The 71,009-nt window shown below is 51.0% G+C and overlaps 1 protein-coding gene across 2 annotated transcripts; it reads right to left on the bottom strand.

Moving 5' to 3' along the window:
* Nucleotides 1-27,362: 27,362 nt before the first annotated feature.
* AP1M1 (adaptor related protein complex 1 subunit mu 1) lies at nucleotides 27,363-65,584 on the bottom strand. Of its 2 annotated transcripts, XM_055239169.2 has the most exons (13): nucleotides 65,348-65,564; nucleotides 59,807-59,963; nucleotides 57,002-57,069; nucleotides 55,260-55,390; nucleotides 54,235-54,382; nucleotides 53,007-53,042; nucleotides 36,140-36,266; nucleotides 34,995-35,137; nucleotides 34,528-34,599; nucleotides 33,807-33,965; nucleotides 29,094-29,219; nucleotides 28,436-28,511; nucleotides 27,363-28,297 (listed from the first exon to the last, which is right to left on the bottom strand). In XM_055239169.2, the coding sequence occupies exons 1-13, from the start codon at nucleotides 65,387-65,389 to the stop codon at nucleotides 28,275-28,277; spliced, it is 1,308 nt and encodes a 435-aa protein (XP_055095144.1). In that variant the 5' UTR covers nucleotides 65,390-65,564; the 3' UTR covers nucleotides 27,363-28,274. The 2 variants fall into 2 exon arrangements, with proteins under 2 accessions (XP_055095144.1, XP_055095145.1); XM_055239170.2 differs by lacking the exon at nucleotides 53,007-53,042 and having other exon boundaries at nucleotides 65,348-65,584.
* Nucleotides 65,585-71,009: the final 5,425 nt, after the last annotated feature.

Genomic DNA, 71,009 nt, shown 5'->3' with positions numbered 1-71,009 from the left:
ATGCTGTCAGGCAGGGGGCCTTGCCACTTCAAAATGGGGATAGATGGATGGTGGCAGGTTCAGGGAAGACCACCATGGTGTCTCTGTGTGTGTGTGTGTGTGTGTGTGTGTGTATACACACTTCCAAGTGGTGTCCTGGGAGAAGGCCCTGGAGGCTTTAGGGCATTTAACCTACAGAAGGACTGACTTAGGTCTCTGTCAGCAGTCCCAGGTGGCTAGATGGCAGAGCAGGGCAGGGTGGGGACTGAGCCACTCTGAAGGAGCCACCCACTTTCACTAAGCCACACACCAGGCTGCCCTGGCTGGCAGTGAGCATGTCGTCAGGGAAGGTATGCCAGTCCAGTGCCTCCCTGGCAGCAAACTGAGCCAAGTGGTTGTGTGGCATGAACTAGGAGACGTCTTGACCCCCACTCCCCACCAGATCTTAAAGAAAGGTGGGCAGGGATGAGGACTTCAGGGACACCTGAAGGGGCCCACTGCCTGTGACATAGCTGCCCAGCAAGCTGCTGGGCCCATGGGTTACATTATTAGAGGTATAGGCTCCAGAATGAAGGAGGTGATTTCCCTTTCTATTCTGGGATGGTCAGAACGGTCAGGCAGGAGCCTCTGCCACTGCTGAGACCTTTCTGTGGCCAGCGGGGAGACTGAGATCCAGAGAAGGACAGTGACCTGCCCAAGGTCATTGGGCCAAAACTGGCTTTCCAGGCACGGGCCGGGCCTTGAGATCTGGTTTTGGGTGGAGTTCAGGCCAGGTTATATGTGGTGTGGCTGTTCCCTTTTGTCAGCTGCAGCTGCCTGGGGTGGGGGCCGGCCGGGCACGCTTCATCACCTGCCCTGGCAGGCGGTCGCAGGTGCTGGGCCGGCCACTTTACATAGCCACGCTTGGGCTCCTCTGTTGCGCTGCTGTCCTGCCCCTCGCCTCTCCGCAGGAAAGGCCGAGGCTCTGAGGGCAGGAGCCGGCTGCGGGCCCCAGCGAGTTCTTGAGTATTTTTATTTCACTTCTTCGTTTCACTTTTACTGGTCCCGGGAGAAATATGCATGTTAATCAGGACCAGAGCAGTCATCACTGGGCCCAAGATGGCACTGTTCTGTGCCAACAAGGGGTCGTGGAGCAGGCAGACCCGGGTTCAAATCCCAACCCCACTGCTTGCTGGCTGGCCACATCACCCCTGGAGCATCTCCTGAGAGGTGCACGGGGTGGAGATTCTGATGGGGCGTGGCCTCTGATCTGCTGTGTGGCTTCAGGCAACTTCCTGCCCCTCTCTGGGCCTCAACCCCTCTTCTGTAAATTGGGAATGACTACAGCCCATTTTTATAATGTGGCTCAAATTCAGCAGTTTCGCAGTGTCACCCTGGGTGCCTGTCCACGGAAGTTTTTGGGTGGAGGAGCTGGACCCACCGTATGTTCTTGAACTTGAGAAGCTTGGGCTTGCGTATGGATCCCTGTTTTGTGTGTGTGTGTGTGTGTGTGTGTGTATGTTTAGATGGAGTCTTGCTCTTGTTGCCCAGGCTAGAGTGCAGTGGTGCAATCTCAGCTCACTGCAACCTCTGCTGCCTGGGTTCAAGCCATTCTCCAGCCTCAGCCTCCCGAGTAGCTGGGATTACAGGCACCAGCCACCACGCCTGGCTAATTTTTGTATTTTTAGTAGAGATGGGGTTTCACTATCCTGGCCAGGCTGGTCTCGAATGCCTGACCTCATGATCCACCCGCCTCAGCCTCTCAAAGTGCTGGGATTACAGGTGTGAGCCACTGTGCCCAGCCAAGGCTGGTTTTAAGATGCAGATTCCTGGGTCCTGCTTTGCATTGGGAGAAAGTGGGTTGGCCCTCAGATGTCGGCCCAGAAACTTCAGAAAAGTCTCCAGGACCTGGAGGTGTGTTTTTCCCTGGGACAGGATCAGAGGAGGGATGTGGGGAGGGGGAAACTGAGGCACAGGGCAGTGAAGCCACTTGCCCGAAGTGAGAGTGTCTGCACCAGGATTGGATGGGGGCCAGCTTGATTCAGAGCCAGCACCCTCAGGCCTGCAGTGACACCCGGACGGAGTCCACCCCTGCCACTCTGTCCCGCTCAGCTCCTGAGCTCCTCCCGGGCCCCCGTGTTCCAGCAGCCTCAGGGCTGCCGCAGAACATGAAGCCTGAAGCTTCCCCGAGGAACAGCTTGGAGCCGAGTTGGGGTTTATATAGTGGCTCCCAAAATATCTGGCTGCTGATAGGCTGAGTCGGGTGCGGGCGCGGCTGACCCATGCCGCGCTTCCTGTCCTGCCAAGATGTTTCCTGCCGATAGCCAGGCCCAGTGGCCTTATCTGTGACCTCAAGGACACCCAGGGGACAGGCTGTCCTGGCCTGGGCAGGGGCTGTGGGGAACCAGGAGGGGGTCAGGGCGCAGGTGGTGGGTTCTCCTGCACACAAGTTCTGGAAGGAGCACTGGACTTGGAGTCTGGCTGCCCTTGAGTTGAAAATTGGTTCTGGGTCTAAACAGCTGTCACCCCAGGGAAGTTGAGCCCCTCTAGAATTCTCAGTCCTTTATCTATCAAGGGGAGGTACTGGGGTCTCCATTTTATGTATTTTTTATTTTTATTTTTATTTTTATTTCGAGACAGAGTTTTGCTCTTCTTGCCCAGGCTGGAGTGCAATGGTGCGATCTCGGCTCACCGCAACCTCTGCCTCCCAGGTTCAAGCGATTCTCCTGTCTCAGCCTCCTGAGTAGCTGGGATTCCAGGCATGTGACATCACGCCTGGTTAATTTTGTATTTTTAGTAGAGATGGGGTTTCACGATGTTGGCCAGGCTGGTCTCGAACTCCTGACCTCAGGTGATCCACCTACCTCGGCCTCCCAAACTGCTAGGATTATAGGCGTGAGCCACTGTACCCAGCCTGGCATCTCCATTTTTATAAAACACTCGCCATCCCCTTGTGTCCCCTAGCCCAGTCCTCAAGGAGCCGCCAGTCTCAGGGAGACAGAGCTGGACACAGATGGCCACAGGCTGCAGGATCAGGGCTCAGTTGGAAGGCGGGTGGGGATGAGAGAATTTAGAGCATCTGTCTGTGGCAGCTGCCTGGAGGAGGGACATCACAGTTGGGGTTTAATGATATGTAGGAGCTCTCCAGGCAAATGACATGGAAGGGATGACCACGCTGAGGGAACAGCATGTGTGAATGCTTGGAGTCAGAGTGTCACTATCCCCATTTCACAGAGAAGGAAGCTGAGATTCCAAGAGAAACTGATTCTGTGGCTGTGAAACCTGGCTCTTTCCTCTGCACCTGCTGATCAAGATCTCAACTTCTGGAAGAGTACACGTTAAGGACTAAGGACTTCAGATGTACCCCACGATCTGAACAATTATATTTTTATTTCAAAATAATGTTATTACAACCCAAATAGTGAAATTAACAGTATATAATAAATTACATGCATCTACATCTATATATATATACATATACACACACATCTTAAATTATAGGAAAGAGTTTATTTTGGCAGATAGTGTGAAACAAAATTAAAGTAGCATGAAGGAGTAACATAACTCAACTTCCTTTTTTTTTTTTTTTTGAGATGGAGTCTTGCTCTTGTTGCCCAGGCTGGAGTGCAGTGGCGTGATCTCAGCTCACTGCAACCTCTGCCTCTCAGGTTCAAGCTATTCTTCTGCTTCAGCCTCCCAAGTAGCTGGGACTACAGGCATCTGCCACCACGCCTGGCTAATTTTTGTATTTTTAGTAGATACGGGGTTTCACCATGTCGGCCAGGCTGGTCTCGAACTCCTGACCTCAGGTGATCCACCCGCCTCAGCCTCCCAAAGTGCTGGGATTACAGATGTGAGCCACCACGCCTGGCCTCAACATCCTTAATGTGGTATAAGTGTGACACATTTTCTTGACTTCCTATGTTCTGCAAAATCATCATACCCACACTTCTTTATCTAACGGATATGCTGAAATTTAACATTACACTATTCACTTACATTTTGATTCTCTCTCTCTCTCTCTTTTTAAAAAAACAGCGTCGGTCTCACTCTGCCACCCAGGCTGGAGTGCAGAGGTGCTACCATAGCTCACTGCGGTTTCCAACTCCCAGCTCAGGCGATCTTCCCACCTCAACCCCCCCAGTAGCTGGGACTACAGGCATGCACCACCATGTCTGGTTAATTAACTTATTTATTTACTTTTTTTTTTTCTTTTAGAGATGGGGGTCTCCCTATGTTGCCCAGGCTGGTCTCAAACTCCTACTCAAGTTATACTCCTGCCTCGGCCTCCCAAAGTGCTGAGATTACAGGTATGATGTCACTGCACCCAGCCCCTGTGCTCTGATACTAAAAGGGGTTTTCAGCCGGGTGCAGTGGCTTCCTGCCTGTAATCCCAGCACTTTCAGAGGCTGAGGCAGGAGGATCACTGGACGACAGGAGTTGGAGACCAGCCTGGCCTGGACAACAAAGTGAGAACCCATCTCTACAAAAAGTAAAAAATTAGCTGGGCATGGTGGCACGTGTGCCTGTGATCCCAGCTACTCAGGAGGCTGAGGTGGGAGGATCACTTAAGCCCGGGAGGTTGAAGCTACAGTGAGCTATGATCTCACCACTGCACTCCAGCCTCAGCAACAGAATGAGATCTTTTTTTTTTTTTTGAGACCGAGTTTCACTCCTGTTGCCCAGGCTGGAGTGCAATGGCACGATCTTGGCTCACTGCAACCTCTGCCTCCCAGGTTCAAGTGATTATCTTGCCTCAGCCTCCCGAGTAGCTGGGATTACAGGCATGCACCATCATGCCCGGCTAATTTTGTTTTTTTTTTTTTTTTTTTTTTTTTTTTTTTGAGACGGAGTCTCGCTCTGTCGCCCAGGCTGGAGTGCAGTGGCGCAATCTCGGCTCACTGCAAGCTCCGCCTCCCGGGTTCACGCCATTCTCCTGCCTCAGCCTCTCCAAGTAGCTGGGACTACAGGCGCCTGCCACCACGCCCGGCTAATTTTTTTGTATTTTTAGTAGAGACGGGGTTTCACCGTGGTCTCGATCTCCTGACCTCGTGATCCGCCCGCCTCGGCCTCCCAAAGTGCTGGGATTACAAGCGTGAGCCACCGCGCCTGGCCAAATTTTGTATTTTTAATAAAGACGGGGTTTCACCATGTTGGCCAGGCTGGTCTCAAACTCCTGACCTCAGGTGATCTGCCCACCTTGGCTTCCCAAAGTGCTGGGATTACAGGCGTGAGCCACCGTGCTTGGTCGAGATCTGGTCTTTAAAAAGGCAGGAGAGGGGATTCACCCTTTTCTCTAGGCCGGGCGCGGTGGCTCATGCCTGTAATCCCAGCACTTTGGGAGGCCGAGGTGCGTGGATCATGAGGTCAGGAGTTCAAGACCAGCCTGACCAAGATGGTGAGACCCCGTCTCTACTAAAAATACAAAAAAATTAACAGGGCGTGGTGGTGGGTGCCTGTAATCCCAGCTACTCAGGAGGCTGAGGCAAAGAATTGCTCGAACCTGGGAGGCTGAGGTTGCAGTGAGCCGAGATGGCACCACTGCACTCCAGCCTGGGCGATGGAGCGAGGCTCCGTCTCAAAAAAAAAAAAAAAAAAAAAAGGCAGGGGAAAGGGTTCACCATTTTCTCTCATCAGCCCAACTTCAGGGACCAGAAGGGTACTTGGGAGCCAGTGTCTGGTGCTGGAAGCCTGGCAGCAGCCACACAGAGAGGGGAAGACAAAGGCCACTCCCAAGGTTCCAGGTGGGTCTGAAACTGGGTCCCCTGCCCCTGCCTGCCCCGTGGCTTCGGGGAGGTCCTTGTGTCCTCCAGCTCAGTCCTGCTTTGGGACTCAGGCCTGTGACCCGAAGGAGCCTGGCTTTGAGACGTTCTGAGGTTGTCCTCACCTTCCCTCCCATCAGAGGGGCTAAAGTTTCCCGGGATGGTTCACCCTTGAGGATGCAGCCTCTGCCCACGCACTGGTCCCCCACTCCCTGGCTTGGGTTTGGGGCTTTTGAGCCGCAACATAGGGAGGGGCTGAGGGGCGAGGGGTGAGGGAAAACTGTTGGTTTGGGTCTCCCTCTCTTTCTCTCTCTCTCTCTTTTTTTTTTTTTTTTGATAGATTCTTGCTCTGTCACCCAGGCTGGAGTGCAGTGGCATGATATTGGCTCACTGCAATCTCCATCCACCTCCTGGGTTCAAGTGATTCTCCTGTCTCAGCCTCCCAAGTAGCTGGGATTACAGGTGCCCAACACCATGACCGGCTAATTTTTGTATTTTTAGTAGAGATGGGGTTTTGTGAGGCTGGTCTCGAACTCCTGGCCTCAAGTGATCTGCCCACCTCTGCCTCCCAAAGTGCTCGGATTACATGTGTGAGCCACCGCAACCAGCCAGTTTGGTTCTCTTTTAATGTTTTTCGAGTCATGAGTATAATGTGGAATTTTTTTTTTATTTTTATTTTTTGGAGACAGAGTTTCGCTGTGTCGCCCAGGCTGGAGTGCAGTGGCGCAATCTCGGCTCACTGCAAGCTCTGCCTCCCGGGTTCACGCCATTCTCCTGCCTCAGCCTCCCGAGTAGCTGGGACTACAGGCACCCGCCACCACGCCCGGCTAATTTTTTGTATTTTTAGTAGAGACGGGGTTTCACCATGTTAGCCAGGATGGTCTCGATCTCCTGATCTCATGATCCGCCCCCCTCGGCCTCCCAAAGTGCTGGGATTACAGGCGTGAGCCACCGCGCCTGGCCTGTTTTTTTTTTTTTTTTTCTTCAGTAAATCAGAGCCTTCCTCCAAGGGCCTGAGTTACTTGGGTCTCCTGGTCATAGAACACAAAAAGTGTGTTGAAGGAACCAAACAAATCCTTGTACACACATACACACAGACACACATACAGACACACATACAGAGACACACGTATACACACAGACACACAGACAGATTTGCAGACACACACACACATACACAGACACACAGACACACACAGACACACACACTCACATAGACACACACATACACAGACACACAGACACACACAGACACACACACTCACATAGACACACACACACAGACACACAGACACACACAGACACACACACTCACATAGACACACACATACACAGACACACACACACAGACACACACACTCACATAGACACACACACACAGACACACAGACACACAGACACACACACTCACATAGACACACACACACACAGACACACAGACACACACAGACACACACTCACATAGACACACACACACACAGACACACAGACACACACAGACACACACACTCACATAGACACACACATACACAGACACACAGACACACACAGACACACACACTCACATAGACACACACACACAGACACACAGACACACATAGACACACACACACAGACACACACAGACACACACACTCACATAGACACACACACACACAGACACACAGACACACACACAGACACACACACTCACATAGACACAGACACACACAGACACACACACTCACATAGACACACAGACACACAGACACACACACTCACATAGACACACACACACAGACACACACACTCACATAGACACACACTCACATAGACACACACACTCACATAGACACACAGACACACACAGACATCACTCACAGCAGCGCTGTTCACAGTAGCCCTAAAGTGGAAGCAACTCAAGTGTCCATTAACAGGTGAACAGGCCAACACAACGTGTTTCATCCACACAATGGAATACAACGCAGCCATGGAAAGGAAGGAAGCACTGCTCCATGCTACGGCGTGATGAGCCCCCAAAAACATGGTGCTGAGTGAGAGAAGCCAGACACAAAAGGACACACGGCGTAGGATTCCACTGATATAAAATGCCCAGAACAGGTAAATCCATGGAGACAGGGAGCAGAGGAGTGGCTGCCAGGGGTTGGGGGAGGGGAATGGGGAATGGCTACTGATGGGGATGAGGTCTTCTTTGGAAGTGAAGGTCATGGTTGGACAACATTGTCAATGTACTGAATGCCACCAAATTGTTCACTTTAAAAATGGTGAACTTTATGTTATATTATGTAGCTCTCCTGGCCTGCTGGGGCTCCTCCTGCACACATCTCCCAAGCCCCCTCATAGAACCCTCCTGCAAGGTAGGAGAATCGCTTGAACCTGGGAGGCAGAGGTTTCAGTGAGCCAAGATTGTGCCATTGCACTCCAGCCTGGGTGACAGAGCAAGACTCTATCTCAAAAAAAAAAAAGAAGAAGCCCAGGCGCAGTGGCACATGCCTTGTAATCCCAGCACTTTGGGAGGCTGAGGCGGGCAGATCACTTGAGGTCAGGGGTTCGAGACCAGCCTGGCCAACATGGTGAAACCCTGTCTCTACTAAAAACACAAAAATTAGCCAGGTGTGGTAGCACATGCCTATAATCCCAGCTACTAGGGAGGCTGAGACAGGAGAATTGCTTGAACTCAGGAGGTAGAGGTTGCAGTGAGCCGAGATCGTACCACTGCACTCCAGCCTGGGTGACAAAGTGAGACTCTCAAAAAAACAAAACAAAACAAAACAGAACAAAACAAAAACGCTCCTCCCTCCTTTGAGGTAAAGGCTGGCAAGTGGCTGAGCCTGGGTGGTACTCAGGTCCGGCTGGCTCCAGCGCCTGAGTGCTCTGTGCCCCACATGTCCCTCTTAGTGGCTCTGTTACCCGTGGCCCTGCTCTTCCTGCACAGTGGCATGGTGGGGGCTGCAATGTGACTGCACGCCTCCACACACATCCACTCACGTGGCCAGCCTCCTGCTGCCCAGGGCCTTCTGGGAACTGTGCAGGTGCAACCTGTTTCTCTTGGAATGGATCAGAGCCAGGGGTGGGATGGGAAATGTGCTCAGCTCAGCGTCAGGGCAGGCGGGGCGGGGGAGGGGCCCTGCAGGAACTGCCGTGGGGATGGGAACGTTCTGGGCTGTGGGGAGGCGCCCAGCCTGCTGTCTTGGGAGCTGGCACGTGCCAGTCCTTGCCGTGTGTCCTGCCACGTGAAGGTCCTGGCTCCAGCTCATTCCTGACTATTCAGAGCTTGGGGACATTGCATCTGCCCTCTGTCCTGAGTTTTCTTCTGCAAAATGGGCTTTTTTTTTTTTTTTTGAGACAGTGTCTTGCTCTGTCACCCAGGCTGGAGTGCAGTGGTGTGATCTTGGCTCATTGCAACCTCCGCCGTCCGGGTTCAAGTGATGTATGTGTATGTCTGTGTTGTATGCGTGGTGTCTGTGTGTCTCTGTGGCTGTTGTATGCGTGTGTCTCTGTGAATGTTGTGTGTCTCTATGTGTCCGTGTGTTGTGTGTATAGTTGTGTTTTGTGTGTCTGTGTGTGTTGTGTGTGCTTTGCGTGCATCTATGTGTTATATCTGTTGCATGCGTTGTGTGTGTTATATGTGTGTCTGTCTGTATGCTGTATGTCTCTCTGTGTTGTGTGTAGTTGTATTTGATGTGTGTGTGTGTTGTGTGTGTGCATCTATGTGTTATGTGTGTGTCTCTGTGTTGTACGTGTGTGTGTGTTGTATGTGTGTCTGTCGTGGGTTTCTGTGTGTCTCTGTATGTTGTGTGTCTCTGCGCATGTGTCTGTGTGTGTTGTACGTGTGTGTTGTATGTGTGTCTGTCGTAGGTTTCTGTGTGTCTCTGTGTGTTGTGTGTCTGCATATGTGTCTGTGTGTGTTGTATGTGTGTCTATGTGTGTCTCTCTGTGTTGCGTGTCTCTGTGTGTGTCTGTCTCTATGTTGTGTGTAGTTGTGTTTGATGTGCATGTGTTAGGTGTGTGTCTCTGTGTTGTATGTGTGTGGTGTGTGGTGTCTCTGTGTCTCTGTCTCTATGTGTTGTGTGTCTGTGTGTGTGTGCATCCATGTGTTATGTGTGTGTGTATGTGTTGTGTGTGTTGTCTGTATGTCTCTCTGTATATTGTGTGTCTCTATGTGCAGGTGTGTGTGCCCGTGTGTGTCGTGCGTGTCCATGTGCATGCTCTGCCCGTGTGCACGCACGCGCCAATGTGGCATTTTTGAGGAACTGAATCCTCGGTCGGATGTGTACGCTGCCCAGAGGGTGTGGGGGCCCCTCCACGCCACCCTCACCCCGTGACCTCCCCACCCCCACAGCCCTGCTGGCCTCAGCCTCTTCCACTCTCTCTGGCTGCACCCAAATCCCACAATTCTCTCCCCACCTGCTCTGCGGTGGGGCCCCAACCATCGCTCCCTGCTCCCGCCCTGGCGCCCTGACCTCCCTCCTGCCCAGGTTCCTCCCTCTCCCATTGGTGGCCAGAGGCGGCCTTGATGCCCAGAACCCGCTGTGGCTCCCCCGTGCTCTCCTCACGGCCCCAACCCCCACTACAGGGCCTCTTCTCCAGGGACTTGGGGTCTCCACCCTGCTGTGTCCTCGCCTCCCCTCCTGCGCCTGCCTGCCCGACACCCCACGTGCCATGTGGTGAGGGTCAAGATCGTCTGTCTCCCGCCCCATGACTCCCCAGGACTAGGGTTTTGTCTGTCTGTGTCAGTTGAGTCTCTGTACACAGCAGGTGCTCCATAAATACCCAAACGAATGAATGAATGAGGGTCAGGAGTGGGGCTGGAGAGTTCAGGGGACACTCAGACTGGGCAGAGACCTGCCTGTGGGCCTGGACAGGGGCTGAGCACTGAGAAGGTGCGCAGGTGCTTTCAGCAAGCACTGTGGGTCTCAGAAGCGTCTCTGGGGTGTTGTTGGACAAAAGGGTGAGCACCAAAGAAAGAGAACTGGCCAGGCATGATGGCTCACGCCTGTAATCCCAGCACTTTGGGAGGCCGAGGTGGGCGGATCACCTGAGGTCAGGAGTTCTAGACCAGCCTGGCCAACATGGAGAAACCCCATCTCTACTAAAAATACAAATAAATAAATAAATAAATAAATAAAAATAGCCGGGCATGGTGGTGCACGCCTGTAGTCCCAGCTACTCGGGAGGCTGAGGCAGAAGAATCGCTTGAACCTGGGAGGCGGAGGTTGCAGTGAGCCAAGATCGCTCCACTGCACTCCAGCCTGGGCGACAGAGCAAGACTTCAGCTCAAAAAAAAAAAAAAAAAAGGCAAAGCAAAGGAAGAGAGCAGTGAGGCCTTTCACGACACAGCCCAGCTCTGAATAGTCAGGATAAGCCAGAGCCAGGACCTTTCTGGGAGATCAGGGAGGGCTGCCTGGAGGAGGGGTCATCAGAGCTGGGCTTTGTAAGATGAGCGGGAGCTTGCCAGAAGAGTCTGGGTGGTGGGGGGGGTCCTCTAATCAGAAGGACACACCCACTAACTTCCTCCAGCCTGAGCCCACAGCAGCTCCAAGAAGAGAGATGGGTCATGGGTCATCTCTTTCTTTTTCTTTTTTTTTTAGACGGAATCTCACTCTGTTGCCCAGGCTGGAGTGCAGTGGCGCAATCTCGGCTCACTGCAAGCTCTGCCTCCCAGGTTCACGCCATTCTCCTGCCTCAGCCTCCCGAGTAGCTGGGACTACAGGTGCCCGCCACCATGCCCAGCTATTTTTTGTATTTTTAGTAGCGACGAGGTTTCACGCTGTTAGCCAGAATGGTCTCAATCTCCTGACCTCATGATCCACCTGCCTCGGCCTCCCAAAGTGCTGAAATTATAGGCGTAAGCCACCACACCCAGCCCCTTTTTCTGTTTTTATAGTCTCTAAAACAAAACAATTTGGGCAGCACTTTATTATTTATTTATTTATTATTTATTTATTTTTTTTGAGATGGAGTCTCCCTCTGTTGCCCAGGCTGGAGTGCAGTGGCACGATCTCGGCTCACTGCAACCTCTGCCTCCCAGGTTCAAGTGATTCTCTTGCTTCAGCCTCCCGAGTAGCTGGGATTACAGGCGCGCACCCCCACACCTGGCTAATTATTTTTGTTTTTTATTTTTTTTAAGACTGAGTCTCCCTCTATCGCCCAAGCTGGAGTGCAGTGGCGTGATCTTGGCTCACTGCAACCTCTGACTCCCGGGTTCAAGCAATTCTCCTGCCTCAGCCTCCCGAGTAGCTAGGATTACAGGCACCCACCTCCATACCTGGCTAATTTTTGTATTTTTAGTAGAGACGGGGTTTCACCATCTTGGCCAGGCTGGTCTCGAACTCCTGATCTCAGGTGATCCACGCACCTCGGCCTCCCAAAGTGCTGGGATTACAGGTGTGAGCCACTATGTCTGACCAATTTTTTGTATTTTTAATAGAGACAGGGTTTCACTACGTTGGCCAGGCTGGTCTTGAACTCCTGACCTCAGGTGATCGGCCTGCCTTGGCCTCCTAAAGTGCTGGGATTACAGGTGTGAGCCACCGCACCCGGCCTGGGTAGCACTTTAAGTACACAAAAATCAGTAGCATTCAAAGCGTGGGTGATGGGGACATACCACAGGTGCAGATACCGCCCTGAGGCTGGGCGGAAGGGGACTATGGTCAGCCAGGGTTGAGCAGGCTCTGGTGGGAGGGGCAGGTTGATGCAGTGGAAAGCGTTCAGAGAAAATAACTTGCCAGAAATTTCTAGGCACTATATTCCCAGTTTGGCCAGGGGCCTTACAAAACACACACACACACACACACACACACACTCACACACACACGGTGAAACTGTGAAATACTTCAGAAAGTTAAGCCTAACATTACCACATGATCCAGGGATTCTATTCCTGGGTATATACCCAGAAGAATTGAAAGCAGATGTTTAAACAGACACTTGTGCACGAAAGTTCATAGCATGGCTCACGATGTCTAAAAGGTGAAACAGCCTTCATTTTTGTTGGCAGATGAACTGATACACAGAACGTGAGGTATCCGTGCAGTGGGATATTATGCACGCATAAAAAGGAATGCAGTGCTGATCCACGCTGTAACGAGGATGAACCTCAAAAACCTGATGTTGGCCGGGCATGGTGGCTCACGCCTGTAAACCCAGCAGTTTGGGAGGCCGAGGCGGGCGGATCAGTTGACGTCAGGAGTTCGAGACCAGCCTGGCCAATGTGGTGAAACCCCTTCTCTACTAAATATGCAGAAAATTGGTTGGGTGTGGTGGCGGGAGCCTGCAATCTCCGCTACCTGGGAGGCTGAGGCAGGAGAATCGCTTGAACCTGGGAGGCGGAGGTTGCGTGAGCCAAGATCGTGCCACTGCTCTCCAGCCTGGGCAACAGAGCGAGACTCCATCTCAAAAAACAAACAAATCCCCACAATGCTGAGTGAGAGAAGCCAGACACAAAATGCCATGTAGTGTGAGATTCCATGGATATGAAATGCCTAGAACAGGCAAATCCATAGAGACATAAGGTAGATTCGTGTTACCTGGGGTTGGGGGAAGAGGAATGAGGAGTGATTGCCCACGGGGATGGGGTTTCCTTTTGGGGTGATGGAAATGTTCTGGAACCAGATAGCAGTTGCACGACATTGCGAATGTCCTAAATGCCACTGAATCGTTCACTTTCAAATGGTTAACTGTGGCCGGGCACAGTGGCTCACACCTGTAAGTCCAGCACTTTGGGAGGCCGAGGCAGGAGGATCACTTGAACCCAGGAGTTCAAGACCAGCCCTGGCAACCTAGTGACACCCTGTCTCTACCAAAACTACAAAAATTAGCCAGGCATGGTGGCATGCGCCTGTGGTCCCAGCTACTCAGAGGTGGGAGGATTGCTTGAGCCTGGGAGGCCGAGGCTGCAGTGAGCTGTGATCGCACCACTGCACTCCAGCCTGGGTGACACAGTGAGACCCTGTCTCAAATAAAAAATAAAATAAAACAAAATGGTTAACTATGTGTTATGTGAATTTCACCTCAATTTCAATAAACATATCATATTTTTTGTGTGCTGGCCATATCAGTGTCTTTGTGTCATGTAAAAGAACCTCAGTGCTTAGAAAGAGCATCTGAGCAGTTCTTAATTGGTTGACAAGTGATCTTTTTCTTCTTCTAGAGACTCTTCTAACAAAATGGCATGAAGAAGCCCCCCAGTGGACAAGAAACAGGCCCAGAGAGGGCAAGGAGCCTGCTCAAGGTCACACAGCATGGGGAGACGGGTCTGTGGGGCACAGCTTTGAACACGGAGCTTCCCTGCCCACTCCAGGGCCAGGCCACTGGGCGTTTCCTCTTGTAGGGGGTAGTCTGAGTTTGGGGGCCCCTGGATGAACCTGGGTGGGCTCAGACCCAGTTCTCCATCTATTGAACAGGGAACTGGAAGGAAGTGGATGAGGGGCACCCGCCTGCTGTCCCCATACTGGGTCCCCAAGCCCCACCACAGATGGCAGCTGGGGAGGATTCGGTGGGCAGCAGTGGTGTGGCAGGACCTGCCAGGTTCTGGTATACAGAGTCCAGCTCCAGCCTGTCTCTGAGCCTCAGTTTCCCCATGTGTGCAATGGGAGCTGCTGAACCCAGGCAGGGATTGGGCCACCTGTGTGAGCTGAGGCTCCTCATGGACAGGAGGGTCAGTCTGAGCCTGGCTGCCTTGACTTGGTCCTCCCAGCCAGGCCAGGGCTCCCAGCGTCCCAACCCACCCTCCATCTGTAGCTTCCCTGTCAATGTCCTGTGAGGAGGGGGAAGGAGTGTTTGACATTTCTGTGGCTTTTTTTTTTTTTTTTTTTTTTTTTTTGAGATAGAGTCTCACTCTGTTGCTCAGGCTGGAGTGCAGTGGCATGGTCTCGGCTCACTGTAACCTCCGCCTCCTGGGTTCAAGCGATTCTGTCTCAGCCTCCTGAGTAGCTGGGACTACAGGCATGCACCGCCACGCCCAGCTTTTTTTTTTTTTTTTTTTTTTTTTTTTTTTTTTTTTTTTTTTTTTTTTTAACATTTTTAGTAGAGACAGGGTTTCACCATGTTGGCCAGGCTGGTCTTGAACTCCTGACCTCAAGTAATAAAGTGCTGGGATTACCGGCATGAGCCACCACGCCCGTACTCTGTGGCCTTTCTGAGCCTCAGTTTCCTCATCTTTACCATCAGGCTACCGAGAGGACCCTCAGGAAGGATAGCAGTGGTCTTGGGGTCGCTGTGTTCAGAGAGGGCTGGAGTCTCCCGCTTCCCAGGCCTGTCCACACACCTCTCTCTCTGGCCTGACCCAGTGGGTCTCCAAGCCGTGATTTCTGACCCGTGGATGCCCCCTGGTGGTCACGGCTGGCAGAGCCTTGCATCCCCAGATCCCAGTCCCAGCGCAGTACTGCTGGGGACCCTAGGGACACAGCAGTGACAAATCAGATGGGGCGGGGGTGTCCTTGTGGAACTTCTAGGCAGACCAGGGGTGTGCCGGCAAAAGTGGAACAAATCACAGCTGCATGTATCGACAAGCTGGAGTGGCTGGAGGGGAGGGGACATTTGAGTTGAGCAGTGAATTTCAAAGAGGCAGCGGAGGCAAGGGTGCACCAGGCAAGAGGCACTGCAACTGCAAAGGCTCTGAGGTGAGAACAAGCTTGGGGCAAAGAGGTGCGAGTGGCAGATGAAGAGGGAGGAAAGGCAAGAGTGGAAGCGAGGGGAGGACCAGCTGGACCCTGAGGACAAGGAGCAGGGACTTTACTCTGAGGGCACTGGAGAGCCATGGGAGGATTTTGAGCAGGAGAGGGGAATGACCTGAATCACAATCTTTATTAAAAGATGGTCTTAGGCCATCACAGGCACGCTGGTGATGGCTCTATCTTTTATTATTTGGCCATAAATAATACATCATTTTGTTTCATGTAATTTTAAACTTTGCACACATAATGGGGGCAATGTCCTTCAGCAAGTCACTCTTTTCCTTATTATCATTTATTATTATTATTATTTTATCGCGTCTTGGCCTTTTGGCTAAGATAAAGTGTAGCTTTTTTTTTTTTTTTTTTTTTTTTTTTTTTTTTTTTTTTTTTTTTTTTTGAGACAGAGTCACTCTGTTGCCCAGGCTGGAGTGCAGTGGCGTGATCTCGGCTCACTGCAACCTCCACCTCTTAGGTTCAAGTGATTCTCCTGCCTCAGCCTCCCGAGTAGCTGGGATTACACGTGCCTGCCACCACATCCAACTAATTTTTTGTATTTTTAGTAGAGACGGGGTTTCATCATGTTGGCCAGGCTGGTCTCCAACTCCTGAACTCAGGTGATCCACCTGCCTCAGCCTCCCAAAGTGCTGGGATTACAGGCATGAGCCACCTACACCCAGCCCTCAGCATCGTTCATACTATTCTAGCTTTATTTTTTAATAGGGTTTTATTCTAAATATTCTTTTATTTGGGGGTCCACTAGCCTGTATCGTGTTTTGTGAATTAGAAAAAGAAACCCCCTTCCCACTATGTGGCTGGACCTCTAGGCCAGGGATCACAGCTTGGTGAGCAGAGTGAGCTCTGTACCTTTGGAAAGTGAATACCTCACACAACCCTAGACATGTGTCCTGTTCTAATCATTTTAATGTTTTTAAATCTATAGTAATGTCTCCGCCCACCCAATTCCAGTAACAGCTATGTGTGCTTTCTTTTCACATTGATCAATTTCCCTAGCAGTTTTTCAATTTCATTCATTTTTTTTAAATAAACTCACTTTGTTGATTTTCTTTATTGAATGTTTCTTTTCTATTTGTATCTACTCCCTATTATTTCCTTCTTTCTGTGTTCTTACATTTATTTTGTTGTTCTTTTTCTAACTTCTTGAGATGGAGGCTTAGATCATTATTTTAGCCTTTATATATGTATATATGTGTACACGTTTAATATCTACTCATATATATTTCTCTTTTTTTGAGATGGAGTTTTGCTCTTGTTGCCCAGGCTGGAGTGAAATGGCGAGATCTTGGTTCACTGAAACCTCCGCCTCCCAGGTTCGAGTGATTCTCCTGCCTCAGCCTCCCGAGTAGCTGGGATTACAGGCACATGCCGCTGTGCCTGGCTAATTTTTGTGTTTTTAGTAGAGATAGGGTTTCACGATGCTGACTTCAGGTGATCCACCTGGGCTGGCCTCCCAAAGCGCTGGGATTACAGGCTTGAGCCACCTCGCCCAGCCTAGAATTGTAACTCTCAAACATTCAAAGGAAAACAATGACTTTATTACTATTTTTAAAATTATTTATTTATTTTAGCCTCCTGCCTTTTTAAATATAAGCTCTCATCATTCAAGCAATGACTTTTTTTAAAAGCCACAAACAATCTGTAATAAATCCAGAGAGGACATAAAAGAGAACATAGAAAGGACAAAAATAGAAAACAAAGTAAGATGGTAGATTTAAATTTAGATTTAAATGTAACATCAGTTATTACATTAAATGTAAATGGACTTAATGCTCCAGCTAAAATTCATTTTGTCAAACTGAATTTTTAAAATTCCAACTCTATGCTATTTTTCCCCCCAAATGCTGTCACACTCCTAGGAACAGAGAGGTCATTCTGGGTGGAATTCGGGTCTCCCAGCACTTTGGGAGGCCGAGGCAGGTGGATCTCTTGAGGCCAGGAGTTCTAGACCAGCTTGGCCAACATGGTGAAACCACGACTCTATAAAATTACATAAATTAGCTGGGCGTGGTGGCGTGCACCTGTAATCCTAGCTACTCAGGAGGCTGAGGCAGGAGAATCGCTTGAACCCAGCAGGTGGAGGTTGCAGTGAGCTGAGATCATGCCACTGCACTCCAGCCTGGAGGACAGAGTGAGACTCTGTCTCAAAAAAACAAAACAAAGAAGAAAAGCAAAGTTACAGTGCTACTAAAATAGTAAAAATGTTTTGGCTCCCTTAGATAGTAAAATGCATACTTATCAAAATGCAGATTTGGCTGCGCGCAGTGGCTCATGCCTGTAATCCCAGCACTTTGGGAGGCTGAGGCGGGCGGATCGCCTGAGGTTGGGAGTTCAAGAACAGCCTGACCAACATGGAGAAACCCTGCCTCTACCAAAAATACAAAGTTAGGCAGGCCTGGTGGCGCATGCCTGTAATCCCAGCTACTCAGGAGGCTGAGGCAGGAGAATAGCTTGAACCCGGGAGGCGGAGGTTGCAGTGAGCAAAGATCACACCATTGCACTCCAGCCTGGGCAAAAAGAGCGAAACTCCGTAACAACAACAACGACGACGACGACAGCAACAAAAAGCAAATTTTATCCATGCTGTTTATTCTCCTCCCAGACAGTCATTAACTTGGAACATTTCAACTCAGTTTACTCCCTGCAGACTTTTTTTCATGTTGTATAATTCTATCACTTAAAAAAAACCCCAGAAACCGTTTATGCAATCTATATTTGTCTAGATTTTCTCATGTATTTTCTACTTCTTTGCTTTTATTTCTTCTTGTATCATGCCCTTCCGTCTGAGATCACTTTCTTTGTGCCTGATGTGAGTACACTGTTTACAATTTTCTTTAGTGTTAGTCTGCTGCTGGCAAACTCTTTTGTTATTTGTCTGTAAAATGATTTTACTGTAACCTCATTCTTGAAATACTTTTGCTGGGTCTCTGATTTGGGTTGGTGGTTTTCTTTTAGCATGTTGAAAATATCACCCAACTGTTTTCTGGGTTCCTTTGAAAAGCCAGCTGTCTGTCTGTCTGGTTGTCATGTTTGAAGGTGATGTGTCTTTACCTCTGGCTGCTTTAAGTATCTTTTGCCTTTTTCCCCCTTTGTAAATGTTTGTGCTGAAGTGTAACATATATACAAAAGAGTGTGCAAATCATCAATGCTTGATGAATTCTCGAGAGCACACCCATGTCACCTGCATCCAGATTGAAAAATATTCTCTAATTATTTGGAGACAGACTCTTGCTCCGTCGCCCAGGCTGGAGTGCAGTGGTGCAATCTCAGCTCACTGCAACCTCTGCCTCCAGGGTTCAAGCCATTCTTGTGCCTCGGCCTCCTGAGTAGCTGGGATTTACAGGCGTGCACCACCATACCTGGCTAATTTTTGTATTTTTAGTAGATATGGGTTTTTGCCATGTTGGCCAGGTTGGTCTCAAACTCCTGAGTTCAAGTGATCCACCTGCTTCAGCCTCTAAAGTGCTGGGATTATAGACATGAGCCACCGCACCTGGCCATTCTCTAATATTTTCTAACTTCCATTATATTTTCTTCTTTGACACATGGTGATTGAAAAGTGTGCTTTAAAGTCTCTCATATTGGCTGGGCGTGGTGACTCACATCTGTAATTCCAGCACTGTGGAGGCTGAGGCAGGTGGATCACTTGAGCTCAAGTTCAAGACCAGCCTGGGCAACATGGCAAAACTCCATCTCTACAAAAAAAAAAAAAAATAGCTGGGCTTGGTGGTGCTTACCTGTAATCCCAGCTACTCATGAGACTGAGATGGAAGGACTGTTTCAGCCTGGGAGGCCAAGGTTGCAGTGAGCTGACATCGTGCCACTGACTGCACTCCAGCCTGGGCAACAGAGACCCTGTCTCAAAGAAAAAAAAAAAAAAAAAAGCTCTCGTATTTGGAAATATTTTAAAGTAATTTATTTCTTGTTGAATTCTAACTCATTTCTCTTGCAAATCCCTCAGAAAGTGGGAACTCTAATAATAATTCTTGGAGATGTGTGGAAACTTCTCGGGGATCTAGTACTTTTTTTTTTTTTTTTGCTTTCTTGCTTTAAAGTCTATTCTGGCCACGCGCGGTGGCTCACACCTGCCACTAGCACTTTGGGAGGCCAAGGGGGGGGTGGATCACCTGAGATCAGGGTTCAAGACCAGCCTGGCCAACATGGTGAAACCCTGTCTCTACTAAAAATAAAAAAAAAACTAAAAAATAAAAAAATTTAGCCGAGCATGGTGGTGCACACCTGTAATCCCAGCTACTGAGGAGACTGAGGCAGAAGAATCACTTGAACCCGGGAGGCGGAGGTTGCAGTGAGCAAAGATCGTGCCACTGCACTCCAGCCTGGGCGACAGAGTGAGACTCCATCTCAAAAAATTAAATGAATGAATAAATAAATAAATACATCTATTCTGTCTGGAATTAATATAACCACAGGAGATTTCTTTTGGCATCTTTTAATATCTTCTTACTTTTAACTGTGTTGTGTGCTTATATTTTAAGTGTCACATCTTTGAATGTTTTTTTACTTTCAATTGTGTTGTGTACTTATATTTTAGATGTATCACATATAAACAGGATATCACAAGATTTTGTATTTCAGTTCAATCCGACAACATCTTAAACTAGCAGCTTTGCTTCATTTACACCTGTTGTGGTTCCTAATGTCTGGATTTATTTCTACAATCTTATTTTATGCTTTCTGCAGCCAGAGATACTAGGGGTGTCCCAAAAGTCCCAGTGCAGTTTTAAGTACTATTTATTATTTTAAAAAGTTTAGAACATCTCTGCATATATCCTGATTTTTCCTTTATTTTATTTTATTTTTGAGGCAGGGTCTCACTCTGTCACCCAAGCTGGAGTGCAGTGGTGCAGTCACAGCTCACTGCAGCCTCAACTTCCTGAACTCAGGTGATCCTCCCAACTCAGCCTCCTGAGTAGTGTGGACTACAGGTGTGCGCCACCATGCCTGGCTAATTTTTGTAGAGACAGAGTTTCTCCATGTTGCCCAGGCTGGTCTCAAACTCCTAGGCTCAAGCAATTCACTTGTCTCAGCCTCAGCCTCCCAAAGCACTGGGATTACAGGCATGAGCCACCGCACCTGGCCTCCTGATTTTTCTTTTTTTTTTTTTGAGATAGAGTTTTGCTATTGTTGCCCAGGCTGGAGGGCAATGGCGCAATCTCAGCTCACTGCAACCTCTGCCTCCCAGGTTCAAGTGATTCTCCTGCCTCATCCGCCTGAGTAGCTGGGATTACAGGCATGGGCCACCACACCTAGATAATTTTGTATTTTTAGTAGAGACGGGGTTTCTCATGTTGGTCAAGCTGGTCTCGAACTCCCAACCTCAGGTGATCTGCCTGCCTCAGCCTCCCGAAGTGCTGGGATTACAGGCGTGAGCCACCACGCCCGGTGCCTCCTGATTTTTCTATGCCTCCTTCTCCTTTCCTTCTTCCTATTAATCTGTTAAAGTTTTCTTTCAACCCTTTTCCAACCACTGGTCTAGAAATTATACATAAATATGTGGCCCTCGTAAACTTTAGCCAAATGTCCTCCCAAATAGTATAGTGAGCTTGAAAGGCATTAACACCAGGATGTTGTCTAGTACTTCAGTTGCACCTTTTGTCACTATATGTTAGTCAGTTATTATTGCTTTACACAGTCAATGCCAGTTTAGACAGACCCAATGGTTTCTAAGGTTTTCCGGCATTCCTTCTCACATCTTTCTTCCTTATGTACACAGTTCCTTCATTCGGGGAGTCTGTTATTGATAAATTGTTTTTATCTTGTCCTGTTTTTTTTTTTTTTTGAGACAGAGTCTCACTTTGCCCAAGCTGGAGTACAGTGGCGCGATCTCGGCTCACCGCAACCTCTGTCTCCCTGGTTCAAGCAATTCTGTCTGCCTCCGTCTCCCAAGTAGCTGGGAAAACAGGTGCCCACCACCACACCTGGCTAATTTTTGTGTTTTTAGTAGAGATGGGGTTTCTCCATGTTGGTCAGGCTGGTCTCGAACTCATGACCTCAAGTGATCTGCCCGCCTCGGCCTCCCAGAGTGCTGGGATTACAGGCATGAGCCACCATGCCTGGCTTGTCCTACCTTTTACAGATGAGGTGGGCACAGGATTCTAGACTGCATTTCTCTCAGTAATTTGAAGCCATGCCCCATCTTTGGACTTCTGTTGTCCCAGTTGTGAAGCCAGTTCTCTGTCCAATTGCTTTTTGAAGAGACATTTTATTATTTATTTATTTATTTATTTGAGACGGAGTCTCACTGTATCGCCCAGGCTGGAGTGAAGTGGCGCGATATCGGCTCACTGCAAGCTCCGCCTCCTGGGTTCACACCATTCTCCTGCCTCAGCCTCCCAAGTAGCTGGGAATACAGGCACCCGCCACCACACCCTGCTAATTTTTTGTATTTTTAGTAGAGACGGGGTTTCACCATGTTATCCAGGATGGTCTCGATCTCCTGAACTCGTGATCCACCTGCCTCGGCCTCCCAAAGTGCTAGGATTACAGGCATGAGCCACCGCGTTTGGCCTGGAGAGACATTTTAATCTCTTTGTGTTGCTGTTAGAATCTTCCCTGAGTCTGATATGTTCTGTGGTTTGACTATGATTATTTTAGTTATGAATTTAGGTTTGTGTATCATGCTTTGGACTCAACGGTTTCCTGAATCTTAGAATTTCAAGATTTTCAGGCCGGGCACAGTGGCTCATGCCTGTAATCCCAGCACTTTGGGAGGCCGAAGCAGGCAGATCATCTGAGTTCAGGAGTTCGAGATCAGCCTGACCAATATGGTGAAACCCCATCTCTACAAAAAATACAAAAATTAGCCGGCCGTGGTGGTGCGCACCTGCAATCCCAACTACTTGGGAGGCTGAGACATGAGAATTGCTTGAACCCGGGAGGCGGAGGTTGTAGTGAGCAGAAATCTTGCCATTGCACTCCAGCCTGGGCAACAAAAGCAAAACTCCGTCAAAATGAAAAACTAAAAGCACTTCAAGATTTTCATTAATTTTGGAAAATTCTGGCCACAATCTCTTTGCATGTGGCTGCTCCCAACTTCTCATTATTTTGGTTTGTGTTAGATACTTGCTGGCACGTTGGGCCTTATTGTCTTGTGTCAACCACACACTTACTCCACCCGCCTCTACACACACACACACAGAGTCGTCCCTCCATATCCTCAAGGGATTGCTTCCAGGACTCCCCCTCGGATACCAAAATCTGAGGATGCTCAAGTCTTTTATATCAAATGGCGCAATATTTGCATATATCCTATGCATATCATCTTTAAATCATCTCTAGATTACCTAATACAATGTAGATGTTACATAATCATTATACTGTATTATTTAAGGAATAATGACAATAAAAAAGAAAACCTGTACATGTCCGACACAGACTACAATTGTTTTTCAAATATTTTCAACCCACTGTTGGTTGAATCCATGGATGCAGAACCCATGGATGTGGAGGGTTGACTGTAAATATATATATGTCTCGTTAGCTGTGCTATGTCCCGGGTAACTGCCTCAGACAGCTCTCTTCTAGTGCACTAATTCTCCTCAGCTATGTCTCACTTGTATTTTAACACCCTCCGACCAAGTTAGTTTTTTTTTTTTTGAGACAGTGTCTCGCTGTGTCGCTCAGGCAAGAGTATAACAGTGCCATCTTGACTCCCTGCGAGCTCCATCTTCCGGGTTCAAGCAAATCTCCTGCCCCAGCCTCCTGAGTAGCTGGGATTACAGGTGTGAGCCACTAGGCCCAGCTAATTTTTTTTGTATTTTTAGTAGAGACCAGGTTTCACCATGTTGGCCAGGCTGGTCTCAAACTCCTGACCTAAAATGATCTGGCCGCCTTGGCCTCCCAAAATTATGGAATTATAGGCGTGAGCCACCATGCCCGGCCCCAAGTTGTTAATTTTTATGACTACATTTTAATCAATTTTTTTCTTCCAAATCCGCGTTGTCATCTTTTGGGGGTGTTTTGTTGGTTTATTTTAGAGACAGGGTCTCACTGTGTTGCCCAGGCTGGCCTTAAACTCCTGGGCTCAAGTAATCCTCTAGCCTCAGCCTCGCAAGTAGTTGGGCCTACAGGTGCATGCTACCATGCCCAGCTTTGCACTGTCTTTAAAAAAAAAAAAGAGAACTGGCCGGGCGCGGTGGCTCATGCCTGTAATCCCAGCACTTTGGGAAGGCAAGGGGGCGCGGATCACCTGAGGCCGGGAGTTCGAAACCAGCCTGACCAACATGGAGAAACCCCGTCTCTACTAAAAATACAAAATTAGCCAGGCATGGTGGCGCATGCCTGTAATCTCAGCTACTCAGGAGGATGAAGCAGGAGAATTGCTTGAACCCAGAAGGCGGAGGTTGCAGTGAGCCGAGATTGCACCATTGCACCCCAGCCTGGGCAACAAGAGCAAAACTCCGTCTCAAAACAAACAAAAAACTACAAAAAGCATATTAAGAACTACAAAGAGGGTTGGGCACTGTGGCTCATGCCTGTAATCCCAGCACTTTGGGAAGCCAAGGTGGGAGAATCACTTGAGCCCAGGAGTTTGAAGCTGCAGTGAGCCGTGACCATGCCACTGCACTTTGGCCTGGGCAACAGAGTGAGACCGTCAAAAAACAAAACAAAACAAAACAAAACAAAAAACATAAAGAAAGAATAAAGAACAAGCCACTAAGCAATACCAAGCTTAAGGAAACTGCCAACACAGCAGAGGCCCCAGTCGTACCCCCTTCCTGTTTTTGCCTTTCAGAGATAACCAGGGATGTGAATTTTTTCAAATTCTCAAGCCTTTCGTTAGACTTTTGCTGGATATACATAGATCCCTAAGCACGCAAAATTATTATTTCCATATTTTATAGTAGATTACTGCACTTTCTTTTGTAAACATTTTTCCCGCTCTATGTTGCTTAAGGTGTATTCTGAACCATATCACTGCTCTAGTTCAATCACTTTTGTAATCTCTTGTGTGAATGGATTACGATGGTCCCTTTTCCTATTGAAGGACTTTTGGTTGCTTTCCAATTTCCTGCTATCATGAACTATGCTGCTGTAAGTGTAACTGTACACCTGATATTTCTCTACATATTTGTGCATGGACTTCTCAGGGCTTTTCTCAACTAGAGTTCTGCAAGAGAATTCTGGCATAAAGATGATTTCGGGAAGGATGTTCTCAGCTTTCCCACAGTCAGTACATAGCTAGCATGTTGTAGATGTTTAGGAGGTGGGGCAAAGTGGCTCACACCTGTAATCCCAGCACTTTAGGAGGCCGAGGCGGGATGATGGCTCGAGCCCAGGAGTTGGAGACCAGTGTGGACAAAATGACGAGACCCCATCTCTATATAAAGTATGAAAAATTGGCCCAGCGTGGTGGCATGTGCTTGTAGTCCCAGCTCAAGAGGCTGAGGCAGGAGGATTGGTTGAGCCTGGCAGCTTGAGGCTGCAGTGAGCCGTGATCACGCCACTGCACTCCAGCCTGGGTAACAAAGCAAGACCCTGTCTCAAAAAAAAAAATTTTTTTTTTGGGCCAACCTGATGCAAATAGCATCTAACTGTGGTCTTGGTTTATGTGTACATATTTCCTGAATACCTACATGGCTGAACGTTTGCCTTTTTTTTTTTTCTTTTGAGATGAAGTCTTGCTCTGTTGCCCAGGCTGGAGTGCAGTGGTATGATCTCAGCTCACTGCAACCTCTGCCTCCTGGGGTTCAAATGATTCTGCCGCCTCAGCCTCCCGAGCAACTGGGATTACAAGCACCCACCACCATGCTTGGCTAATTTTGGTATTTTTAGTAGAGATGGGGTCTCTCCATGTTGACCAGGTTGGTCTCAGCCTCCTGACCTCAGGTGATCCACCCCCGTCTCGGCCTCCCAAAGTGCTGGGATTACAGGTGTGAGCCACTGCGCTAGGCCGGTTTTTGTTGTGTTTTGAGATGGAGTCTCGCTCTGTTGCCCAGGCTGAAGTGCAGTAATGCGATCTTGGCTCACTGCAACCTCCACCTCCTGGGTTCAAGCCATTCTCCTGCTTCAGCATCCTGAGTAGCTGGGATGACAGGCACGCACCACCACGCCTGGCTAATTCTTGTATTTTAGTGTAGACAGGGCTTCACCATGCTGGCCATGCTGGTCTCGAACTCTTGACCTCCAGTGATTGGTCTGCCTCGGCTTTCCAAAGTATTGGGCTTACAGGCGTGAGCCACCATGCCTGGCCGAACGTTCACCGTTTGTATTTCATACTGTTTGTTCACACGCTGCCCATTTTGTTAGGTTTTCTTTTTCTGATTTGTAGACGTTATAACCCGCATGCAAATTATTTGCCTTGTTGGATGTTGCAACAGCTCTGTCTTAACAGCATTTTGTTCTTTTCTATTCAGAGTCTCTGTGCCTTTAAGCACTTGGAGCAGATTGACTGCAATGTATTTGTTTACATGCCCGATAATCTTCGAAGTTCATGAGGATCTGATCCTGCTGTTTCAAGTTTACTTTCACGCACGTGTTTTGTAATTTTCAGGATGTGCCCTCATGTTTAGGGTGGATTGTGTGCGAGGATCTTTGGTAACAAGGGATGAAGTTAGGTCCCTCCAGGGAGGTTTTGTGTCATAAACATCTTGGCCTGGTTGTCTGCAAACATATTGATATTACAAGTGTCGGGTCTAAATGAGTGGTGACTTTTTCTCCTGTGGATCTCAGGCAGAGAACGGACACAGTGCTTATTCTCAGGGGTGGAGGGCAAATGTTTTTTCTAGTCCATCTTTTTACTGTTAAGTATCATGACCCTCGAGGATCCCAGCTTCATGCAGGAGTCGTCTCCACTGTATTTCACCATCTTCCTGACGCCCACAGTCCTACCTGCCACCTGGCCCCAAACCTAAACCCTGTGCTTTCCAAGAGCAACTCCAGCGTGAGCCCCCATGCTGTCTTCCGCGTCTACTTCCTTCGTCCTGGGCTCCTGCAGATCTTGCTGTTTTATGGGCACGGCTAGGTGCATCTGCTTTATTTTCTGCATTTCTACAGTCTGTAGTGGAGGGTTTGCAGGTCTTATCTGATAAGTTGCTGGAAACTGAAGTCTCTCTTCTGTCCTGTGGACCAGCCCTCTCCTGTCCCTGCAGCGTCCCAGCATGGGGGCTCTGCAGGGTGGGGACAGTGACAGCCCACACTGGAGCTTGGCCCTGGGGGTGGCAGCGAGGATGGCAAATGGGGTCAGCCCCAGGGTTTTCTGGAGGGGCCATCAGGGCTGGCTGCCGACATGGGTGTGGACAGTGAGGGGAGGGGCCCCAGGGATGCCTCCAGGGCTTTGGTCTGAGGCCTGGGCTGGGGCAGCATCATTGACTGAGATGGGGAAGACCTACGTGGGTGGAAGGTTCTACTTGGGCTGTTAGGTCGGATGCCCACTAGACACCTGAGGACGAGCTCTGCAAGACAGGAGAGAGCCAAGAGCAGGCGGCACTTCCTGCCTATGTGCTATTTCCCCCATGGACCAAGTAGCAGTTCACAGAAGCAGCACCTGGGGGCCTTGTTAATGTTTTCCGGGACCCTGGCCCCAGAGCCTCCGCTTCGGCAGGTCAGGGCTGGCCCATGAACCTGCATTTCTAGCTAGGACACAGGGGATGCTGCTGTGGACACAAGCACCACACTCTGAGTGGGCCATTAGGTTGGGGAGAGGTGGGGACAAGCTGTTGGCCATCTGAGGGTGGAGCAGATTGGATGAGAGGAGAAGACTCTGCCTCCGTGGCCTCCTCTGCGTGGCCCGGGAGTGGTGGCCCATGGTCCAGCGCTGCAGCTGCCTCTTCCTGCAGCTGCTTTTCCTGTGTTTCAGCTGGGGAAGCAGAGGGAGCTGGTGACACCTCGTGGGGCCACGGGGAAGGTTGGCAACGAAACCAGGCAAGCCCTGCAGCTGCCTGTGGTCACGCAGGAGGAGTCAGGACCACGCTGCATCAGAGGAAGGCTGTGGAGTATTCAATGAATGGAATTTAATGTAACTATGACATGAACATACACAGGGTGGGGAGGGTGGGTGACCAAGCGCAGACATGGGTGACATGTGGCCCCGCTCTCTGGACCCTCAGTGGGAAAAAGTCTGAAGCCGGCGTCTCTCACTGAACCCCACCTCCCCTGGTGGGTCAATACTGATCTGGCTGAGTGACAGCGTCTCGTGACCCAGGCTGGCCCTGGGAAAGTGCCACAAGCGAGGCCTGCGAGTCCAGGGAGCAGGCAGACACTGCAGTGGCCTCCGAGAGCGCCAGGTGCCGGCCCCGACGTGTAAACGGCCCGCTGCGGGCGCTGCCGGGAAGGAAGACAAGAAGGGTGAGGGCTTGTCCTCACTAAGTGCTGCCTGAGTGCTGTAGGACGTGGGTGGGACATGGGGACAGTGAGGGTAACACAAACAGCAATGAACGCACAAAGAGAAGTTCCAGGAGCACCCATAAACCCCTAACGTTCAACAAAATGGCAACAAAACGACGCCCCTGCTGGCCCGGCGAGGCTGGCGCTTCCTTCGTGGCAGATGCCACCTGCAGCTGGCTGGCTGGCAAGCGTTGGCCAAGCTTTTTGGTACCTGGGAGCTCAACAGCATAAAAGGCTGTAACCTCTGCAGGGAAAATTTTCACATCCTTCCCCTGAAACTGACTTCAGGGGCAAAGAAACGAGACTTCTTGAAGACCAGCCTCTTCTGGGAAAGGGGCTTCTGAGACGAGTGTCGACAGCAGAGCAGGTGGCCTGGGGAAGGCAGGGGTCCCTGGGTGGAGGCTGGGAGGATGGCCAGAGACCAGGGAGGGCCCCTCCATCTGGCGGGCTTGGCAGGTGTGTCCCCTGGTGCTGCCACCAGGAGCCCCGAGGCCAGGGTGTTGGCCGAGACAGCTCCTCACTGGGTCCGGAGCTGGTAATCTAGGAGACAGGAGGGAGGTGTCATGCTGGGCTCTGCACCCTCCCGGCTTTCGGGACATGACCCGATGGCTCCACCCTGGGGGCAGCCACAGAGGATCCCTCCGCACAACCCCACCCCATGGGTGGGACCTCACTCACCTCCGTTCTGCGTGATATAACGCACCCAGGGCAGGGCCTGGTACCCACTCTTCTCAATGATCTTCAGGTAGCGCACCTGGGGCACAGGTAGCAGGGCCCTGAGCACCACAGGCTCCCGCCCTGTTGGTTCCCCCTTAATCATTCCTGCTGGGGCAGCCTGGGGCTGGCAGGGGAGGCCGTGACAAAAGGATGAGCACAGGTCTCAGGGGGGTGAAAGGGATTTGTCTGGACCATGCAAATGTGTGGGAAGGCAGAGCTGCCTCTGGACGCGGTGAGCAGCCAGGATGTGGCTCAGACACGGCCTCAGCAGCCTGCTGGGGGGGCCCGGCCAGAAGGCCCCTGGCTCTCTGGAAGCCTCTCCTCCCTCTGTGGGCTTTTGAAGGGAGTGCCAAGGAAAAGAGCACCCATGCGGCATGAGTGTGGACGGCACGGCCTCAAACGCTAGTTTTGGGGCAGAATGAGTGAGCTTTGAGCTCAGGGGTCAGGGCTGAGCAGAGGCAGCCTGGCCTCTCCCCGTCTGTGGGGAGGCAGAGGCCGGCAGCAGAGCAGGGTCCTGATTCCAGCTGACCGACACCCTTTCCCAAGCTGGCTGCGTTGATGTCTGTCACCTGCGGCCTCTGTCCCTGTTCTGGGCTCTGGCCACCTGCGCCTTACGTACCTGGATGCCGGAGGTAGTGAAGTAAGGGATCTCGAACTTGACACTGATCGGGGGCTTGCCCTCCTTGTCCTCGGCCTCCACGCTGGGCAGGCCGAAGTGGGCCCGCATCAGGTACTCCTTGCCGCCCTGGGGAGCAGACAGGGGAGGCGCTCAGGCCTAGGCCCTGCCCCAGCTCAGCCAACAGCTCTGGCCCTAGTGGCGATGGGCAGAGACTGACCACTCACCCCAGTCCAGGGAGGGGAGCATGAGCCCCTGTGCTGGGGAGCCAAAGCTCGGCCCTGTGCTGCCCCAGGCTGGTAAGGACAGCCCCTGCTCTGGGGTGTCCAGCTGCCCCATGAGGACACCCGGGCGCCCAGAGCTGAGCTCACCAAGCCGCCAGCCCCAGTCACCAAGCCCCTGCCAGTGTGGTCTACAGTGGCCCAGCACCCCCCGCCCAGCTCCCCTAATGCACTTTCCTCCAAGGCTGGGGAACCAGACAGACCAGCCATGGGAAGGAAGAGTGTGTAATGACCGTAGCAGGGGAGGGCTGCCGGGGACAGGGACCATGCACCCAGTCTCAGGACAGCATGTGAAAGAAAAGAGAGTGTCCAGGTGAGAACCATGACCAGGGAGAGGCGGCAAAAGGAAGAAACTAAGGAGCGTGCACGGAGTGATGATTCAGCCCTGGGTCCTGCTCCTGAGGGTGAGCAGGGGCGGCTGTGGCTCTGACTGGTACCTGAGTCCTGGCTGTGACCTTCACCCTCTCCCTGCCTTGAGGAGCAACAGGTCACAGCCTGGTGGTCCCCATTGCCTGGTCTTGCCCTGAGCAGTTGGGGGCACGATCTCAGCTCTGGCCACGCCTGGGACCCCACAGTCTCTGCTCCCCAGGGCTCAGGCCAAGGTTCCGTGGGAGCTGCTGCCGCCTAGGGCTGTTGTGCCTCAGAGCAGGGGCCGTCCCTGTGCACCTGGGGCAGGGCCGAGTGGTCCATCTCTGCCTACTGCCACCAGGGCAGCGTGACAGTGAGGACTCTGCCTGACTTGGTGACGTGTGCTGAGTACAGACTCCTGGAGGATGACGGGGGGAAGATGCGACATCAGCAACTGGTAAAGTAGGCAGCAAAGGAACTAACCCGCTCGGTGACTAGCCTGTGCCCCAAACACTCAGCCAGACCCCAAATCTGAACATTAGCAAAGACTGAAGGGAAAACACAAGACAAAGAAAATGCAGGGAAGCAGACCCTCCCCAGGGGCGATGGAGGCCTGCACGCCCAGCCTGTGTCGTCACATTGAGCCGAGTGGGTTTAATTCTGCTCTCGATGAGAGCTGTAGGCTGGTGCCAGCTCACACACCAAAACCCACTCGACGCCACAAAGGCACAGTGAGAAGGGCTCTCCGGGTAGGAAGAACAGGCATTGACAAGCGTGTTGCCAAAGGCAGATAAAAGAGGACAGGGCTGCCATCATCACAAGGGAGAATGACAGGTGCACAGGAGGACAGGCCACAATCCTAGAGGCTGCCGTCCCATAAGCCACAGGGACAACACAATAGTCACAGGTACCCATGCACCAAGTAATATAGCAGCAACTTCTGTGAAGCAGATGCTATGGGAGATGCAGAGAGAGCCAGGAGAAGGCCTGGACGCAAGACCCGGCCCAGATCTCCATCCAGGTGGACAGTGTCATGGTGCCATGGCCACCCATGGGCACACATCAAATTCTCTACCCTGGTAACAGACAGCAGTAGGGACAGGACTGAGAAACACTCTAGGTTTAAAAGCAAATAGCCTACACTACGGCACTTCCACAAAAAATTGAAAATAGAATTACTATATGATCCAGCAATTCCAGTTCTGGGGATACACCCAAAACAAATGAAAGCTGGGTCTTGAGGAGATATTTGTGCACTCATGTTCAAAGCAGCATTATTCACAACAAGCCAGGCATGGTGGCTCACGCCTGTCATCCCAGCACTTTGGGAGGCCGAAGCAGGCAGATCACCTGAGGTCAGGAGTTTGAGACCAGCCTGAGCAACATAGCGAAACTCTGTTTCTACTAAAAATACACAAATTACTGGGCATGGTGGCATGTGCCTGTAATCTTGGCTACTTGGGAGGCTGAGGCAGGAGAATCGCTTGAACCCAGGAGGTGGAGGTTGCAGTAAGCTGAGATCGTGCCTCTGCACTCCAGCCTGGGCAACAGAGCGAGACTTCATCTCAGAAAAAGAAAAAACTAACAACAACAAAAAAAACTTCTAGTACGGAACAATCTAAGAAAGGGGGAAGGGTATCTATCTATCTATCTAATCTGTATTTCTAATCTATCTCTCTGTATTTTTTTTTTCTTTTTTTTTGAGATGGAGTCTCGCTCTGTCACCTAGGCTGGAGTGCAGTGGTGCAATCTCGGCTCACTGCAAGCTCCACCTCCCAAGTTCACGCCATTCTCCCACCTCAGCCTCCCGAGTAGCTGGGACTACAGGCGCCTGCCACCACACCCGGCTAATTTTTTGTATTTTTAGTAGAGACAGGGTTTCACCGTATTAGCCAGGATGGTCTCGATCTCCTAACTTTGTGACCCGCCCGCCTCGGCCTCCCAAAGTGCTGGGATTACAGGCGTGAGCCACATCGCCCGGCCCTCTCTGTGTTTCTTAAAATTTATTTTTTGCAGTTCCTTTTGTCCTTAGGGTATGTTACTTGAAGTGATGTGTCTCTGTGGTTGTCATCAACTTGATACGCTGATGAATTAATTTTGCTTTTGGTTTTTAGGAATTACCTTTTCTCCATTGTGATTTAATTTTGTTTTCTATGCATGGAAGGCACTGACAGGTGTACCTTCAGACACTGCAGGTTTGGTTCCAGACTACTGCCATAAAGCACATAGCACAGTTAGGCAAGTCACACACATTTTTTGGTTTCTCAGTGCATGTAAAAGTTACGTTTATCAGCCAGGTGCGGTGGCCCACACCTGTAATCCCAGCACTTTGGGAGGCTGATTTGGGCGGATCACAAGGTCAGGAGTTCGTGACCAGCTTGGCCAACATGGTGAAACCCCATCTCTGCTAAAAATACAAAAATTAGCCAGGTGTGGTGATGCATGCCTGTAATCCCAGCTGCTCAGGAGACTGAAGCAGGAGAATAACTTGAACCTGGGAGGTGGAAGTTGAAGTGAGCCGAGATCATGCCACTGCACTCCAGCCTGGGCAACAGAGTGAGACTCTGTCTCAAAAAAAAAAAAAAAAAAAAAAAAGGTTACCGTATACTGTAGCCTGAATGTGCAACAGTATTATGTCTAAGAGAATGTACATACCTTAGTTAAAACATACTTTATTGCTAAAAAGTGACAACACAGAGACACGAAGTGAGCACATGCTGTTGGAATAATGATGCCAACAGACTTGCTCAACGCAGGGTTGCCACAAACCTTCCATTTGTTTAAAAACTAAAACAAAAATAAAAATGCAGTATCTGGGAAGCACAAAATGAAGTGTGCCCGTGCATGGCTTCGAAGTCAAATCTACACAAGCACAGTCCACGCTGGCCTGTGTCTTGGCCCTTCGCCCTGTCCCTTCCTCCCCCGTCTACAGCACACCATGCTGTTTATTTGATGAGGTATTCTCCCAGTCTGTTTTAAATGATAAACACTATTTTCAACAGTGGAATTGCAGGAAACGAGGAGCTAATCCAACAATCCGGGATGGTCACCACCCCTCCATGGAATATCCACAGCTCCCAAAGCTGACCGCCAAGAAGACAGTCAACACCAGAAGGAAAACGCTCTGCCGCAGCGCTGCGTGGAAGGGCAGGCGCTGAGCTGGCTTTACTTACGTATAATGAGGAAAAGCAAAATACGCAGAAAGAAAGGTGAGAAGGAGACGCGCAGAAAGGCTGATGGGAGTATTAGGTGGTGGGGTAACGGGCTTTTCTCTCTTCTTCCTCTACTTTCTGCATTTTATGTCATGTGATTAGACTGAGGCTGGGAGGGAAAGTACCATCATCAAATTCAAGGCACTTGAATTGCAGCATTTCCAGCTTAACTCAGCTGGGGCTGTCCCCAAGTCCCCCTGGGATGCAGATGGAGAGAGAGGGGAGAACATGGAAAGCAGCGCCTGCCCTGAGCCCGCCTGGCAGAGCAGGTCAGTGCCACCCGGCTCAGCTCCAGAGCCATGCCCGGGCCTAGCCTCTCTGTGCACTGCGTACAACCGGCAAGCCCAGACTCAGCTCCTCAGAATCCTTAACACGGTGCCAGGGAAGCCATGCCAGCGCAGAGCTGGCCCAGGACATGGGCGGCTGGTGCGGAGCTCTGGAGGCTGTGCTGCTCCGGCCTACAGGCAGCCGTGTCCCTCGATGGCAAGCAAGGCTGAGCTTGCATGGAAAGGGCCCTGGACCTGCCAGTGTGGACGGGACTCCTTCAGGGCCTGCATGGACAGGAGCCCCATCTCACATCAGTACTCAGGGGCATCACAGAGAGGGAGGGAGAGGACACTGCCCTGAGGTAAAGGCAGAGGCTGGTTCACAAACAAGAGGAAGGCAGAAAGGGGCCCAGGGGCCGAGTCAGCCTCTGCCTCCTCCCACTTTCCCTCCAGTCCTCGGCTCTCCATCCACCCTTTCAGAAGCCCCAGGTGTGGGGGACACAGTGGGCCACTGTCACCCCATCTTGAGGTGCAGGGGTCCTGCAGCACCCAGGCTGCCTTGCAGACACAGGCACGGGGGGCATGTGGATGTCTGGACAGAGTGCTCACCGGGAAGGACTTGATGGACCACACGATCTCGCTGTTCTCAGGGACCCACTTGACGCTCCCCACCGTCGTCTTGAACTTGGGTGAGTCCGCATCATTGGGCACGGGAATGTGGATCTCCACGTTGTTGGCTGTTGACCGCCGCTTGAACTGGCTTTTGGCCTGCAGGCCAGGCCGATGCGGCCCAGGGTTATGGAGGCCAAGGTGAGCTGGCCCAGCCTTTCCAGGCCACATGCCCCTCAGCCTGGCCCGGGGGATCCTCCCTAGCCCCGCCCCTGGCCCCACTGCTCCAGGCACTACCCACGCCCCCTCCTGCCCTCGAGACTCTCCCAAGACCTAATTTCCAAAGTTTCATCTTTGTCCTCCTGTCTGCTCAGCTTCCAAGGCTCCCCATCCCTCCCTCTGCCCTGCCCCCCTAGGACAACGTCTGTGTCCCAGGGCCAGGCTGCGCTAGACAGGGTCATTGAGGGGCAGAGGTGCTCCACCTGGGGGCAACACCTCTGGGAGTGTCCTGGATGCCTGGCTACAGGCCCCTCCCCACAAGTGGTACCATCTAGGAGCAGGCCCGAGGCGGTGTCCCCTCAGTGTCAGGCCACTCCTGCATCTGAGGCCACAGCGAGGGTGCACGGATGACAGCCCTACGGCACCCCCAGCCCTCGGTTAGGCCCGTGGGACGGGCCAGAGACACCAGAAGGCCCTCAGTGGGTGGCCTCGGCCCACGCACCTTGATCATGTACTCGATGCGGCTGTGGGAGTGCTTCTCGATCACTGACTCGATCCATATCAAAGGCTTGACCTGCCGAGGGCAAAGAGGGTGCTCACACCTGGCCGTGTTTGACAAAGGCCCATTTCAGAGGGGAAACCAAGGCCCAGGGCAAGGGACCATCTGCCCAGAGCCCTGCGGGGAGTGCACAGCCAGTGTCAGGAGCTACCGGGGAGGCCTCGGTGTAAATGCAGATAACATGACCAGGGCCTGCTTTGGGGGCTGCCTGGGAAAGGGGTGGTGGTGGCCAAAGTGGTCTGTGCCCCTCAGAAATCTCGGAGTCCCAGGTCCTCAGACTCCATCTCTGCAGAGCCAGGCAGCTCATGGAGTGTGGGGTGGGGCTGGCCCTGGCGTCTGCCTGGGCTTCACCTCCTGGAGGTGAAGGGGAGGAGTCCGCCGACAGCCCAGCCCCAGGGTGGCACACTCACATGGGTGTTGAGGCGGTAGGACATGAGCTCGAACTCGCCGTCGGGCGGGATGAAGGAGATGGTGCGGTCGTTCTCGAAGCGTGATAGCCGCACACACTGGTGGAACTTCACATCCTCCAGCTCCACAGATTTGCTTTTGCCGCCTGGGGTCGGGGGTGAGGGTAGGACAGACCTAGGCCCTCCGGGTCACTGTCTCAGCAGTACTCCTACCACCTGGGACCCACCCTGGCAGAGCAGGGCTCCCAGTCCACGCACTAAGAGCAGCCTGGGCCACAAACACCAAGCGGGCTGGGTCCCAAGACAACTGCACCATCACCCCTCACACTCCTGGGGTCCCTGGGGGCAGGGGTGGTGGGTCTGGTTCATGCTGAGTCCCCAGCGGCCATCCCAGGGCCCAGCCAGGGGACCTGCTCAGGACACATTCACTGAATGATTGATCAGTGGACTCGGGTGGGGGACAGCTCAGGGCTCCCCAAGGGCTCAGGCCCTGGCATCCACGGGGTCCTGGGTCCCGCCTTGTTTCCCACCTCACCGAAGGCTATGTGGGTGGGGCCCTGCCCAGCCCCAGGCGGGGAGCTGCCCTGATGGGCTGATGCCCGAGAAGCCCTCACCGGGCCAGGAATGGGGGCATGCCCAGCCACTGCGCCCTCTTCCAGTGGCCTGTGACAGCTGAGAGGTGGGAGGCAGAGTTCCCAAAACCAGGCCCTGAGCCCCTCTGCCCCCGCCCTGCTGTGGGAAGTGTTAGAGGCCAGGCGGCGGGAGCGAGAATCACCGTGTGTGGCCTTCACAAAGCCCACACCTAGGGCCCAAGGTGAGGGGAGAAACTTGGCCTGGGAGGGAGAGAGCAAGGCCTCAGCCTAAGTCCCAGCAGCCCGGGCAGTGCAGGGCAGGGTGCAGGACCTGGCGTGTGAGGCCGGGTGACGGGGAACTCCTAGCTGGACTGGAGGATTTTCACTACCCTGTGCCTTCTATGTCCAGGGATGGATGAATATTCTACACAGCTGTTTCAAGCAGTGTGAAATGCTGCTAAATCAAGTGCTTAAAACCAGCTCGTTCCTCCGCCTGGCCCAACCCTGCCCTGGGCTGTAGTGTGTGTGCCTGGTGAAGCCATCCTCACGGGCAAGGCCCTTGGCAAGGGTACTCACGGCCCGTGTTGTCAAAGAGGACCTTGTCGTTGAGGCCCAGGCGCAGCTCAGGCATGCCCGAGAGGAAGACTCGCATCTTGATGGAGCCCACGATCTCGCTGCGCAGGACGTTGCCATTGGCGCTGACCTGGGGGTGGCGGTGTGGGCATGAGGGGAGGTCCCCAACTCACCAGCCACTGCCTCCTGCCACATCATGTGACCCTCTGGCCACCCCACTCTCAATGCCCTTCTCACCTCCAAGCCCATCCTTCTCCTGGGCATCCCCTGAGCTGGGGGAGTCCCAGCTGTGGCTAAGGCCTACCCCTAACCCACAGCAACCCACGCCTGGCTGAGGGTCCCCAGGCTTACCCCTCCAGCCTTCACGCTGAGGCCCTGTGGACATGAGGTGGACACTGTGGGTCCTGCTCTCTAGGCCTCAGGCCACACTGGGGCCTGATGACGCATGCCTGGAGCCCCCTCTGAGGGTTCTCTATCAGGCACCAGTCCCTCCCTCCCAGGAGCCCCCTGAATGCTCCGGGCTGGCCCGGCAGCTGGTCCCCATGCTGGGTCAGCCTCGAGAGGCCATGAGCTTGGCTGGACCCAGGCCAGGACCCTATGGTCCCTGCTCACCCGATGGGCTGGGCTGGTGTCTCTTGAACCAGGCCAGACTTGCTTTTCTTGAAAGCTGTTTCTCCTCTTGGCCTCCCAGGGAGGCCACTGGCCCCTAACCCCCCAGGGCTTATGAGAGATGGTGCTTCCTGGGTCCTGACCCCTTCCTGCTTCCCAGGGCCACCCTGAAGTGTGATAACACTTGATCCAAAATAATCAACTTAAATCCAGTCACAGTGGCTGACACTGACAGCATTTCCACTGTGCCAGGCATTGCTCCACACACGCCTCGACAACCTCTGGGGCAGGGACCGTGGGGAGATGACCTGAGGGGCTGTAACCCACTGCGCATGCCGAGATGCATCTGAAAGTGCAATTAAAAATCCACACCAGGGCAATGGTCCTGCACCCCTCAGCCTGTCCTGAGTGAGCAAGATGCTGGAGCATCTCTTCTTGCATCCATTTTAGAGGTAAGGAAACAGGCACAGATCGGAGGCCCAGTGCTGAGGGCACAGAGCGACAGACAGAAGAATCACTGGGGCTGCAGCCCTGGCCACCACTGCACACTGCCACGCTGTACGAGGCCATGCCCACACCAGCAAGTGGGCCAAAGGCCACCGACTTGGACACCTGGGCCCAGATGCTGGCTTCGGCCAGGCTAACGTGTGCAGGGCCTGCATTTCCTGTCTGCAGAGTGGCAGGAGAGTCCGTGCAGTCTTATGCATGATGTCCAAAAAGCACTGCGTAGACAAAAAAAGCCCCTCACCAGCCTGCCGCCTCTGAGGGAATCGGGAAAACTGAGGTGCCAAGCAAATGACAGCCCTGGGAGGGGCAGGGAACCAGACATGGCCCCAAGGGCTCTGGTTCTGTCACCTTCCCCAGCCTCGCCTCCTCGTGCTGTCCTGTCCTCATCTCGTAAGCGGCTCCCTGATCCCATGGCACACAACAGCTTCCCTGCATCTGCCTGCTTGTCTGTCTCTGTCTTCCTGCTGGAGGAAGCCACGTGGGGCTGCGCACTGCCATGTCCAGCACCAGAAACAGCGTGCGTGGCAGCAGGTGCTCAGTGGGCACGCGGAGGCTCAGGAGCTCGGGACCCTCACTGGCCGGGGCTCCAGGAGCCCAAGCACTGGGATTTCGCCTGCCTCTTTCTCGGAGGGCCCTCTACTCGACTGTGACGGCCCCTAATTCCCCTTGGGTGCTGCCTCCCCCTCAGGGATTGGGACTGTCCCTAGCAGCCAGCTGTAACTGAACACATGAGGTCATGAATGCCACAAGAGCAGGCCCAGGAAGTGGAGCTGAAAAGCCGCCCAGCCCACGAGGCTGATCTCGGCCCTGCAGGCAGCACTCAGAACCTTCTCAGCTGAGGTGTGACCAGCCACGCAGAGCTGGTGCCCTTCCCAGGGCGGGTGCTGAAGGGATGCTTGCTCAGGGCCCGGCTGTGTAAGTACGAGGCTCCACTCAGATGATTGCATCTGGAGGCAAATGTTGACCCAGCTGCCAGCTCTGCAAGCCACGTAGGAAGGCGGCATTCTGACAGCTGCCCTTGTGCTGACCTGTTTGGAGGAGTGGGATCCTTCCGGGTGGAGCCACATGCAGCAGCGCACTGTGGCGGGGACCCCCGCAGCCCCAGCGCTTTCCTGCTCGACCCTCTCTAAGCTGCCCCCCGGGACTTGCCTTTGCACCCCAGGGCACCCAGATGGACCCTGTTTTCGGTTCAATAAACAATCAGACAACGGTCCCTAGGGGAGAGGGGAACATGGTTGGCGAGGCCACTGTCCCGTCCCATGGCTTAGAAAGTAAGAAAGCGAAGAGGTCTGCACTGCACGGAGTGCGCGGGAGAGTCTTTCTGGGCAGCACTCTCCTTGGCAATTCCATGTCTGCAGCCTCAGCCCTCCGGAAATCCCGGCCCAGGTCACGGAGACACCCAAGTGCACACGTCTGGGGCTGAGCAAGTGTGCTCAATGCTGCACTGCCTGTGGCCGTCAGAAACAGGTACCCGAGTGCCCTGCATGACTGGATGGGCTGAGCCCATCACAGTCCACCCATACCGCAGGGATGAGGCCAGCGTGAACACAAAAGAAAGCAAGCGGCTCACGAGGTGGGGCCGCTGGTGCCCGTTCCCCTGCCACTGACTACAGCTCTGAAACCTGGGCAGGACGCTTGGCAGCTGCTGGAAGACTGAAGGCAGCAGCAGGTGGACCAGGGAAGAGCCACGAACGCAGTGTCCCCACCGCCCCCCATGAGATAGTGCAGCAGCAATCTGGAAGCAGAAGTGTGCACCACAGAGCACACAAGAGCTCAGTGGAGCCTCCAGGCCTGGCTCTGGGGCCAGAAGAGGAACTCCTGACTCTCCCGGAAAACACAGAAGCCCCCCATCTCCCCTGTTCCTCATGCCCCAGGCCCTGTGGTGCCAGCTACTGTTCCGAGGGGGTGGGGCAACCGTTGTCCTTTTCTCTCTCTCTTCTCTCTCCATGTGGGCTGGGAAGTGGGCCCAATGGCAGACATGTGCAACAGAGTAAACCGCAAGGAATCAGAAAAGTACCAGGTAGACAGCACAGAGCCAGAAGCTCAGGAAAGTCACCCCATGAAGTGGTTTATGTCTCCAGCACTCTCTAGAATTAAGCATGTGTGAATCCTGTGTGTACACCATACTTTGACTTAAGAAAGACTTTGAGAACTGAACTAACCACCCCGGTCCCAGACTGACCACTGGGCAGTGCACACCCAGGAGATCTGACCAGGAAATGGCACAGGGGCTTTAAAAACTGATGTGACGTTCATGGCCTACAGGTTGGGGGTTGGAACTTGTGCCTGAAAGTAAGATTGGCTGTCGGCTAAAACAAAAATATCAATATTTCTCATATAGCTTAAATAAGACCTAGAATATCACCACATAATGCTCAAAAAGCCCAGGATGCAATCCAAAATCACTCAGCATACAAACAACCACGAAAATGTCAACTTGCCTGGAAAACCCAATCAACCACTGTCAACACTTCACAGATGTTGGGATTATCTGACGAAGACTTTAAACAGCTATTTTTAAAATTGCAAAAGCTTGCAGCAAATGTTAAAATAGAAAATCTCAGCAAAGAAACAGATGATAAAGAAGAATCAACCAGGAGCTTGAGACCAGCCTGGATAACACAGCAAGTCCTGGTCTCTACAAAATAAAAAATAAAAAAAATTAGCCAGGCATGGTGGTGCATGCCTGTGGTCTCAGCTACTCAGCACACTCAGATGGGAAGATCACTTGAACATAGGAGGTTGAGGCTGCAGTGAGCTATAACTGCACCACTATACTCCAGCCTGGGCAACAGAGTTTAAGACCCTGTCTCAAAAAAAAAAAAAAAAAAAAAAAAAAAAAAGAGAAGAATCAAATGGAGAAATTTAAAAAATATAATAACTGAAATAAACAACTTGCTCAATGGACTTGATAGCAGAATGGAGGCCAGGTACAGTGGCTCATGCCTGTAATCCCAGCACTTTGGGAGGCTGCAGTGGGAAGATCACTTGCCCCAGAAGTTCTAGATCAGGCAGGTCAACACAGCAAGACCCTCATCTCTACAAAATTTTTTTTAAAAATTAGCTAGGCTTGGTGGTGCACACCTGTAGTTCCAGCTACTCAGGAGGCTGAAGCAGAAGGATTGTTGAGCCTGGGAGGTTGGGGCTACAGTGAGCCATGCTTGCTCCATGGCTTTCCAGCCTGGATGACAGAGTGAGGCCCTATCTCAAAAAATAAATAGATAAATAAATAAGAGGATGGAGATAAATAGGAAAGGGCCAAAGGACCTGTGAACTTAAAGGCAGATCAATGTATATTATCCAATCTAACAGAGAGAAGAAAAGATAGAATAAAATAAGCAGCCTCAGGGACACGAGATAATAACCAAAGGTCCTTCATGTCACTGGAGTCCTGAAGGAAGAGTAAAATGACAAAAACATATCTGAGGGCCGGGTGCGGTGGCTCATGCCTATAATGCCAGCACTTTAGGAAGCCGAGGCAGGTGGATCACCTGAGGCTGGGAGCTTGAGACCAGCCTGATCAACATGGAGAAACCCTGTCTCTACTAAAAATACAAAATTAGCCAGGTGTGGTGGTGAATGCCTGTAATCCCAGTTACTTGGGAGGCTGAGGCAGGAGAAACGCTTTGTAGAAAGTAAAAAAGTTCCTCTTCAAAGTTTCCCTCTTATTAAAGAATAAATCATAACTGTTAGAAATAATGTACATTCTATGTCCTTGTACTTTAACCAAAAATATTTATTTTAGACATAAGGGATGTTAGATATAAGGGAATGAATACATTCTATGTCCTTGTACTTTAACCAAGACGTTTGTTTTTGATGTAAGAGATTTTGGATATAAGGGAATGAGTACATTCTATATCCTTGTACTTTAACCAAGATATTTGTTTTTGACGTAAGAGATGTTAGATATAACGGAATGAGTACATTCTATGTCCTTGTACTTTAACCAGGATATTTGTTTTAGACATAAGAGATGTTAGATATAAGGGAATGAGTCAACTTTCTCTTTTTCCTTTGTTCTCCCTTGCCTTTACCTATTTAGGAAAGTTTTAAGTTATTAGCCATTAGGTTTAGCTTAGATTGTGAGGTCTGGCTCCAGCCAATGGAGATAGGACACAGCAGCAGGAACAAGCTGCAGAAGGGATAAAAATGGCTTCCCTCCTTTGTTCGGGTGTGCTCTCACCATTGTTCCATCTGTGAGGAGCACCCTTTCTGCAGAAAGCAAATTTGCCTTGCTGAGAAAACTTTTTGTCTGAATGCTGATTTTTCCTTGTGGTACCAAGGAACAAGCATTCTGTTTCTGAATAAACATTTTACTTATAACAGCTTGAACCTGGGAGATGGAAGTTGCAGTGAGCCAAGATTGTGCCATTGCACTCCAGACTGGGTAACAAGAATGAAATTCCGTCTCAAAAAACAAAACAAAACAAAAAAACAAAAAACCATATTTGAGGAAACAATGATTGATAACTTCCCAATTTGATGAAAGACATAAACTTACAGATCCAAGAAGCTGAACAAATCCCAAACAGTAGAAACACAAAGATATGAACACCTCATCTAACTGCTGAAACTAAAGGCAAAGAAAAATCTGGAAAGCAGCCAGAGGACAATAACACATCACCTATATGGGAATAAAGATTTGGGGTACTGTGGATTTCTCACCAGAAATGATGGATGCCAGAAGGAACTGGCATAACATATTAAAGTGCTAAACAAAAACCGTCAATTCAGAAGTCCATATCCAGTGAAAACAGCCTTCAGGGATAAAGGTAAAATATAGAGACATTCTTAAAGGAAAACCAAGGGAACATGTAGCCAGTAGACCTCTTCTACAAGAATGGCTTTAAAAAAAAAACCTTTTTAGGGCTGGGCACAGTGGCTCACACCTGTAATCCCAGCACTTTGGGAGGCCGGGGTGAGCGGATCACTTGAGGTCAGGAATTTGTGACCAGCCCAACAAGGTGAAATCCTGTCTCTACTAAAAATACAAAAATTACCCAGGCATGGTGGTACATGCCTGTAATCTCAACTACATGGGAGGCTGAGGCTGGAGAATCACTTGAACCTAGGAGGCAAAGGTTGCAGTGAGCTGAAATCGTGCAACTGCACACCAGCCTGGGTGATAGAGCAGGACTCTGTCTCAAAACAAACAAACAAACAAACAAAAAAACCCCAAAAACTAGCCGGGCATGGTGGCACACGGCTGTAGTCCCAGCTACTCAGGAGGCTGAGGCAGGATGATCACTTGAGCAGGATGATCACTTGAGTCAAAGTGTAGTGAGCTGTGTTCACGCTACTGCCCTCCAGCCTGGGCAACACAGCGAAACCCTGTCTCAAGAAAATACTTTTTTTTGAAGTTAATAGTTAAAAGCATTTTGTAAAATAAATCTCCAGGCTTGGATAGTTCCAGTGGTGAATTCTAACAAATGTTTAAAGAATTAACATGGATTCTATAAAATGTCTTTGAGAAAACAGAAGAGGAAAAAACACTTCCTCTATTACCTTGATACCAAAACCAGACAAAAACATTACAAAAAAGAGAAAATCACAAACCAGTATCTCTTATGAGTGTAGATTCAAAAATCTCCAGCAAAATACCAGCAAAGGAAATCCAGCAATACATAAAAAGAATACAGGTTAAGCATTCCTAATTCAAAAATCCCAAATCCAAAATGCTCCAAAATCCAAAACTTTTTGAGCCCTGACATGACGTCAAAAGTGGAAGATTCCATACCTAACTTCATGTGACAGGTTGCAGTCAAAATGCAGGTGCACAATGCAGTTTATTCAGCATCCCCAAGGGAAAAGTAAAATTACCTTCAGGCTATGTGCATAAGGTGTATATAAAACAGAAATGAGGCCAGGTGCAGTGGCTCATGCCTGAATTCCCAGCACTTTGGGAGGCTGAGGCAGGCAGATCACCTGAGATCAGGAGTTCGAGACCAGCCTGGCCAACATGGTGAAACCCCGTCTCTACTAAAAATACAAAAATTAGCCAGGTGTGGTGGCAGATGCCTGTAATCCCAGCTACTTGGGAGACTGAGGCAGGAGAATCACTTGAACCTGGGAGGCAGAGGTTGCAGTGAGCTGAGATTGTGCCACTGCACTCCAGCCTGCGCAACAAGAGCGAAATTCCATCTCAAAAAAAAAAAAAAAAAACCATAAATGAATTTCATGTTTGGACCTGGGTCCCAGCCCCAAGATATCTCATGATGCATATGCAAATATTCCAAAATCCAAAGAAATCTGAAATCCAAAACACTTTTGCTCCCAAGCATTTGTATAAGGGATACTCAATCTATAATACACCATGACAACGGGATTTTATTCCAGGAATGCAATACTGATTCAATAATCAGAAAGCAGTCAGTGGAATACACCATATTAACAACCAAAAGAAGAAAACTCATGTGATCACATCAGTTGATGCAGAAAAAGAATTGAACAAAATACAATACCCATGCATGATTAAAAAAAAAAAAAACTGTTAGCAAACTAGCAATAAAAGGGAACTTCTCAAAGTGAAAAAGAACACCTACAATAAACCTACAGCTAACATCCTAGTTGGTGGCAAAAGACTTAATGGTCTCCCTCTAAGATCAGGAACAAAGCAAGAATGTCCGCTCTTTCACAACTTGTATTCAACATTGTGCTGGACGTCTCAGTGAGGGAAGATGTAAAGCAAAAGAGATAAAAGGAGCTTCCAGAGAGCTGAACATGTGGAGGTTCCTGGAGGGTGGCATGCCCAGAGAGGGCAAGGAAGCTCTGGGTCCCTTCCCTCTATACCTCGCTTACCCAAAGAGGGGTTCGTGGGAACCCTAACTTGAAGCTGTTTAAAGACTTTACCTAGAGTTTGCTCCTGCTCCAAGATGGCCAACTAGATGCAGCCAGGAGAAACACCTCCCACTAAGAGACAGGGACACTGTGCGGACAGGTGCACTCCTAGACTTCTAGATCTTCAGAGGGAAGGCCCTGGAGGGAATGGGTTTCTTTTTCCTTTATCCTATTTGATGACCCTGGGGGTTTGATTGTGTATAAGGTGGGTTCAGTTGGATGGCTTCATTATTGGAAGATTTTAGGGGACCAAGGCTCAGCTTAGGACTCCTGAACTGCGTGCTCTAACTCTGGAGGACTGGTATCCAGCCCTGGCTTTGATCTCTGGCTCCTTCAGCTTAAGAACCTGCTCTGCTAGAGGGGCCAAGCTGCTCCCAGACAGCTGGTCACAACACTCCAATGGGTGGTACCAGGCAAAGCACTTCATAGGGCAGTGGCAGTGGGATCTGCTCTTGTTTGCATGTGCCAGCGGAGGCTGGAGGGAAGACAGAGGAGGAGGCTGGGAACCCTGCATGGGGCTACTGTGCACCAGGAATCACTCCTGCCTCCCAGTGACTCCTGTGGAGGAGGTGAGTTGAACTAGCAACGGGCAACCCACTCTTGCCATGGCCTCTGGAATCTCGGCAGGAGGGACCCCCCAACCACCACGGCCAGCTGCGTTGGCAGGGGAAGCTGCTTAAAGAAGTGGTACTGATGCAGGGCAGGCAGCCCTAAAACTGAGACAGCCTGGGAGGGTTCTTGGCTTCGCCCAGGAAAGAACTCAAGGGCGAGCTGGTGGTGATAAACAGAACTTTTACTAAAGCAGCCACGTGCACAGCAGCAGAGACACTGCTCCCTGTGGAGCGGGGCTACCTCATGGGCAGCGTGCCCAGCGCAGCAGCTCAGAGGCAGCTCTGCAGTCACAGTTATACTGACTTTTAATTATATGCAAATTAAGGGGCAGTTTATAAAGAAATTTCTAGAATGTGGGTGGTGGCTTCTAGGTTGTTGGGTCATTGCCATGAGAAAGGGCAGTAACTTCCAAGTGTTGCCATGGCAATGGTAAACTGACATAGCACACTGTGGGGTGGGTCTCACGGGGAGGCGCTTCTGCCCTGACCTGTTTTAGCTAGTCCTCAATTTGGTCCGGTGTCCCAGTCTCACCTCCTAAGTCGAGTTCTGCCTCCTACCTCAGTCGGGGCAGAACTCCAGCCTGAGCCAGGCCAGGGGGTTTGATGCAGAAGCCATGTGGTGGAGCACAACCAGGTCACCCATCCCCTAGGCTTGACTTGCTCTCATAGGAGACTTTAGCCCTAGGGGAACTGTCAGACCTGAACTCTCCAGGGTAGTCTTGCCCATCAGATGGGGCCAGTCTGACCTGAGCAACCCTCAGTCTGCTGGCCTCTCCTGAGGCCCCAGCCTGGCCAAGCCTGCTTGCAGTGCAATCCCCAGGTACCTCCTGGGGGCAGCATCAGAGCTCCTGTACTGGCAGACTGTACCTGAACGGGGAGTACTCTTGCACAGCGGCCCCACGGACACACTAGCCCACCTGAGCCCTGCTCCCATTGCAGCCGCCCCTGTGCGGTTTTGCCTGCAGGTTCTTGCCCACAGCCACCCTCAATATCGTTTTGCTGGTGGTGTGTGTGTAGGTGGACCTAGCCCACCCTTCCCCAACAGCATGCCTGTGTGTGCACCCTGCTGTGCCACTGTTGCAAGCGTAAGTGCACCCCAGCCCCCCATTCTCCTCTCCCACCACAGCATTGTTGTCAGAGTGTTGGCAGCATAGAGCCCACCAGCCCCACCCCTCCCAGTGCCCCACCCATGCTGGGCCTCCCGCAGGAAACTACGCAGAGAAAACAGGGGACCTACCCCCAGCCCTGAGCAGCCACTGCTGCCAGTATGAACATGCACAAAGGGCACACACAGTCCTGTACCCACCAGCGCCCCCATGCTAACCCCACCATCGGCACCAACGAACAGGTGCACAGTTGCCAGCGTGGCCCCTGCCCCCACCTCGGCCATACTGCCACTACTGCTGCTGCTATAAATGCCCTCCCAGAGGCTGGCTCCCTGACATCCACTAGCACCCTGTCACAGCCGATGAGCATGCACCCCGCCATGCTGCCGCTGGCACATGCGAACAAGAACAGATCCCACTGCCACTACCCTATGAAGTGCTTTGCCTGGCACTACCCATTGGAGTGTTGTGACCAGCTGTCTGGGAGCAGCTTGGCCCCTCTAGCAGAGTAGGTTCGTAAGCTGAAGGAGCCAGAGATCAAAGCCAGGGCTGGATACCAGTCCTCCAGAGTTAGAGCACACAGTTCAGGAGTCCTAAGCTGAGCCTTGTCCCCTAAAATCTTCCAATAATGAAGCCATCCAACTGAACCCACCTTATACACAATCAAACCCCCAGGGTCATCAAATAGGATAAAGGAAAAAGAAACCCATTCAAAGGACAGCAACTTCAAAGACTGAAGGAATATCAGCCCACGAAAATGAGAAGGAACCAGCAAAAGGACTCTTGACAATTCAAATAACCAGAGTATCCTCCTTCCTCCAAACTGCAGTAGTTCTCCAGCAAGAGTTTTTTTTTGAGACGGAGTCTCGCTCTGTTGCCCAGGCTGGAGTGCAGTGGCACGATCTCGGCTCACTGCAAGCTCCGCCTCCCAGGTTCACGCCATTCTCCTGCCTCAGCCTCCCGAGTAGCTGGGACTACAGGCACCTGCCACCACACCCGGCTAATTTTTTGTATTTTTAGTAGAGACGGGGTTTCACCATGTTCGCCAGGATGGTCTCGATCTCCTGACCTTATGATCTGCCCACCTCGGCCTCCCAAAGCAAGAGTTCTTAACTAGGCTGAGATGGCTGAAATGACAGAAATAGACTTCAGAATATGGATAGGAACAAAGATCATTGAGATTCAGAACATTGAAACCCAATCTAAGGAGGCTAAGAATCATAATACAACAATATACGAGCTGGCAGACAAAATAGCAAGGATAGAAAATGATGTAACTGACCTGATACAGCTGAAAAACACAGTATAAGAATTTAATAATGTAATCACAAGTATTAACAGTAGTACAGACCAAGCTGAGGAAAGAATCTCAGAGCTTGAAGACTGGCTTTCTGAAATAAGACAGTCAGATAAGAATAGAGAAAAAATAATGAAAAGGAATGAACAAAGCCTCCAAGAAATATGGGATTAAAAAAGAGACCAAAGGGACTCATTGGTGTCCCTGAAAGAGATGGGGAAAATGGAAGCAACTTGGAAAACGTATTTCAGAATACCATCCACGAGAACTTCCCCAGTCTAGCTAGAGAGGCCAATATTCAAAATCAGGGAACACAGAGAACCCCTGCAAAATACTTCACAAGATCATCCCCAAAACACATAATCATCAGATTGTCCAGGGTCAAAATGAAAGAAGCTAGAGAGACATAGCAGGTCACCTACAAAGGGAAGCCCATCAGACTAGCAGTGGGCCTCTCAGCAGAAACCCTACAAGCCAGAAGAGATTGGAGGCCTATATTAAACATTCATTTTTTTTTTGAGATGGAGTCTCGTTCTGTGGCCCAGGCTGGAGTGCAGTGGTGGGATCTCAGCAGGTCACTGCAACCTCCACCTCCCAGGTTCAAGCAATTCTCCTGCCTCAGCCTCCCAAGTAGCTGGGACTACAGGCATGCACCACCATGTGCAGCTAATTTTTGTATTTTAAGTAGAGACAGGGTTTCACCATGTTGGCCAGGCTGGTCTTGAACTCCTGACCTCAGGTGATCCCCCCCACCCCCCCACCCCGCCTCAGCCTCCCAAAGTGCTGGGATTAGAGGTGTGAGCCACCACTCCTGGCCAATATATTAAACATTCTTAGAGAAATTCCAATCCAGAATTTCACATCTGGCCAAACTAAGCTTCATAAGCAAAGGAGAAATTAGATCATTTTCAAGTCGGGTGCAGTGGCTCACACCTGTAATCCCAGCACTTTAGGAGGCCGAGGTGGATAGAATGCCTGAATCCAGGAGTTTGAGACTAGCCTGGGAAACATGGCAAAACCCCATCTCTACAAAAAATAAATAAATTAGCCGGGTGGGGTGGTACCTGCTTATAGTCCCAGCTACTTGGTAGGCTGAGGCCAGAGAATAGCTTGTGCCAGGGAGGTAGAGGTTGCAGTGAGCCATGATCATGCCATTGCACTCCAGCCTGAGCAACAGAATGAGACCCTGTCTCAAAAAAAAAGAAGAAAAAAAAAGATCCTTTCAGACAAGTAAATGCTGAGGGAATTTGTTTACCAGCAGACCTGCCTTACAAGAGCTCCTGAAAGAAGTACTAAATATGAAAAGAAGGCCGGGTGTGGTGGCTCACGCCTGTAATCCCAGCACTTTGGGAGGCTGAGGCAGGCGAATCATCTGAGGTGTGGAGTTCGACACCAGTCTGGCCAACATGGTATAACCCCGTATCTACTAAAAATACAAAAATTAGCCGGGCATGGTAGTGGGTACCTGTAATCCCAGCTACTCAGGAGGCTAAGGCAGGAGAATTGCTTGAGCTGGGGAGGCAGAGGTTGCAGTGAGCAGAGATCATGCCATTGCACTCCAGCCTAGGTAACAGGGCAAGACTCCATCTCAAAAAAAAAAAAAAAAAAAGGCCGGGTGCAGTGGCTCACGCCTGTAATCCCAGTGTAATCCCAGCACTTTGGGAGGCCAAGGCAGGCGGATCACGAGGTCAAGAGATCGAGACCATCCTGGCTAACATGGTGAAACTTTGTCTCTACTAAAAATACCAAAAAAAAAAATTAGCCAAGCATGGTGGCACGCGCCTGTAGTCCCAGCTACTCGGGAGGCTGAGGCAGGAGAATCGCTTGAACCTGGGAGGCAGAGGTTGCAGTGAGCTGAGATCACGCGATGGCACTCCAGCCTGGGCTACACAGCGAGACTTCATCTCAAAAAAAAAAAAAAAAAAAAAAAAAAAGGAAAGAAAAGGCCATTACCAGCCACTACAAAAACACAAGTATACAGACCAGTGACACTATAAAGCAACCACACAAACAAGTCAGCGTAATAAACAGCTAACAACACAATGACAGAATCAAATACACACATATCAATACTAACCGTGAATTTAAATGGGCTAAATGCCCCAATTAAAAGGCACAGAGTGGCAAGAGCTGGATAAAGCGAGACCAAATGATAGGCTGCCTTTAAGACACCCATCTTGGCTGGGCACAGTGGCTCATGCCTACAATATCCCAGCACTTTGGGAGGCCGAGGCGACTGGATCACTTGAGGTCAGGAGTTCGAGACCAGCCTGGCCCACATGGTGAAACCTTGTCTCTATTAAAAATAGAAAACTTAGCCAGGTGTGGTGGTGTACGCCTGTAATCCCAACTACTTGGGAGGCTGAGGCAAGAGAATTGCTTGAACCCAGGAGGCAGAGGTTGCAGTGAGCTGAGATCGAGCCACTGCACTCCAGCCTGGGCAGCACAGCAAGACTCTGTCTCAAAAGAAAAAAAAAAAAAGACCCATCTCAGATGCAATAACACCCACAGACTCAAAATGAAGAAATGGAGAAAAATCTACCAAGCAAATAGAAAACAGACAAAAGCAGAGCTGCAATCTTAATTTCAGACAAAACAGACTTTAAGCCAACAAAGATCAAAAAAAGACAAAGAAGGGCATTGCATAATGATAAGGGATTCAATTCAACAAGATCTAACTATCCTAAATAAATATGCAGCCAACAGGAGCATCCAGATTCATAAAGCAAGTTCTTAGAGACCTACAAAGAGACTTAGACTCCCACACAGTAACAGTGGGAGATTTCAACACCCCACTGACAGCATTAGACAGATCACTGGGGCAGAAAATTAATAAAGATACCCAGGACCTTAACTCAGCACTGGATCAACTGGACCTGATAGATATCTACAGAACTCTCCACCCAAAAACGAGAGAATATATCTCATCTGAACATGGCACACACTCTAAAAACAACCACACAATTGGACATAAAACAATCCTCAGCAAATGCAAAAGAACTAAAAGCATACCAGCCACTCTCTCAGACCACAAATCAATAAAAATACAATTCAAAACTAAGAAAATCACTCAAACACATACAATTACATGGAAATTAAACAACCTGCTCCTGAATGACTTTTGGGTAAATAATGAAATTAAGGCAGAAGTCACGAAATTCTTTGAAACGAATGAGAACAAAGGTACAACAGACCAGAATCTCTGGGATACAGCTAAGACAGTGTTAAGAGAAATTTACAGCACTACATGCCCACATCAAAAAGTTAGAAAGATCTCAAATTAACAACCTCACATCATAACTAAAAGAACTCATGAAGCAAAAGCCTCCAACTCCAAAGCTAGCAGAAGACAAGAAATAACCAAAATCACAGCTGAACTGAAGAAGACTGAAACACAAAAACACCATTCAAAACATCAACTAAGCCAGGAGCTGGTGTTTTAAAAGAATGAATAAGATAGATAGGCTGCTAGCTAGACTAATAAGAAAAGAGAGAAAATCCAAATAAACACAATTAGAAATGAAAAAGGGGATATTACCACTGACCCCACAGAAATACAAATAACCCTCAGAGACTATTATTAACACTTCTATGCACACTAACTAGAAAATCTAGAAGAAATGGATAATTTCCTGGACACATATACCCTTCCAAGATGGAACCAGGGAAAAACTGAATCCCTGAACAAAACAATAATGAGCTCCAAAATTGAATCAGTAACAAATAGCCTACCAACCAAAAAAAGCCCTGGACCAGATGGATTCACAGCTGAATTCTATCAGATGTACAACGAAGAGCTAGTACCATTCCTACTGAAACGATTCCAAAAAAACTGAGGAGGAGGGACTCCTCCCCTACTCATTCTATGAGGCCAGCAACATCCTGATACCAAAACCTGGCAGAGACACAACAAAAAAAGAAAACTTCAGGCCAATATCCTTGATGAACATTGATGCAAAAATCCTCAACGAAATACTAGCAAAATGAATCCAGCAGTACATCAGAAAGCTAATCCACCACAATCAAGAAGGCTTTTATCCCTGGGATGCAAGGTTGGTTCAATATATGCAAATCAATAAACATGATTCATCACATAAATAGAACTAAAGACAGAAACTACATGATAATCTCAATAGGTGCAGAAAAGGCTTTTGATAAAATTCAATATCTCTTCATGTTAAAAACTCTCAACAAACTAAGGTTTTTTGGTTTTGTTTTTTGTTTTTGAGACAGGGTCTTGCTCTGTCACCCAGGCTGCAGTGCAGTGGCACAATCTGGACTCACTGCAACCTCTGCCTCTGGGGCGCAAGTGATCCTCCCACCTCAGCCACCTGAGTAGCTGGGATTACAGGCGTGCATCACCATGCCCGGCTAATTTTCCTATTTTTAGTACAGCGTGAGCTACCATGCCCAGCCAACAAACTAGGTTTTGAAGGAACATACCTAAAATAATAAGAGCCATCTATGACAAATCCACAGCCAGCATCATACTGAATGGGCAAAAGCTGGAAGCATTCCCCTTGAAAACTGGCACAAGACAAAGATGCCCTCTCTCACCACTCCTATTCAATATAGTATTGGGGGCTGGGCATGGTGGCTGATGCCTGTAATCCCAACACTTTGGGAGGCTGAGGCAGGCAGATCACCTGAGGTCAGGAGTTCGATGCCACCCTGGCCAACATAGTGAAACCCTGTCTCAACTAAAAATACAAAAATTAGCTGGGCACGGTGGCATGCGTCTGTAATCCCAGCTACTCAGGAGGCTAAGGCTGGAGAAACACTTGAACCGGGAGGCGGAGGTTGCACTGAGCCAAGATCATACCACTTGTACTACAGCCTGGGCTACAAAGTGAGACTCTGTCGAAAAAAAAAAAAAAAATACACTGCTAAGAGAATAAAAAGATAAGCTACAGACTGGGGGAAAATACTTGCACATCACCTATCTGACAGAGGACTTCTATCTGGAACACACAAAGAACTGTCAAGGCTCAACTATATGAAAAAAACCCAATTTAAAAATGCTAAAAAGATGGCCGGGCACGGTGGCTCAAGCTTGTAATCCCAGCACTTTGGGAGGCCGAGGCGGGCGGATCACGAGGTCAGGAGATCGAGACCATCCAGGCTAACACGGTGAAACCCTGTCTCTACTAAAAATACAAAAAATTAGCCGGGCGTGTTGGTGGGCGCCTGTAGTCCCAGCTACTCGGGAGGCTGAGGCAGGAGAATGGCGTGAACCCGGGAGGTGGAGCTTGCAGTGAGCCGAGATCGCGCCACTGCACTCCACCCTGGGGGACAGAGCAAGACTCGGTCTCAAAAAAAAAAAAAAATGCTAAAAAGATGCACAGAGACATTTCTCCAAAGAGGATATACAGATGACAAAGAAACATCTAAAGAAATGCTCAACATTATTAGCCATTAAGAAAATGCAATAGGCCAGGTGCGGTAGCTCACACCTGTAATCCCAGCACTTTGGGAGGTGGAGGCGGGTGGATCATCTGAGGTCACGAGTTTGAGACCAGCCTGGCCAACATGGCGAAACCCCATCTCTAGTAAAAATACAAAAATGAGCCAGGCCTGGTGGTGGGTGCCTGTAATCCCAGCTACTCGGGAGGCTGAGGCAGGAGAATTGCTTGAGCCTGGGAGACAGAGGTTGCAGTGAATGGAGATAGCGCCATTGCACTCCAGCCTGGGCGACAAGAGTGAGGCTGTGTCTCAAAAAAAAAACAAAAAACAAAAAAACCCACAAAACTATGCTGAGATACTACTACATACCTATTAGGATGACAAAAATAAAACCACTGACAAAGGATGTGGGGTCATCACAACCCTCATCTGTTGCTGGTGAGAATGCAAAACGGCAATGGTTTGGCAGTTTCTTATAAAGGTAAACATACACTTACCGTGTGACCCAGCCATCCCACTCCTGGGTATTTACCCTAGAGAGATGAAAACTTATGTCCACACATAAACCTGGACACGACATGTTTCTAGCAACTCTACTGACAATTGCCAAAGGTTGGAAAACCACCCAAATGTCCTTCTGTGGTTCAGAACAGAAAATAAATATAAATAAATATAAAAGGGAACAGACTTTTGATACACAAAACAATTGGATTTGGATGAACCGCAAAGAATTAGAACGAGTTAAAGCAGCCAGACTCGAGAGCTCATGACTGTATGATGCCATTCATACAACAATCTCAGAAAGACAGCTACGGTGACATATGATGCTGCTTGTGTGACAATCACAACACGATGAAGACTCCAGTGATGGAGCACAGTTCGATCGTGGCCAGAAAATGGGGAAGAGGGGAGCATGGAGCTACAAAGGGGCAACATGCGGAGGTTTTGAGGTTCTGTGTCCTGGGTGTGGTGATGGGTACACAAATCTGTACAAGCGCTAAAATTCGTTTTCAAAATGTCAACTTTCCTCATAATTAAAAAACTAAAAGAAAAAAAAACGTATACAAAACAGTAACACTGAACACAAAATCAAAACCCAAACAACAACAGCAAAAAAAAAAAACAAAAAACAAGCTGCAGGAGAACCACATCTTATGATCTCAGATTTATAGAAAAATCAACATACTTGTTTCTGTCTGTCCACAGAATGAGGCCCGAGAGGGTGATGGTGAATAAATCCTAATCTTTCTGATTATAGGAGCCCTTTAGTTTCTTTTTTTTTTCTGTACATGGTGACTGATAAGTGCCCTCACTTTCTAACCTCATACCCTGCTTCTAATTTTTAAAAATAATGTGCATGTATGGGTTCTCAGTCAGCATAAATGCTAATAAAGATAAAACAAGCTTTAGCCGAGCGTGGTGGCGGGCGCCTGTAATCCTGGCTACTCAGGAGGCTGAGGCAGGAGAATCGCCTGAACCTGGGAGGTGGAGGTTGCAGTGAGCCGAGATCGTGCCACTGCACTCTAGCCTGGGCGACAGAATGAGATTCTGTCTCAAAAAAAAAGATAAGACAAACTCACATTTCAATGAGTGGCCCAAACTGAATCCTGCTATCTGTTACCATCCAGAACGGCTCTTAGGGCTTTGCCAGTTTTAAAATGCTGTGTTTATTTCTGTCGTGGAGGAGATAAAACCCTAAAGAAGAAGGAAAGAAAGGAGGCCTACCAAGAGGTTGACAGACTCGATGACGTCCAAGAACACCTCATTCTTCCGATACTTGATGCCTTCGGACCGCCAGGACACTGCGTTGGTGACGGTGGCTGGGGGCCGCGGGGCCCCTGTTTCCAGCTTGTGGCCTTCCTGAGTGATGTACCTGTGGGGCCACATGCTCAGAGTGAAGGAGGTGGCACCCGCACCAACGCCACAGCTTCTGACCCTGACATTTCGGCAGTGTCAGGGTGGGTGCAGGGCAGGTTCTGACTGACTTGAAAACAGCCCCTGGATTTCAGCAGCTCCAGAAAAGGCAGCCTGTGGTTTCACCTGGGGCTGCTTCATACAGGAAAATCTTCACAATTTCCAAAAGCCAATACACTCAAGTTATAGAGTCTAAAGTGCTCATTTTGGGGGGCCAAGAAGACCATGTTGGGGAGGAAAACAAGAAGTGGGTGTGAGCTGCTTCCCGTCCCTGCTGAGCACGCGGATGGAAGTGACGCCTCGGAGCATAACCTGGTGACCCCATCCTGCTGAGGGAGCAGCAGGTGCAGCAGTTAGGAACACAGGCTTCTCTGGGAGTCTGTTTGCTTGCCCCCTGTAAAATGGGGAGATGGTATATGGGGAGGCTGTGAATCGGTGAATGTGAAGTGCTGGGGCCTGACCCCCAGGAAGCACTTAATTCACATTGCTTATTATCTGAAGGGCAGGATTCCAAAGAGGGGAGATTTCGATCACAGTCTCATTTTATGACAGTAAAAACAAAGAAGGTGACTCCTTAGTAGCAAGGTACTGAGGGCATCTGTGTGGATGCAGAGCAAAGATGAGGAGCAGGAAAAGCACTGTTATGTGGGGGCGTGGAGGAGGAAACGAATTTAAAACCACTAAGAGCAACTTAGTAAAAACCCGAATACGGCTGGAGGTGGGAGGCGGGTGGGGGACAACATAAACACAAATTTGCCCCTTCGTTTCCACACCTGATGACATCGATGTCATGACACAGCCCAGGCCCGGCCCCAGGCCCCACCCCACCCACTCACTCCTGCAGGATCTTGCTGTCGGTGGTCTGGGGGTAGCCGAAGTCCATGAGCTCGTCCAGCAGCTCGTAGATGATGACAAAGTTGTCCCGGATGCTCTCCTCCTCCAGCTCCTTGAAGTACTCGGAAAACACCTGTGGCGGTGGGGGAGGGAGGGATGGGATGCAGATCGCTGAGCGGATGGATGAGCAATCAATGAATGCTTGCACACATTCATTTGCCCGCTAAGTCCTACCAAGAGCCCACTTCCCAGGCTCGGTGGCGTGCTACAGGGCCCTGGACCCAGGTAATGGGGCAGGAGGACAGCAGTGGCTGGCTGTGGGGTGGGGCCAGGCTGGATCCGCTGCAGATGTCCTCTGAGGCCTTCAGAAGCTCCGTGTTCCCTTTCTCTTTTGTGTCCAGACACCCGCAGGCAGGCAGCCCTTCCTGAGCGACTGTAACTGTCATCCCTTTCTGAGTCTGGAGTGACTCAGGCAAGGACCTGATGAGCTGACATCTTCCCCATTTCAATAGAAAGCTTGATGCATCTTCCCCATTTCAATGGAAAGCTCAGAAGGTTAAGGAAGGGACGCCAAAGAAGAGGGGCTGTTAGAAGCACTTTTGCAGGCACAAATGCTGAAGGAAGGAGTGTCACTAAAACAGAAAGGAACAGCCCAACCCTTGGGTGAGGACCTTCCCCTTCCCGCATCCCCCATTCTCTGATCTGCTGACCCTTGTGCGCTTCAGGACTGTGATCGCCCGGCCGCTGCTTGGAAACCACAGGCAGCACAGCCAGGCCCAGCCCTGCCTGTGACAGCACCGCGGGTCCAGTGAAGGCAGCCCTCGGCCTGCACGCGGGACCTTCCCAGGTGACCCTTGGCTCCTTCCCCAAGCCCTCACCGCCCAGACTTGCCCCTGTTCCCCAACATTCTGCACAGGCGGCATCAGTGAGGGATGAAAGCTTTCCCAGGCCCAGCACAGGCCTCCTGGGTCCTGTTCCCCACTTTCTTGAGCCCCACAGCCCACCTTGGCCAGGCCCATCCTCTCCAGGAAGCCAGCAGCAGCCTCCTCACTGGCCTCAAGTCCTCCTTCTGCTCAGCAGCCAGAGAGGCTGCTTTAGACCAAACCATGTCTTGTCGGTCTCCTGCTTAAAGCCCTCCACTACCTTTCATCAGAAGTGGAATGAAATCCACACTCCTGTATAATCTGCCCTCTTCCCAGCTGACTTCAGCCTCCTACTCTGCCACAGGCACGCCGGCCTCCCTGGCCACACCACACACACACCTGTCCCAGGGCCTTTGCCCTGGCCGCTGTCTGCATCTCACTGGCAGCCTGGGCCTGGCATGTCAGCTCTCTCCAAGGTGGGCATCAGGCATCTGTGCCTTGAGAGCCCCCTGGGAGATTCTGAGCTGGGCTCAGCTCTTCAGCTCTGCTGCTTATTCCAGCCCCATCCAGCTGGTCACCCCACATCCTTCTGAAGCTAGCTGGCCCTTGCTTGTCCCTTCCAGGGTCAGGGCACCCCTGCTCTGAGCCCTACCTTTCCCTGTTCACTTTCCTTTCTTCCCCAGGGTAGGCGAGCAACGCGAACTATAGAATTCCACAGGCACGGGGGGTTGGGGCTCCCCTTTCCCACTTCCTGGGCTTCCAGCCCCAGTGCTCCCTGGGGATGCCACAGCTCTCTCTAGGGTGGCCAGGTATGGGGAGGTCCACAAGCAGAGCCAAGACAACTGCCACCCAAGCCCACGGCCCCCCTGAGCGAGACTCACCTGCACCACCTTATAGAGGAAGGAGAAGACCAGCGACACGCACGCGTTCTTCTTGGATGTGGCAACCACTACATGGCGGCCGCAGTTAAGGAGCATTCAGAGGCTGGGGCTGCTGCCTGGAAGATCCTGGTTCATGGAGGGACCCCCTAACCCTCACAACCCTCAGAGCCTTCCCTACCCCCACTCCCAGCTGTTTACTTGGCCCATGGTGGGCTACAAAGCTCCTGGTCCAAGCTAGACCTGGGACACAGAAGACACCAGCCAGATATGCTCCCAGGCTCCAGGGAGCACTCACTGAGATGGAGAATCACAGGGATGGCAGGTGGCACAGGGCACCTGTCCCGGCAGCTGGGTGAGGGGCTGCCTTGAGCAGGGAGGGAGTGAGGCTCATTCCAGGAGCAGAAAGCAGGACACACTGGCCCTGCTCCTCCAAAGCCGACCTTGTCATGACCCTGCTGAGGTCCAGAGTCCCCCGGCCAGACTCTGGCAAGCAGCCAGGGCCAATTCTGGCTTCAGCCCTTCCTGGCTTTGGAAACACAAGCCTTGGCCCATGAAATAAACCTTTCTAGAGAAACCTTGATATTTCTCTCCTGTGTAATGGGGGCCTGTGAATGAACTCACCAAGGCAACGTACATGAGATGTCTGGCACAGATGTTCTCTTCTGTCACGGGAGCCAGCCCCTGCCTCCCAGGGTCAGTGTGTGCTGGGCGCTTCCTATTCCTTTTTCCCTAATGGGCCCCGGGCCGGCAGAGAAGGCTGGTTCTTCCTCTGTAGGCCCACGCACTGCACCCTGGACACCCCTGTTCATGGCACGTCTGTGCTGCCTGGCTCATCTGCCCAGCAGTGAGCTCTAGAAGGGAGGGCGGGGGCTGTATCCTCTCCCTTCCTGCCTCACCCCAGCACAGCACAGGGGCCCAGGAAACGGATGCTGGCCCAGTCAAACGAGTGCTGGCCTCCCTCCTGCTGCCTGGCAATGTGCCCTCCCCAGAGGCTTTATAAGCAGGGGCAGTGGGTGCCTCTCAGCCCTGGCCTTGCTGAGCACTGTCCTGGCTGGGGTAAAAGGATGTCCACTAAGCCAGAGGGGTGAGCCCTCCTTGTCTCTTCCCTAGATGCCCAGGTGTGAAATATGGGGGACCGACCAGAAACTGATCTGATGGCTCCTGCTAAGCTCAGACCACAGCCACCTCACCCTCCTCCCAATACCTGGGCGGCTTCAGAGGACTGTTAACTCCCTGGGTTAAAAGCCACCTAGGCCAGGCATGGTGGCTCACGCCTATAATCCCAGCACTTTGGGAGGCTGAGGCGGGCGGATCATGAGTTCAGGAGATCGAGACCATCCTGGCTAAGAGGGTGAAACCCCGTCTCTACTAAAAAAAAAAATACAAAAAAATTAGCCGGGTGTGGTGGTGGGCGCCTGTAGTCCCAGCTACTCTGGAGGCTGAGGCAGGAGAATGGTGTGAACCCGGGAGGCGGAGCTTGCAGTGAGCCCAGATCAAGCCACTGCACTCCAGCCTGGGCCACAGAGCGAGACTCTGTCTCAAAAAAAAAAAAAGCCACCTAAGATCATCGTCAGAGCTATTCTCAGGGCCTTCTTTCCAGAGCCCGGTGAAATCTATACAGAGGCACACCACAGGGAGCCCTGGACCAGCACGGGCCACATGGAAACGTGTCTTCCTACAATGCAGATTTGTCTTCCAAGAACAAATCTTCCTACAATGCAGATTCTGATGGGGCAGGGCTGGGTGGAGCCTGGGATTCTGCATTTCCAAAGGGCTCCCAGGGGATATTCTGGCCCATTGGCCACACTGTACTGGCAAGGCCCCAAGTGTCTCCAAGAACACAGGAAAGGGCACAGAGCCCATGTCTGCTGGGAGCAATATGCACAAGTCAGTTCAATTGACCCGAATGGTCCTGCAGCAAGGGGTCGTTGTTCCCACTGAACTGTGGGAAGGTGAGGGATTCGCCTCCAGCCCCATGGCTGCTGGAGCTGGGGCTCAAACGGGGCTGTGAGTGGCAAAGTAGGCCCTTCGGCAGTAGTGTGGGACTGAGATGGGCTTGCAGGTCTGCCTAAAGCCGTGGAGTGGCCAGTTAGACCTCCTGGTCTAACTTGGCTTGGCCAAGTCTCTCCATGGGCCCAAGGACAGGAAGGGTGGTGGGCTCTGAGATCTGGGCAGGGCCGTACCCCACCACCCCTCCGTGGTCCAGGCCACTTCCCTCCCACCTGCACGATGGCCCCAGCCTACTCCCCACCTACCCATGTCCTCTCCTGTCCCCACGGTCTTGCCCCACTCAGCAGCCAGAAACCTCCAGAAGACACACATCTAAAAGCCTCCAGGGACTTCCTGTCACATTTCAGATGATGTTCTTTGAGACCCCAGACCCCGCTGACCACTCCAGCCTCGCTGTTGCCACACGCCCCCTCTCGAGGGCTCCAGCCACTCCAACTGCAGCTGCTGGAATGAGCCTCTCCCCTGCAGAGCCTTCAACCACGCCTAGTGCCTGCCCACCTCTCCAGCTGGCAGATGCCCGTCCTCCCTGCAGGCTTTCTCCAGGGTGTCACTTCCCTTCCTGGACCCCTGGGCCAAAGGAATTCAAGTCACACCTGCTCCTCTCCCCACACCCATCACGCGTGTCATCGTGTGTTCTCTGCCTATCTCTGCAGGCAGCAGGGAGCTCCAGGAGGGCATGGCTGTGTCCAATGCTCCCGCTGTACACAAACCAGCCCTGGTTGCAGGCGTGTGGATGTGCACACACACCAACACTCACACAGGAGTCCCCTGGGAGCGCCCCCAGCAAAGGGATACGATACAGGTTGTTGTGTTTGATCCACATGAAACGGACCCCCCCGTGGGCCAGGATGGGCGACAGCATCCCCTCCTCCTCCTTCTCCATCAGGATGGGCATGAAGTGCTCCACCTCCGACATGTCCACGTCGCCACGGTAGTTCCGGCAGATGAGCACCTGGGGTGGGGAAGGAAGAGGAAAGATGCTTGCATTTTCAGTTCTACAATCCGGGGGCTTGGGGCAAGGGGTGAGATGCACCACCCTGCTTCCCTCTGGGCACTCCGGTCATGGCCGCTATCTGCAAAAGAGCAGGACTTGAGGCCGTTCTGATCTCCATCCCCCAGGGAATTCCTGGAGAAGAGCATCTCCCAGTGTGAACGTCCACAGGGGCCACTGCAGTTCTTTGCAGGGTGAGGGTAGAGGTGAACTCTGCAGCAAAGGTCCAGGACTGATTCACCCAGAGACATCAGGTTAAGCAATGCCTCACAAGCTCTCAACACAGACCTTCTCAGAGCCTTTGCCGGGCCAACGCACCCTGCTCTCCCACCTGTGTCAGGGCGCCCACTCCCGCTGAAGGTTTGTATTTACTGAAGTCCACGGGTGGCCTGAAGGGAGAAGCCCTCTTCCTGGTCTCTCTCTTTCATAGCCTGTGGGTCAGGATATACAGCATCCAGAACCCCTGTCCACTGCTGATAGGAATGGAAAATGGGACAACTACTTTGATGTAGTCTGGCAGTTTCTCAAAAAGTGACACCTGGAGTTACCATACGATCCAGTCATTCCTCTCTCTGGTATTTACCCAAGAGAAATGAAACCACATGTCTGCACAAACACTAGCATGAGAATCTTAACAGCAGCTTTAATTGAAACAGATCCAGACTAGAAACAACGCCAATGTCCTTCAGCAGGTGAACTAGAAACAAACTGTGTCCGTGCACGCCATGAGAAGCACGCCTTAGCAACAAAAGGGATCGGACTCCTGATACACAGGCGCATCAGAATCACTGTGCTGGCTGAGAGAAACCAGACAAATGAGAGCTCATCCTGCATGACTGCACGTGTATAAAATCCTAGAAAATGGTGTTGAAAAACACATCGGTGGCTGCCTAGGGATGGGGCTGGACAGCAAAGGGGCGTGATGAAGCTTTCGGGGGTGATGGAATGTGTGGTTATGGCTTCCCACACGACTGAGCTCATCAAATTGTACACTTTAGATAAGTGCAGGTTATTAATATGAATTATACCTCATTAAAGAATAAAAAGGAGGTCGGAAGTTTTGCTAGCCTGGGCATGGCTGTGGTTGGAGATGCTGCCTGGAGCAGCTGCAGCTCTTGGGGCCTGCAGGACAGCCAGCTACAGGACTCAGCAATGCGCTGAGAAGGCCATCGTGGTGCTGACCATCTTGGGAACCACCTGCCTCAGAACTTGGCACTTCATCACTCGCTGCCTTTATTCTCTCAAGGCGAGACTGGGAGTGTGCGGGGTGGCACCTTCCTTTCCTAGTGTCTGCTTCATGGCCTGTGGAACTGATTGGAGGGAGGCAGGTGATGACGTGTTGAGGGAACAGCCCCTCCCCCTGCCGTCGCTCTTGACCCCCCAGGTCCTTCCTCACAAAGGGTGACAGGGCTCTTCCTACACAGAAGCCAGATGAGGACTCTCCCCAACTGCTGAACTGCCACCTACCCCAGCCTCCCCCGCACTGAGAACAAAGCCCAAGCCTGTCCCTGTGGCTCGCAAGGACCGGCGTGGTCTGGCTCCTCACAGCCCCTCTGACGCCTCTCTGCCTGCACTGCCCTGGTTCACTCTGCTCCAGCCTGGCCCCTTAGCTGATCTCTGAGTGATCCACATCTGTTCCCACCTCGGGCCTTTGCCCTGACCTGGCTTTTCTCATTTCTCAAGCCTCAGCTCAAATAACACCTCCTCTAGGAAGTCCTCCCAGCTGGGCGCGGTGGCTCATGCCTGTAATCCCAGCACTTTGGGAGGCCGAGGCGGGCGGATCATCTGAAGTCAGGAGTTTGAGACCAGCCTGACCAATATGGTGAAACCTGGTCTCTATTAAAAATACAAAATTAGCCAGGCGTAGCGGTGTGCACCTGTAGTCTCAGCTACTTGGGGGGCTGAGGCAGGAGAATCACTTGAACCCGGGAGGCAGAGGTTGCAGTGAGCCGAGATTGTGCCATTGCACTCCAGCTTGGGTGACAGAACGTAACTCCGTCTCAAAAAAAAAAAAAAAAAAAAAAGAAGAAAAAAAAAGAAGTCCTCCCTGCTTGCTCTGGCTGAGATCATGTCCCATCCATCTGTACCCTGACCCCTGCTTTATCCCTATCACCTGCTGCGTTATACATTTATTTCTATCCTCGTTTATTGTCTGACATCCCCTGAGGACAGCGACTACTCCTGTCTCATTCACAGCTGTGTTCCAGCACCCAGAATGGGGCCTGGCCCATAGTACGTGCTCAGTAAACATTTGTGGAGTGAATACGGGGGTGAGGAGAAAAAGGAGATGAGGATAATGTCCAGGTCTCCCGTGCAGATGGCTCAATGGGTGATGGCATCACTGAGGTGGAGAGAGAGCAGGTATGGGGAGTGCATTTAGAGAAATGCTGAATTTGTGGTGGTGGCGGGACCTCTCTAGTGTCCCAGAGGCCAGTGGATCTCCAGAGAAATGCTGTGAACAAAGTCGAGTCACCAGCCCATGGACATGAGTCAAAGTCCACCTGGGAAGAGTGACAGCATGGGGAGGCACGCATAGCCCTGAGCCGCTCCACAGCCCTGGGGAGGGCAGAAAAGGAGGAAAGTAGGCATGCAAGAAACAGGAGGAAACCCCGCAGAGCGCAGCCTCCTGGAAGCGGAAGGGAGCGCTGAAAAGGAGGTGGTTAGTGGTGTCCGAAGCTGCTAAGAAGCCAGCTAGATAAAGTGGAGAAGCTTCCTACTAGGACAGCTTCCTCCCAGCCCAGTGTGGCCACGCTGGTGTCCTCAGTGACCAGACACATGGCCATGAATTTCTCTGTGCTTTATTTTTGATTAAATGCAGTCGGTTCACGAGGCCGACTTTGGAAACAGGAGGTCCATGGGTTGTGGAATAAGAAAGGGCATCATGGTTGCAGAGGAAGAGAGGGAAGCCCACAGCTGCCTTGGGGAGCTTTCTGAAAGGCAGGTCTGATCATGCCTCTCTGGGCTACGGTCTCCTCACAGTGGCTCCTGGTTGGAATTGAAGTGGTCCTCTTGGTTCCTCTCTCTCATCTCAGCATTAGCCAGGACTTCTGGCTTGGCAGCCCCAGCAGGCTGCCCCTTGCAACACCTCTTTTCCACATGATCATGCCTGGTCACCTTCCAAACCCACTCCCAGCGTCGCCCTCTTCCAGGGAGCCTTTCATAACCACCTCCCCCTTCCACTGGCTAAAGATGATGTTGAGCAACTGCAGGACTTGGGACCTTGTTCCTGACCCTGTGGCTGCCTGGATCCAACTGTGTGGTAATGCTCTGCCTAGATGACTCCCCTGCTAGACCGAGAGGCCTGGGAAAGCTAACATGGACCATGGGTGGTGCTGAGCCTGTCTCACGCATCTGCTCAGCACAATAACTCCATAAAAGCCTCTTTTGACCAGTGAGGAAAGAGAGGCTCGGAGAGGAGAAGGTGCCTGTCCCAGGTCACACAGCTGAGCAGCAGGGATGGGTTTTGAGCTCACCCCTAACACCACAGCCACGGTGCCAATGGACACCCTACGCCTGGCACAGGGCAGGGTGCATGCTAGTGCTCATGAAATGTTTGCTGAAAGAATAAGTAAGCCAAGACAGGCAGCCCACTGGCACCTCTGGGGAGGCAGTGGCCAGGGCGGAAGCAAGACTCATTCCACCAGGACTCAGGGTACATGGCACCACCCAGCCCCTGGCGTGCTCTAAGATGGGTGTCTTCCCTCCTTCCAAGAAGGCGGGGGAAGGAAGCCCAGCACTGGGTCTCACCAGTTATTGACTTTGGGTGGCTTCCAGAGCAGGCACCCACTCAAGGGACTTCAGGAAAGTGCTGGGGGTGGGGTGGGGCGGGAAGGGGCAGCCACTTCACCTCTTCACTCTCAGCTGCTTTAGGGCTCACCCCTGCCCGCCTCACCTAGGACCTGACACCCACGTTTGTTTCTCTCACTGATCAATGCTGGGCTTCACACTGTTGGACCGGTTCTTGTTGCTTCCACATGCAACAGGCCAGGCAGCCACCTGCCTTGCACCTGGGATGGACTTAGGAGAAGGCAGATGACCATTTCTAAAAGGCGGGGACAATCCCTTCTTTACGTTTCTCAGATCCTCTGGGGAAGATGCCCAGGTTCTAGTTTATGTCCAGCTCCCTGGTGTCTCAGGTCCATTTGTCACCCCTCCTCAGGGAAACCCTCTCTCATCCTCGGGCTGAGGCTGACTGTCTGTATAACACACTCGCCCTGCCCCACCACTGCAATTGACATTTATTTGTGTTTTTGGAGATGGGTATCCATCTCCCCTACCAGCCTGTGACTACCGTAAGAACACACATTGTTCAGCCCTGGCACATGACTCACGCCTGTAATCCCAGCACTTTGGGAGGCTGAGACAGGTGGATCACTTGAGGTCAAGAGTTCGAGACCAGCCTAGTCAACATGGTGAAACCCCGTCTCTACTAAAAATACAAAATTTAGCTGGGCGTAGTGGCGGGTGCCTGTAATCCCAGCTACTTGGGAGGCTGAGGCAGAATTGCTTGAACCTGGGAGGCGGAGGTTGCAGTGAGTGGAGATCACACCACTGCATTCCAGACTGGACGACTGAGCATGACACTATCTCAAAAAGAAAAAAAAAAAAGGGACTGTTTTTTGCTAAACACAAATCGACCCCAGGCTTAGTACCCTGCCTGGCATTAGTAGGTGCTCCCCAGATATCAGCTGAATAAACAAATGATTCTGGATCGGACTCCTAGACTTGCTACTTCTCTGTGACCATTGTGACCTTGGTCAGGTTGCTTCACCTCTCCGTGCCTCAGTTTCTCCCTCTATAAAATGGCACTCGTGATCACCACTCACCTCACCTAACGCTTGTAACTCACTATCACAATGAACGTGGAGAAATTCCTACTGAGAGAAAGTGCACGATAAACAGAAGCTGCAACGCCCTGAGAAGGCGGGACTGGCTCGAGAGCACCCAGTCCCGCCACGCCTCGCCACCCCCGGCCAAGGGTTGCGCAGCGCCTGGGCGCCCTGCCTGGCTCCGAGGCCGGCTGCGGTCCCCCTTCTGGGTCCTCCACCGAGGCCCGAGCCCCCGGCCGCGGCGCCAGGGAGCAGAGGGCGGTGCAGTCAGTTATCTGGCAACGCGGTGGCTGCAGCCCACCGCGTTACCTAGCAACAGCGCGGGGATTACCCACTTAAGACCCCCGCCCGGTTACCCAGAAACAGGATGGGGCTCTCAGGTGAGGTCTATCGGCCTCTCTGCCTCACACTAGGGTGGGGCTCATAAGCCGGTTACCTAGCAACAGGGTGGGTCCCCCGCGGGCGGAGGCCCTCGCCGGTTGCTTGGCAACAGGGAGGGTGGGGAGCCCTCAGTACCTTGCCCTTCAGGTCCAGCACGTAGACGGCGCTGGCGGACATGGTGGCTGCAGAAGGCCTCGGCAGCGGCCGAGGGAGGTAGCGGCGGCAGCGACGTTGGGGAATGCCAGGCGTTGAGCAAGGCCGGGCGCCGCCCGCGACAGTTCACCTCCACTTCCGGTTCTGGGAGCCGCGCGGGGACCGTTATGTCCGGTCCGGGAGGCGCTGTCAGGAATGCGCAGGCGCAGGACGGACTGTGCGCAGGCGCATTACGTCGTATGTGACCATGTTTCTTGCTCCTGCCTGAAGCATCCCGGAAGTAAGGCCCGGTGGGGCGGGGCCGACCAAATCGGGGCACCAAGTGGCGGCTGCCAGGCTGAGCTATGGAGCCAGAGCAGCTGGAAACGGCCTCCCGTGGGCCGAGTTAGGCGAGAGAGCCGACCTGGGGCCCAGCCCTGTGGAGCTCACAGTCTGTTGGGGAAGTCTATGAAACAAGTGTACAGTCACCAATTGTGATAAGCTCAAAAGAGAGAGGTAAGGCCGTGGTTACTTGGAAAAAGGTCAAACTTTCTGAATGGCAATCAAACCTTATCAACAGTCACCACCTGTCATTGTCAACATTTATCAGTGAATGAGCGTGCCTGTTTATTGCCTGGAATGTTATGAAAACCAGCCTCACCGAACCTTGTCCCAACGTACCGTGTTTCATTTCTGCAAAGTTAGTAATCGGTAATGCAACTGGTGGCCCTTCATAAATCCATTGAGTCATATCTAATTTGCTTTTATGAATTCTTGGGCTTTGGAGAAATGCCTGCATTCTGTTCCAGCCAGCCATCATAGTACCCTGGGGATCCCAACCCTGCAATACCAGAGTGATTTACCCAGGATGCCTGCCTCTCACATCTTTTATTTTCTCTCTTATCTCCGTTTTGGCGTTTGGAAAGATGATTTTTGCAACTCGGTAATTATATAGTCTTTGCTTAGGAAAGAAATGTGACCGAAACTCTAGAGAAGCAAACTAGAATGTTTGAAGACTGCTAAGTGACTCCTGGGCTGGAAGGATTCTTGCACAAGGCACAGAGCAAGCAGCCAAGAGAGGGTTTTTGTTTTTCGCTTTTTTTTTTTTTTTTTTTTTGAGACGGAGTTTCACTGTGTCAACCCAGGCTGGAGTGCAATGGCACGATCTCGGCTCACTGCAACCTCTGCCTCCCGGGTTCAAGCGATTCTCCTGCCTCTCAGCCTCTCAAGTGGCTGGGATTACAGGCACGTGCCACCACGCCCGGCTAATTTTTGTATTTTTAGTAGAGACGTGGTTTCACCATGTTGGCCAGGCTTGTCTCAAACTCCTGACCTCAGGTGATCCACCCACCTCAGCCTCCCAAAGTGCTGGGATTACAAGGGTTAAGTTAAATATTAAAAGATAAGAGAGCCAGTGCCTTATACAAAGGCTGGGATGTAACAAAAGCCCACCCAGAGTTGTGCCTAGGCCTTTCCTGGGCCTTGAAGCATGACAAGATAACGAAGGAATTCTTAACATGACCCTTTCAGGATTAAACAAGCTTTATTGGCAGTCTGAAGAAACTCCTCAGGCCTCCACAAGCAAGTTTATTGGGGTTTGAAGGAACCCCCCCAAACCTCCATGATTTAGCAGGAGACAAGATAAGGGTAATCACTCCAGCACCTGGACCCACTTAGATTAAGTAAATTTACTGAGGCTCCAGAGGAAGGTCTTCAGGACTCAGATCTTAGTTATAGGTTAAAAGACTATAATAACATGGGCCAGGTGCGGTGGCTCACGCTTGTAATCCCAGCACTTTGGGAGGCCGAGGCGGGCGGATCACGAGGTCAGGAGATCGAGACCACGGTGAAACCCCGTCTCTACTAAAAATACAAAAAAATTAGCCGGGCGTGGTGGCGGGCACCTGTAGTCCCAGCTACTCGGAGAGGCTGAGGCAGGAGAATGGCGTGAACCCGGGAGGCGGAGCTTGCAGTGAGCCGAGATTGCGCCACTGCACTCCAGCCTGGGCGACAGAGCAAGACTCCGTCTCAAAAAAAAAAAAAAAAAAGACTATAATAACTTACTTACGTCTTTAGATGAATGCACACTTACACGCAGACATATAGCTTAGAAGGTATATGAGCTCTGGAAGACTTTGTAATTTTGAGTTGGTCTGGTGATATTTTCCAGAACCCTGTAACCAGTTACAGAAATAAAAACTCTCTTCCTCCTTAGTTCATCTGTGTCTCATTATTGGGGTGTGAGAAATAGAAGCCCAACCCTCAGTTTGGTCTGGGAACAGGTTAGGAGTGGGGGTCTCAAAAGTCCCCCCAATACAACACACACAGTAAGAACCACTGAGGCCTGAAACCCATGTATAGAGATTCTGTTTTAATTGGTCTGGGCCAGGGTTTGGTTATTGGGATTTTTCTTTTTTTAAATTTTTTTTAAATTTTGAGACAAGAGTCTCACTCTGTCACCAGGTTGGCGTGCAGTGACACGATCTCGGCTTACTGCAACCTCTGCCTCCCAGGTTCAAGCGATTCTCCTGCCTCAGCCTCCCAAGTAGCTGGGACTACAGGCGCCCGCCACCACGCCCAGCTGATTTTTGTATTTTTAGTAGAGATGGGGTTTCACCATGTTGGCCAGGATGGTCTTGATCTCTTGACCTTGTGAGGCGCCCGCCTAAGCCTTCCAAAGTGCTGGGATGTGAGCCACTGCGCCTGGCCTTCTTTTCTTTTTTTTTTTTTATTTTTGAGGCAGGGTTTTATCCTGTCACCAGGCTGGAGCGCACTGTTGCAATCTTGCAATCTCGGCTCACTGCAACCTCCGCCTCCTTGGCTCAGCTGGGACTACAGATGCACACCATCAAGGCCAGCTAATTTTGCTTTTTTTTTTGAAACAGGGTCTAGCTGTGTCACCCAGGCCGGAATGCAGTGGCGCAATCTCAGCAGCTCATTGCAACCTCTGCCTGCTGGGTTCAAGCGGTCCTCCCACCTCAGCCTCCTGAGTAGCTGGGACTACAGATGTGTGCCACCAGGCCCGGATCATTTTTTGCATTTTTAGTAAAGATGGGGTTTCACCATGTTGGCCAGGCTTAATTTTGCCATTTTTATACAGATGGGGTTTCCCCATGTTGCCCAGGCTGGTCTCAAACACCTCGGCTCAAGTGATCTGCTCGCCTTGGCCTCCCAAAGTGCTGAGATTAAAGGCATGAGCCACTGCACCCAGCCTGGTTATTGGGATTTTTTCCAAGCTCCCCAGGTGATACTAATAGGAAACAAAATTTGAGAAACCCTGGTGTATCATAATAGGTATGATCTTTCTTATTTTATTTTTTTGAGACTGAGTATCAAAAAAAAAAAAAGTTGCTTGGTGCTATGGCTCATGCCTGTAATCCAAGCACTTTGGAAGACAGAGACAGGAGGATCGCTTGAGCCCAGGAGTTTCAGACTAGCCTGGGGAACATGATGAAACCCCATCTCTACAAAAAATACAAAAATTAGCTGAGCGTGGTGGCACACACTTGTAGTCCCAGCTACTTGGGAGGCTGAAACAGGAGAATCACTTGAACCTGGGAGGTTGTCAAGGCTGCAGTGAGCTATAGTGGCATCACTGTACTCCAGCCTGGGCAACAGAGTAAACATAACAATCTCTAAAACATTACAATAAATTGGGCAAAATAGGAGACTAGGTCCAATAGGGTTTGTTACATATCGCGTCTATTTCTGTTAACTCTTGCTGTACAGACCCTGATGTTCTTCCTTAGCAGTAGAAAGTCACAGTTGTGGCCGGGCCTGGTGGCTTACGCCCACAATCCCAACACTTTGGGAGGCCGAGGCAGGAGGATCACTTGAGGTTGAGGCCAGTAGTTTAAGACCTGGGCAACACAAGGAGACCCTGTCTCTACAAAGAAATAAATAAATCAGCTGGGTATGGTGATGTGCAGTTGTGATCCCAGCTACTCAGGAGGTTGAGGTGGGAGGATCACTTGAGCCTGGGAGGTCAAAGCTGCAGTGAGCCATGATCACACCATTGCCCTCCAGCCTGGGCAACAGAATGAGACCCCATCTCAAAAAAAATAATAATAAATAAAAAATAAAAATAAAAAACCAGCCCTGACATGTCATCAGATTCCTTCCAGAGCTTAATCACTGGGCAATTAGCATCAAAAGCCTCTCTCGGCTGGGCATGGTGGTTCACGCCTGTAATCTCAGCACTTTGGGAGGCTGAGGCAGGTGGATCACCTGAGGTCAGGAGTTTGAGACCAGCCTGGCCAACATACTGAAACCCTGTCTTTACTAGAAATACAAAAATTAGCTGGGCATGGTGGTGCATGCCTGTTATCCCAGCTACTCCAGAGGCTGAGAGACAGGAGAATTGCTTGAACCCGGGAGGCAGAGTTGCAGTGAGCCGAGATCGCACCAATGCACTCCAGCCTGGGGGACAAAAGCGAAATGCCATCTCCAAGAAAAAAAAAAAGTAACCAGTCAGTCAGTACTGAAACAGTCATTACCAAGGCTGGAGGCCTGCATTAGTGAGACCTGGCCTGCCATAACACCCCACACACACAATAAGAATCTCTGTTCTCCAGGCTTGCTTTGAACTCCTGGGCTCAGGCAACCCTCCGGCCTCAGCCTCCTGAGCAGCTGGGATTACATTTGCATACGTACCACTGTGCCTGGCACTAGGCCTTGGCGGTTTTTAATGCTCCCCAGGTGATTCTAATGTAAATTTGAGGACAGCGGTGGTGGACTGTTAAGGTATTGGATCCGAGTAAACCACACCTCCTAGTGTTCATGCCCTTGTGGAGTTCCCTGCCAGACTCCGGGTTTGGCTACGTAGCTTGTTTTGGCCACTGAAATAGGCTATGTAGGCCAGGTGCAGTGGCTGATGTCTGTAATTCCAGCACTTTGGGAGGCCGAGGCGGGTGACTCACTTGAGGTCAGGAGTTTGAGACCAGCCTGGCCAACATGGTAAAACCGTGTCTTTACTAACATACAAAAATTAGCCGGGCGTGGTGGTGGGTGCCTGCAATTCCAGCTACTCAGGAGGCTGAGGCAGGAGTCACTTGAACCAGGGAGGCGGAAGTTGCAGTGAGCTGAGGTCGCACCACTGCACTCCAGCCTGGGCGACACAGCGAGACTCTGTCTCAAAATAAATAAATAAATAAATAATAACAACAATAATAATAAAGAAATAGGCTATGTGGAGGGACATCCTGGAGGGTGAAATGCCACCCTGGACTTTCTGGCCCCAGGAAAGCCAACACAACTAAACGAGTGAACTGAACCACACTCCATGGAACAGAATCCTCCAGCCAAGCACAGTCAACCCACAGGGGTGTGATAAATAAATTTTTGGCTGGGCGTGGTGGCTCACACCTATAATCCTAGCACTTTGGGAGGCCGAGGCGGGTGGATCATGAGGTCAAGAGATCGAAACCATCCTGGCCAAAATGGTGAAACCCCGTTGCTACTGAAAATACAAAAATTAGCCAGGCGTGGTGGTGCACACCTGTAATCCTAGCTACTTGGGAGGCTGGGGCAGGAGAATTGCTTGAACCTGGGAGGTGGAGGTTGCAGTGAGCCGAGATCGCGTCATTGCACTGCAGCCTGGGCAACAGAGCAAGACTCCATCTGAAAAAAATAAAATAAAAATACATTTTTGTTGTTTTAAGCCACT

Source organism: Symphalangus syndactylus, chromosome 13 (genome assembly GCF_028878055.3).
Source record: "Symphalangus syndactylus isolate Jambi chromosome 13, NHGRI_mSymSyn1-v2.1_pri, whole genome shotgun sequence".
NCBI lineage: Eukaryota > Metazoa > Chordata > Mammalia > Primates > Hylobatidae > Symphalangus > Symphalangus syndactylus.
This window is presented reverse-complemented; position numbering and strand designations above follow the sequence as displayed.

Excerpts from the sequence above, each read along its gene's own strand:
- AP1M1 (XM_055239169.2), bottom strand. The coding sequence starts at position 65,389 with ATGTCCGCCAGCGCCGTCTACGTGCTGGACCTGAAGGGCAAG. Across the intron at positions 36,267-53,006 it reads TGGGATGGCTGGGTCACACG|GTCAGCGCCAATGGCAACGT; the intron begins GTAAGTGTATGT and ends CGCCACCCCCAG. Across the intron at positions 29,220-33,806 it reads GGTCCATCAAGTCCTTCCCG|GGCGGCAAGGAGTACCTGAT; the intron begins GTGAGCACTCTG and ends TCTGCTCCCCAG.